This window comes from Magnolia sinica, chromosome 2 (assembly GCF_029962835.1).
Source record: "Magnolia sinica isolate HGM2019 chromosome 2, MsV1, whole genome shotgun sequence".
Taxonomy (NCBI): Eukaryota; Viridiplantae; Streptophyta; class Magnoliopsida; order Magnoliales; family Magnoliaceae; genus Magnolia; species Magnolia sinica.
This window is the reverse complement of record NC_080574.1, coordinates 6,160,775-6,224,702: the sequence shown is the minus strand read 5'-3', so window position 1 is coordinate 6,224,702 and position 63,928 is coordinate 6,160,775. Positions and strand designations below refer to the sequence as shown.

At 40.2% G+C, this 63,928-nt stretch overlaps 4 protein-coding genes across 8 annotated transcripts; 1 reads left to right on the top strand and 3 right to left on the bottom strand.

Moving 5' to 3' along the window:
• The first annotated feature begins 7,729 nt into the window (after positions 1–7,729).
• LOC131232964 (peroxidase N1-like) lies at positions 7,730–9,909 on the top strand. Its single transcript, XM_058229509.1, has 3 exons — positions 7,730–8,216; positions 8,654–8,816; positions 9,239–9,909. The coding sequence occupies exons 1-3, from the start codon at positions 7,818–7,820 to the stop codon at positions 9,661–9,663; spliced, it is 987 nt and encodes a 328-aa protein (XP_058085492.1). The 5' UTR covers positions 7,730–7,817; the 3' UTR covers positions 9,664–9,909.
• A 2,678-nt stretch (positions 9,910–12,587) lies between these two features.
• Positions 12,588–21,891, bottom strand: LOC131232953 (type I inositol polyphosphate 5-phosphatase 5-like). The gene is made up of 8 exons (XM_058229498.1): positions 21,554–21,891; positions 20,675–20,762; positions 20,502–20,606; positions 15,873–16,452; positions 14,804–14,997; positions 14,595–14,703; positions 13,335–13,483; positions 12,588–12,954 (listed from the first exon to the last, which is right to left on the bottom strand). The coding sequence occupies exons 1-8, from the start codon at positions 21,840–21,842 to the stop codon at positions 12,711–12,713; spliced, it is 1,758 nt and encodes a 585-aa protein (XP_058085481.1). The 5' UTR covers positions 21,843–21,891; the 3' UTR covers positions 12,588–12,710.
• A 5,855-nt stretch (positions 21,892–27,746) lies between these two features.
• Positions 27,747–50,114, bottom strand: LOC131232928 (2,3-bisphosphoglycerate-dependent phosphoglycerate mutase 1-like). Of its 5 annotated transcripts, XM_058229475.1 has the most exons (10): positions 49,784–49,976; positions 43,754–43,836; positions 43,429–43,676; positions 42,576–42,799; positions 42,173–42,291; positions 41,292–41,448; positions 39,266–39,367; positions 39,034–39,153; positions 28,111–28,215; positions 27,747–28,018 (listed from the first exon to the last, which is right to left on the bottom strand). In XM_058229475.1, exons 3-9 carry the CDS (start codon positions 43,673–43,675, stop codon positions 28,144–28,146), a joined length of 1,041 nt encoding a protein of 346 aa, XP_058085458.1. In that variant the 5' UTR covers position 43,676; positions 43,754–43,836; positions 49,784–49,976; the 3' UTR covers positions 27,747–28,018; positions 28,111–28,143. The 5 variants fall into 5 exon arrangements, with proteins under 5 accessions (XP_058085458.1, XP_058085440.1, XP_058085465.1 ...); XM_058229457.1 differs by lacking the exons at positions 43,754–43,836; positions 49,784–49,976 and adding an exon at positions 50,018–50,109; XM_058229482.1 differs by lacking the exons at positions 43,754–43,836; positions 49,784–49,976 and adding an exon at positions 50,018–50,106 and having other exon boundaries at positions 28,111–28,175.
• Positions 50,115–54,436: 4,322 nt separating this feature from the next.
• Positions 54,437–58,511, bottom strand: LOC131232920 (pollen-specific protein C13-like). Its single transcript, XM_058229446.1, has 2 exons — positions 58,336–58,511; positions 54,437–54,910 (listed from the first exon to the last, which is right to left on the bottom strand). Exons 1-2 carry the CDS (start codon positions 58,484–58,486, stop codon positions 54,585–54,587), a joined length of 477 nt encoding a protein of 158 aa, XP_058085429.1. The 5' UTR covers positions 58,487–58,511; the 3' UTR covers positions 54,437–54,584.
• Positions 58,512–63,928: the final 5,417 nt, after the last annotated feature.

Genomic DNA, 63,928 nt, shown 5'->3' with positions numbered 1-63,928 from the left:
GCAAATTAATATTCAGGGAGAGGATCCATGTTCGAAGGGATGGAGTTAAATAATCGAGGGATAGAAAAAAAATTATTCAATTTGAGAGTGGTCAACTTTGGAAGGTCCTTGTTCGGCGAGAACGGGTCGCGATTCGTTTTAGGAAACCACTCCATCCCTGGTGACCTGTCGTATATTTTGGCAACCCTATAAGACGGACGGTCGAGATCATGATCCAAGCCGTCTGTTTTTTTTAGATACATTGGCCCACGTGAGGGCTTTACCTGCCTGATTTTTGAGCCAGAAAAACTAATCATTTGGAATTCAGCACCAACAGAGAGAACTCATAACCCCAGCAAATATTATATATTGGTGGGAGCACCTGCACGTGGTTAGGCACACTGAGAGTATACATGCGTCAGGGTCAGCGAACTGGTTGCTGGTTGGGGAAACGGATTGGCTACTCCCCCTGCCACCAGCCAATGGCTGATAGTCGGTGCTCTGTGGGCCCCACCATGATGTATTTGTTTCATCCATGCCATCCATCTATTTTTATAGATCATTTTATGGTATGAAAGAAAAAAAGAGATATATCGAAATCTCAAGTGGACCACATTACAGGAAACAGTGTTGAATGAATGTTGACCATTAAAAACGTTTTGGGGGCAATAAAAGTTTTGGATCAAGCTGATATTTATTTTTTCCCTTCATCTACGTCTTTATGACCTAATCAACAGATTGGATGTCAAAAAAACAGTACAGTGGGCCTTAACAGTACAGTGGGCCTTAGGAAGATTTTAATGGTGGATATCCAATCATTATTTTTTTTCCTGCGGTGTGGTCCACCTAAGACTTATATCCGTATAATATTTTCTATCAAGCTCTAAAATGATCTGTAAAAATGGATGAACTGAATGGATGAAACATATACATCATGTTGGGGCCCACAGAGCACCGACCACCAGCCACGGGGCTGGTGTCGGGGGGAGTAGCCAATCCGTCTCCGCTGGTTGGGGGCATGCGAGTTGTCTCTGCCCTGGGCACAGGAAGTTCCTGTGGTCGGAATTGCTGTGTGGGGTCCAAAGAGATGCCTGTGATAAATCAACTCCGTCCATCAGTTTCTAAACATCACACAAATAAGTCAGAAATGAAGAAATAATGCAGATAAAAATACTCAAGTCGGCCACACCCCAAGAAACAGTGGTAAGCCTATGGTTGAAATTACCTTCCTGGAGCGACTATGATGTTTATATGCCATCCAAACCGTTCATATAGTTACTATCGCTCATGTAAACTGTATGAACAAGTATAATCCTACATATGTTTTATCCACGCTGCCATCCATTTTGCCAGCTTATTTTAGTCATGAGCCAAAAAATGAAGTAGATTGATCTCAAGTGGGCCACACCATAGGAAAACATTGTAATTGAAATCCGACAATTAATTAAAAATTTATTTCAAGCCACAAAAATTTTGGATCAAGTTGGTATTTGCGCTTTAATGGTGGTCGTCCAATCACTGTTTTCCTGTGATGTGGTCCACCTGAGATTTGAATAATCCCCACTTTTGAGCTCATGCCCTAGAATAATGATACAAAATGGATGGACGGCGTGAATAGAACACATCCTCAATGGTGGGTCCCACAGAGCTCTTTGCTACTGACAGCGTCAGAATGCAATCCGCGTTCATCTGTTCCTCCAGGGTCACAGTGATGTCGTTGCCAAATCCACTCTTTCGATTATTTTTGCCAGCTCACGGTATAAAGAGCCACACTACGTAATATAATAGAGACTGATCAACCACCATTGAAACTTTTTCAGACTCACGGTTGTTTTAGATCACTCTGATTGTGGTTTCCTTTTATCCTGAACAGGTTTTATGTTATACAAGAATCACGATTAGCCCTGAAAGATTTCACTGATAAGCATTTCAATCCCCACCATTGTGTTGTGGCCCACTTGGGTCTTGATCTGCCTCATTGTTGGGCTCTTATCCTAACATGAGCAGAGAGAATATTGGACGGAGTCGATCGATTTTACACCGAAATCGTGGTGGGCTCTGCATAGCATTGTATGGCGTCGGATACCAAGTGCTTTTCTATAAGACCACACGCGTGTACAGACAGCTCACTACACGGCATACGGGTGCCAAGCATGATACATAGGTCCGAGATCCAACCTGTACGTCCTTCAGGGGGCCACCGGTATCTTGATGCCCTAGCCAGAGAATCACGCTGATCCACTAGTCTGTTGGGCCACAGTTTTAAAATATGTACGGTTGTGAAGAGCTCGGTGGACATTTTCCACCTGTTTCCAACATATGGGCCCACCTGCTGAGTGCGGTGGATTTATTTTAGGGGAAAAAATATATATATACATCTAATGGGGTATGGATTGGATCTCGCACCTACGTGACATGCTGGCACGTGTGGCCTGTACATGAGCTGTCTGCACACATATGTGGTCTTAGCTAATCTCTGTTACGAAATAAGAGACGTATTGCAACAAATAATTCAGTGGTCCACAGCACTACCAAGCGGGGCCAAACGTTACGCGCTTTCACGTTTTATTCACCTTTATCTCGAGAGACAGTGGGAGCAAGTCAAATGGACAATCGCCATCTCTCTCATAACAGACGGGAGCGGATTAATTAGGTGGTTGTTACCCTTACCATGGGGGCCACCTTGATGATGTGTTGTATATCCACACTGTCCATCCGTTTTTGCGGCCCATTTCAGGGGTGGTCCGAAAAATTAAGCATATCCAAAATCTCAGTTGGATCACACCACACGAAACAGTAAATAGGGGGGATACAGCGGAAAACTTCCTAGGGCCCACCATGATGCTTATTTGCTATCCGACTTATTCTTTAAGGTCGCATAAACCTGAATGGAAAACATAAATACGATGGGTTGACATCACCACGTTTTGAGCGCCCGAACATGATGTATATGTTACATTCAAATGGATTGTCTATTTATCCCTATTGCTCTAGAGCTTGAGCACAAAAATAAGCCATATCCAAAACTCAAAGTGGACCACATTCATTCACAGTGGGCCTAACAAAGTTTACTCAGTGCGATAAGAGTGTACTGAGTAACTCAGTACGCAATCCGATTCCGGCAGGAACTCTCTGCCTCCAGCGTTTTCATTGGTCAACGTCATAAGTGCCATGTCATCAAAATTTTTAAATATATTTAAAAAGTACATTTAATAAGAAGTATAATGGAGGCGTTAAACGGAAGCGGTTTGCGTGCTGAGTAAAGCAGTATGGTAAGAGTACTGGTAAAGTCACCATCATTCGTGCATTGTATCAACTCCATCCATCTCTTTTATCATCTAATTTTAGGGTTTTACAATAAAAATTAATCATATCCAAAGATCAAGTAGACCACACCACCTGAAACAGTGTGAATTGAATTCTACCGTTGAAAAGTTGTTGGGGGCCCATGGAAGTTTTATATCAAGATGATATTTGTTTTTTCCATTCATCCATGTCTTTGTGATCTTATGAACAGTTTGGATGAAAAATAAACATCATTGGGGGTTTAGAAACATTTCAATGGTGAAAATCAATACTTCCACTGTTTCCTTTGATATGGTCTACTTGAGCTTTTGATATACTTCAGTTTTGAGCTCAACCCTTAAAATGATCTGAAAAAACGGATGGACGGCGTGGATAAACCACATGAATTCATAGTGGGCCCAACAGAGTTTACTCAGCATGATAAGACTTGGTACGCAATCTGATTTCATATGTCTAACGGGGACGCGGATTTGCTGCCAAAGCCTTTTACAGTAAGATCCTGCGCAAGGATTCTGAATGGGCCCACTATGACGTTTGTGATAAATCCAACCCGTTCATCCATTTTTAGATATCATGTTAGGACATAATACCAAAACTAAGGTGTATACAAAACTCAAATGGGCCACACGAGAGGAAATAGTGGGGATTTAGTGTCCACCGTTGAAATATTTATATGGCCACAAAAGTTTTGCATCGGTCTAATATTTTGGTGTTTTCACTTCATCCTAGTAAAAATAACCTTATAAACAGTTTGGATGGCATATAAACATCAAGACGCCTAGGAAGATTTCAACTGTAGGAATTTCTTTCTCCACTGTTTCATCTTATATGGTCGATTTGAGTTTTTTATCATCTTAATTTTTGGTTACATGTCTTAAAATGAGCTCTAAAAATGGATGAATGGATTGAAATTCTTATAAATATCATGGTGGACCCCACCATACATCCCAGCACTAGAACTTCATGCAAAAGACTTTCCCTGGTGAATTCGTGTCCACAGTTTCCATTGGAAACAGACTGGCTACTCCCCTGCCACTTGGTGCTATGTGAGCCCACCATGATGTATGTGTTTCATCCATGCCGTCCATTTATTTTTCTAAATCATTTTATGTTCTGAGACCAAAAATGAGGTATAACCCAATCTCAAGTGGACCACATTATATGAAACAGTGTTGAATGAACATTGACCATTAAAAACTTTTTGGGGGCCATAAAAGTTTTGGTTCAAGCTGATCTTTGTTTTTTCCCTTCATCTGGGTCTTTATGACGAAACCAACATATTGGATGTCAAATAAATAGTACAGTGGGCCTTAGGAGGACTTTAATGATGGATATCCAATCACCATTGTTTTCCTATGGTGTGGTCTATATGAGATTTATATCCCTGTCATTTTTGGGATCAACCCCTAAAATTATATGTAAAAATTGATTAATGGAATGGATGCGACACATACATCATGGTGGGGCCCACAGAGTACCGACCACCACCATCACTGGGCTGATGGTGGGGGGAGTAGCCAATCTATTTTCATTTCCATTTGGGATTCAGTGCCACATTGAGCAGTGAGACTCGCTACTGAAGTGATGTCACCTATTTATATGGGTCCCACTATGATGTATGTTTTGTATCCACACCGTCCATCCATTTGGAGAGATCATTTTAGGGCATGAGCTAAAGAATGAATCAGATCCAAAACTCGAGTGGACCCCACCACAGAAAATAGTGGAGAGAGTCACGCCCACCATTTATTATGACTGAATCCAATCCAAACCTCGTCACTTTGTCTACTAAAGCCCGTCACTTTGTACTGCAACCCCGTCACTTTATCTACTGAACCCTGTCACTTTGTACTGCAACCTCGTAACTTTGTCTAGTGAACCCCATCACTTTGTACTGCAACCGCGTCACTTTATCTACTGAACCCCGTCACTTTGTTTACTTTACCCCATCACATTGTACTACAACCTCGTCACTTTGTCTACTATGCCCCGTCACTTTATACTACAACTTCGTCACTTTGTCTACTAAACCCCCATCACTTTATACTGCAACCTTATCAAAGTTACTTTTAAATCTCATATGGTGATTGGATATCCATCATTAAAGTCCTCCTAAGGCCCACCGTACTGTTTATTTGACATCCAATCTGTTGGTTTCGTCATAAAGACCCAAATGAAGGGAAAAAACAAAGATCAGCGTGATCCAAAACTTTTATGCCCCCCAAAAAGTTTTTAATGGTCAACGTTCATTCAACACTGTTTCATGTAATGTGGTCCACTTGAGATTGGGTTATACCTCATTTTTTGTCTCACGCCATAAAATGATCTAGAAAATAAAATCGACGGCATGGATGAAACACATACATCATGGTGGGCTCACATAGCACCGAGTGGCAGGGGAGTAGCCAATCTGTTTCCAATGGAAGCCGTGGACGCGGATTCACCAGGGAAAGTCTTTTGCATGAAGTTCCAGTGCTGGGATGTATGGTGGGTCCACTATGATGTTTATAAGAATTCCAATCCATTCATCCATTTTTATAGCTCATTTTAAGACATGTAAGCAAAAATTAGGATGATAAAAAAACTCAACTCAGCCATACAAGATGAAACAGTGGAGAAAGAAATTCCTACAGTTGAAACCTTCATAGGCGTCTTGATGTTTATATGCCATCCAAACTGTTTATAAGGTCATTTTTACTAGGATGAAGTAAAAACACCAAAATATTAGACCGATGCAAAACTTTTGTGGCCATATAAATATTTCAACGGTAGACACTAAATCCCCACTGTTTCCTCTCGTGTGGCCCATTTGAGTTTTGTATACACCTTAGTTTTGGTGTTATGTCCTAAAATGATATTTAAAAATGGATGAACAGGTTGGATTTATCACAAACGTCGCAGTGGGCCCATCTAAAATCCTTACGAAGGATCTTACTGCAAAAGGCTTTGGCAGGAAATCCACGTGAAATCGGATTGCTTACCGAGTCTTATCGTACTGAGTAAACTCTATTGGGCCCACTGTGAATTCATGTGATTTATCTATACCGTCCATCCATTTTTTCAGATCATTTAAGGGGTTGAGCCCAAAATTGAAGTATATCAGAAGCTCAAGTAGACCATACCAAAGGAAACAGTGGAAGTATTGATTTTCACCATTGAAATGTTTCTAAGTCCCCAATGATGTTTATTTTTCATCCAAATTGTTCATAAGATCACAAAGACATGGATGATTGGAAAAAACAAATATCATCTTGATATAAAACTTCCGTGGGCCCCCAACAACTTTTCATTGGTAGAATTCAATTCACACTGTTTCAGGTGGTGTGGTCCACTTGATCTTTGGATATGATTAATTTTTGTTGTAAAACCCTGATATTAGATGATAAAAGAGATGGACCGAGTTGATACAATGCACGGTGGGCTCTACAGACTTTACCACTTACCATGCTGATTTACTCAGCACGCAAACCGCTTCCGTTTAACGGCACCGTTATACTTCTTATTAAATTACTTTTTTTAATATATTTAAAAAATCTGTTGACCGGGCACTTATAGTGACGTTTGACCAATGAAAACTAGAGGCTGGGAGTTCCTGCCTCCGGGAGGCAGAGGATCCGCACTCTTCTTTGGTAATTACCTTCATCATTACCATGTTGATTTGGCCTTTGCCTTTTTTAAAGGCAAAAATTGAGGAGGTTGCCAAATATTGGGGGGCCCACCATGATGTATTTGGATCATCCACACCGACTATCCATCATGCTAACTGAATTTAGGACAGAAGCTAAAAAATGAGGCAGATTCAAAGTTCACGTGGACCACACCACAATAAAAATATAATCAAACACTCACCGTTAAAAACTTTTTGGGGCTACTGTTTACTTTGGTGTGGCACACTTGAATGTTGGATTTTGTCATTTTTCAGATCATGCCTCAAAATGTTAAAGTAAAACGGATGGACAATGCAGATATGCCATACACCTGACGGTGGGGCTCACAAATTTATGCACTCATTTTGGACCGTTTTTTAAAGCAGGAATACCCTGTCATTTTCAAACAGGTGAAATTGTATTAATGGGTATTTACCCTGCATTTTGAAAATCAAACGTGCCCCAAAATGATTCGTAAAAATAGATAAGAGTGTGGATAAAACATATATGTTACGTTGGGGGATGTGCCCCTACAGATCCCCTTGGAGGACCGTCCGTTCCTGGCATGTTCCTTAGGGGGGTGGTACCCAATCCGCGTCCTAATCCGCTAACGGAGGGGCTTAGGTAGCCGCCAATGACGACTCCATCCATCCAGCGCATGTTAAAAAGTCCACTACCACCGACATGCCATTTCCTAAATTTAAAATGCGCCGCCCCTCTCCTTCTTTTGTCCATACACACCTATAAATACTACTACTTGTTTTAGCTCTCACCCATCTTCAGTCAAATTCCTCTCTCTCTCTCTCTCTCTCTCTCTCTCTCTCTCTCTCTCTCTGTGTGTGTTCGGCTCGATCAAACCCTTTAGTCATCTTTTCTTCTTCTTCAATGGAGGGTTTCTACACCCACCTTTGCATTTTTCTTTTCTTCCTACTTACATGGCCCACCATATCAGTTCAAGGCCAAGGTACACGTGTAGGGTTCTACTCTTCCACGTGCCGGAGTGTCGAGACCATCGTCCGTAACACGGTGCAAGCACATTTCCGCTCTGATGCCACAATTGCACCAGGGCTTCTCCGCATGCATTTCCATGATTGCTTTGTCAACGGTTGTGATGGGTCGATTCTCCTTAATGGGCCCAATGCCGAGAAGACCGCCCTACCCAATCGCCTCTTGAGGGGATACGATGTTATTGACGATGCTAAGGCTCAGCTGGAAAGAGAATGCCCTGGTGTCGTGTCGTGCGCCGATATTCTGGCACTTGCCGCTCGGGATTCTGTTGTTCTGGTTAGTGACTAACCATTAAAATAAAAAAGAAGTGACATTTGCATTCTTCTGTAGGTATATTGTTGCTCGTTGCGGTGCAATTTGTATGATTTGGACAGTTTGTCAGTTTGATAATCAATCTGGACTGTCCATTCTGTGTGGACCCGTTATGGATGGAGCACCACCAGAACATCACACTAACGTGATCAACTGTCAAAATTCAACGGGATAAGATCAGATAGTCCATACAATGCGGAAAATTTGCCATTTAAATGGTCTAGATTGGGATATATGCATTCCACATGTGTGATTGAGATGGGTTACCACCCTTTAAGCAAAAAGATTATACATAGCACCAAAACTCGCATTATAGTTATGCTACTAGTTCAAGTTATAGAAGTTCTTCCTTCCTTTCTTATATGTTGCTAAAGTATTATTATCTGTTGCATTTCTTGCAGACAAGAGGACTAACCTGGAATGTGCCCACCGGTCGTAGAGACGGGACGGTCTCATTAGCATCTGACACTGATAATCTGCCGTCCTTCACTGACTCAGTCGATGTGCAGAAGCAGAAGTTCACTGATAAGGGCCTCAACACTCAGGATCTCGTCACCCTCGTTGGTAAGCAAAACCACCATAAAATTACCCTAATTTTGAATTTGTCTGCAGTTTTCAAATGTAATAATCAATGTTATTAGGAAATTGGTACTCTCATGTATTAGTGTTTGAAATTAAACATTGAGAAAATTTACGTTTTTCCAATTTTTTTCCCTGAAATTTCAAGGGTTGGATAGAGCTAGACTATGTTCGTTTTCTAATTTTTTTCTTAAATGGTAGTGACTCATCAACCGTACACGTGTATATATAAATCACGGATCCAAAATAAATGGCTAAGAACAACTGATCATGTGATTTTCATTCTGTGCTCATCTGTATTGTTGATTAGTTACCACAATTTAAGAAATACTGCAAAACCAGTATAACCCATATTAGAAATTGTGGAAATAAAATTTCTAAAGTAAGATTTATTGTTCTTATGGTAGGTGGGCATACCATAGGAACCACAGCGTGCCAGCTTTTCAGATACAGACTGTATAACTTCACTACAACCGGCAACGGTGCCGATCCGACAATCAATCCTGCCTTCGTCACTCAACTACAGACTCTTTGCCCAGCCAACGGTGACGGTAGCAGGCGTGTGGCATTGGACACCAGCAGTGAAAACACGTTCGATGTCTCCTTCTTTACAAACTTACGGAATGGCCGTGGAGTACTTGAATCTGATCAGAAACTCTGGACGGATGCTTCCACCAGGACTTATGTGCAACGCTACTCTGGTGCTATTAGGGGTCTTCTCGGACTAAGATTCGATATCGAGTTTGGGCGATCGATGGTGAAGATGAGCAACATTGGAGTGAAGACGGGGACCGTTGGAGAGATTCGAAGAGTCTGCTCTTCTGTTAATTAGAGAATTAGATTTGGGTTATTGAAGTATCGATCTGTTTGTAATCTTATGATTTTAAGAAATGTTATTTTCTCCTCAAGTTTGGAGAATTTTCAAATTCTAGGGTGGATAATGTAATTCTCTTCTTTCAATGGATTGTTTGGGAGTATAAATGGTAGATGTGGTGATGCAATTGGATATGATGAGGTTTTTGAATTTTAGTATCCAATGCGTCAGCAGATGGACGGTTTGATGGCCCGCATGATTCTGTAAACATGAAGCCCATGATATGGTGATCTACACCGTCGATCTTTGGGTTATTTTCGTTGACTGCCAACTGTTTCTGTATTTATCTTAACCATCGATTTTTTATTTACTGACAATTGGAGGGTTAGGATCATACAATTTGGGAGATTTTTATGGTAAAAACCATTCTAGTCGGAATCCATTAGATGAACGGTGTGGATCATTGAATAACCAGCAGTAATCCTGGAGCTAAATGAACGGCAAGACCCAATAATTCCTCCTGACACATGCCTGTAGCCATCCGCATCCTACTCTGCACTCTCCACACGGGTTTGTAATATGGCATGTGCGTGAGATCTGGACCATTCTTCCAGTAGCATCCCATCACGTTTGTCCACGAAAGGGCAAATCTGGTAGGAGGTTTCCTCTATATCCCTTACGACCTGTCCTGTATTTTGGCATGCGCCTATAAAACGGAAGGCCAAGATCATCCACAGAAAAATACGCATAGTTCGCCCAGGGTTCCAAAGAATGGCTTTTATTAGAATATTCCAACCATCTTATCCGGCCGTGACTAAATCATATGTCCACTGTAATTTCCACATGGTAGTGTTTGCTGATTGGTTGATTGGACCGTGCAACTATCTCGTTGCACCTGGGAGTATTGTAACTATAGATGGAATGTTCATTTCCATATGACACCATTTTGTGAAGGTTTGCTCTAATCCATCCCAACCGTATTGCAACATGATGCTGCTGATCACTTCAGCCGTTCATGCTATGAGATTAACTTCAATTGGATTATTTTAACCCTTAAGAATTTTTCACACGTTTACTTTGACCATGAACGGTCACTATAATCTTTGTATAATTAAAGTTGTTGAGAAAAATTAGACAAGTCCAGAGACCCGGTTATGGAATGGACCAATTCTATTGACACAACCCGGGATTCCGAGGTAATAAATCTGATCGAGACAAAAGAACTAAATGCCTCAAGGAGAGACTTATCTCAAATTGCAGGGAATAGAAACCTCGACCGAGACTTATAAAGTCACGAGCCAAAGGCAAAGTATATAAGATGCATGAAGTTGACTCGGAAGACGAGGCAGCAACATCTAAAAGTCCGATTATGATATGAAGCTTAGAAGCCACCTGACCGACCATAAAACCGACCCAACAAGATCGGTTATAAGGTCGGCTATCAAAGTAAGAAAGGATGTCGATTACGGATCGGCTCCATCTCGCCCGATAGATGATGAGCAACTTGATTTATAAAGCTGGCTCGGACTAATTCATTATTAAAGTCGGTCAGGATCGGGTCGAGTAAGCAAAAGGCGGTGTAAATGAAAATGTTGTCCCGAGGATTTCGGAATTGGATAGAGACCAAAAACGGATTGAAATCAAATCTCCAAGATATCAGGGGAAGAATCCCTGCACAATGGAACCCTCGCATTCTTATAAAAATAAGAATTTCTAAGCTAAAAGGTACGCAGAAAACTCTTCCCAAGACCCTTCCAATACCGTCCCATCACTAACTTTAGCATCGGAGGATCCCCAACTCTAGCCAGGGTCTTCTTTGTTTCTTCCTTTTGCAGGTGGTGGGACGGTAGAAGGTGCGTCTGTTTTTTGCATCAACAAAAGTGTTGAAATATTAAATTCTGTACTACTGTGTTAACACATAAAAACAAAAAAAAACAAAAAAAAACAAAAAAATAACAAAAACAAAATACAAAATACAAAAAGAAAAAAAGAAGAAGAAGAAATGTTAAATTCGACGGTTTTTTTTGGGCATCCCCCGATTGAAGGAGGGTCCACCATGATGTATGTATTTTATCCACGTCGTCCATCTATGACCACGTTATTCATCATGTGGTGTGGTCCACTCGAGCTTTTGATATGCTTCAATTTTTGGCTCATGGTTGAAAATGAGATAGAAAAATGGATAAACTGTGTGGATAAAGCATATACGTCAAGGTGGGCGTGGGCCCTATTCAATATTGTCATCTCGCTGGAAGCTTACGCAGCCAGGCCCCACATGCTCAGATGTTCCTATGCTTGGAACCATCTTCTTGATACTATCATAGATAATCCATGATCCCATAAACATACTTCAATGATTATCCTGGCCATCAATTTATGAAGTTAAATGTGGGCGATTGATGATTTTTCTCTTTTTATGCCTCTGGTGGCTTGGTGTCATTGTCCTATAAATGGCAGACAGCAGATCGGAACCGTTCACTCATCACTGTTGGAAGATCCTAACGCTTTAATCTCGTTGGCTTACTATTAGACACTAAAGAAATAATTTTATATATATATATATATAAAAGAGCCAGGGCTTTCATTCAGTGACGTAAAAGGTCCATTGATTGACTGGTCCACTGTATGCTATATTTGAACTACGTTCCATGGAGCTAATTGGCCCACTTCTTCCATCAGGTGGGCCCGACTTGCACGATGAATGTAAATCAATGGCCATCTTTTAACTTCCCATTCTTTTTTTTTTTTTTTCATAAGCGTATGGCGCATCTCATGACCAAACCAGCCGAATCTTTTGGGCCACGTGCCTGGGCACACACCTCCTCTCATCTTGAAATTCAAGGATGTCGTTAGCTATGGATGCTTCCATTAGATTAAATAATTTACAAAAAAAAAAAAAAAAGCCAAGTCCAAAGAAATAAAGAAATCATATATATCAGTGATAAGACTACATTAGCGCTTTGTTTTTCTTGAATGCTAAGAAAGGCTACTTTATAACTTTCTCCTTTTGAAATGGCTTATACATGTAAGAATAAAAATACACACGTACAAATATTTCATATTCTTCAATATTCGTGAAAGGTATGCTTATGTGGTATGAATCCGTCCATTTCTATCCTTGCACCCGTGCTGTTCCTTCCCCTGTTGTTGTTGTGTTTGTTGTTGTTGTCGTTGCTGCTGTTGTTATTATGCATCTCTACTTCAATCACGAAAACAGCACACACGGGTCTATGATCCGAAAACCGGGACTCCCCACGTATGTATGTTTGTTGTTCGATGCCATCTCCATACCACAATATTCGATCGCACCTGGAAATTGAACGGGCGGGTTAATTAATTATACTCTTCTTTATGTCAACTGGGCAATCCAAGCTGTTCATCAGCAGGTCTGTCAGTGGATATGGAACACCTCAACAATTCTCCAATTGGATGATTGTAACCATTGGGCACTATTAAATGTGGACCATCAGTCATAAGTTTCCAGTTTTGTCAAATGAGCAGAATGATAGAGGAGACATTAGGACATGACCAAAAAATGATGGGTCCATCAAATCAACAACTTAGATTACTGTAAGGTATGCCCCACCTGTCCAGTTATTGATTATTATTATTATTATTATTATTATTATTATGGAGCATTGTGATAAATTAGAAAGTTTTAGATCATCATCAAGAACAATTTTACATACCAGGCAGGTGTTCTACGCTTCTTTTTTGACTTGGACGTCTCTCCAGCGTAGGCATCAGAGTTGCGTGAGTATTTATATGTGGGAGCAAAGAATATCTTCCCTTCCTGAAATCCTCTAAATACTCTACTCGCTTCCATCTCAATCCTCAACTATGATAAATCAATTGTTAGTACATAAAAGATATTAGCATCCAAACACCAAAGAGAAGGAAGTAGAAAAAAAATACATAAAAGTTGGATACAATATACTAAGAGGTGAGCTACAAACAAAGTGATCCTGAAGCTTGTGATAATGAGGAAGAGAAACAACACAAATCCCATACACCCCAATCCAAATCCACCTCGCGGAGGAGGGAAAGAAGAAGAAGAAGAAGAAGCAAGGTTGCACTATACGCTCATCTAATTATATAGTTAATAAAACTCAAATTATTTACAAATGCCTTGCATGCTTCTAACATTCCTTGAAAGCTTGGTGCCACTCCAATTAAGTCAAAGTTTAAGCAATTTAGCTTTGTTTTACTTAATAGTGTGATCAAACACGTGAATTCCATTTGAATTCCATGGGCAACATAGCTTGATTCATGCGAACGGAGCTAAACCATAAAAGGAAAAAAAAAAAAAAAGCCAAATAAATATCTTGCATTGTGAATGGCCACGTCGTTATTAACTACTGCATTAAATGCAGGCAGTGAAGATGTGGCCAAAACATAATGCATGCAAACAGAGTCCGATTGCGTCCTCCCCCTGCCGTCTCTAGCCACCAACGGGCAGTTATGTGGGCAGGCCCACTATGATGTATCGGTTTATCCACGCCGTCCAACCCTACTCTCGGGTCATTTTCCAACGCTCAAGTGGACCACAGCACAGATGACTCTTGCATTTAATGCAACTGGCATTTAATGCATCTAAGTGAAAATTTTTATTTTTTGTCTTGCAGCGAAAATGTGATTTAAAAAAGAAAAAAAAAAATTCAGCCAAAGGCTATTTTCTCATGGCAATCCCGTCCACAGCTAAAAATGTTTGCGTGGATGTAACCGATTTACCACATTCAATATCGGTCCATGGTAGCATGTCTCCTCACCAATTACCAAATTGGCCTTTAAGACTCAATCTTTGATGAAATGGTTTTCACATGTGAGGACCATTGTCTAGAGCCGTTCAAGCGTGGTGGTCCCTGAACACGAGCTCATCTCATCCAAACAGTCGGTCTAAGCGATTAAACAGGACCATTACTTGTACTGATATAGTAAAGCAACCAAACCTGGTCTCTCTCAAGGAGTGCATCCCAGTGATTATCTTCTAGCAGCTCCCTTGTTTCCGCGTAGTTTAAAGCGATCCGATAATTCAAATCTCCGAGCCATATGACTCGACTGTTACATTTAGATCAGATCGAATTAGTGTTCGGAAACTAAAAAAACAAAAAAGAAAAAAAGGATTTGAGTTCTATCAAAGAAACTCGTCCCAACATACTCATGATCAAGAATCCTTTCAGGAATCCGTTGCGTGGGGGCCTTGCAAATCTTTGGGAACTGAGTATTCTTAAGGATCTCGGCGACATCTGCATTCCTTCGGAGCTCATCACCTTCCTTCTCTCCCGACGCTAAATGGCAGCAGACAAAGCAAAAGCTTGTTTGGTGCAATGTTATGCTTACTGAAATACATCCCTGCAATAGAAATTTTCCTCTTTAATAGTGTGATCACCATAGATTAAAAGTATGATCTACCGTCCGTTGATCTCACAAACCGTTGCAAGTCGAAATCACAAGATTGGACGGTTGTCGGGATCTCCGCCCAAATCAAACCAGGTGCGAGGACCATCATCTTCAGATCAAGATTCTATAAACAATGGCCCATCATACTAATGAATTCTCTCTCATGAGAGTGGATTCTCAAACCCTTCCAGAGCGTTCATCACATGTGTGCAAGATCCAGACCATACAGTCAGTGGAGTCCACTGTGTCTGAGCCACGATAGGTGCCCTGGGTAGGCCGAACCTGGACCATCGGTCGGTTTCTTTTCAAATTTCAACCATCTATTTTCTCATTCGCATGTGGCCCACTTAAAAATACCGGACCAGCCCATTTTTGGGTCATTGCGCACGTGTAGTGAGGCCCACCCGATGAGCTACCAGAATGACATGGTCTGCGACCCAGAAGTGAAACTCGCCTACGACCCTAACCGCAGGAAGTTCCTGCCATCGGAACCTAAGTGGGGATGTTTGGGAGAAAGCTACCCTGCCCATCCTTTTTTCCGGCTCATGTTAGGACACTCGCCAAAAATGGAGAGAAATGCCTACAGTTGAAACCTTGCCGGGGTCCACCTAGGCATTTCCGTCTGTACTGTTTCCTGTTGTGTGGCCCACTTGAATTTTGAATCTGGCTCATGTCCTAAAATGAGGTGGGAAAATGGATGGACGGGATGGATTACTCACACCAAGCTTCCGACCGAAGGAAGGTCCCTAGGAATTATCCGTGTCTCATTGGTGGGGCCCACAAAAAAAGGCCACATAATCATCCCAAGAAGAAGGAACGCGTCTAACCTTATTCCCAAGGCAGCCCATGATCCCCCTACCAACGCTGGACACTCTGAGGTGGCCGATGTGGGGCACAAGCTCGTTCCGGACCCAAACTGATAGAAAGATCCCCACCATTTGCTTGCTGGCGATCAAGCAGTAGCTGAGGTGGTTCTGGGATGGGAACTCGGAGGCGGCCGAGAAGTAAGACGCCGTGTCATCCTCACTAAAGTCATCCCACACGGCGGCGGTGGCCGTTGTCTGCTCCCCGAGCTCCCTTGAGCCGCGCTGCTGCAAGGGAGACTCAGAGTTGCAGTTGCAGGTCTTGAGGCCGTCGACCCTGAAGTTGCGGCTGAGGACCTTGAGGGACGGCTTCTGAAAGAAGAGGAGACCGCTGCTGCTGCTGCTGCCCGGGGCCTTGGAATCCTTTGAGCTCCGGGCGCTGTTGGATTCGGAGTTAGCAGAGGAGTCGGAGAAGTCGTTGTCACGGTTGGGGTCTGTGGGTCTGTTGAGAGCTTGGCTGATGAGGGTGAGCCACTTCGCCGCAGGCTCGTTGTCTTCGATGACGAGAACGTTTCCTGCATTTAAAGGAACGATTTCCTGAAACCTGAAGAGAATACAAGGAAGAGAAGAAAACACAAACATTACTCTAATCTATGGTTTCCTGCTTGAAATGAAGTAGAGTGCATTTGTATTGAATTCCAAGAACCAAAGTAAAGCTTCTGCAAATATAGGTTTGTGTTTGGGGCCCACCATGGCGTGTATATTTCATCCAACCCGTTCATCAGTTGCCACTTCGAGTCAACATAACCTGAAACTACATGCGGGTCATACTGCATGTATTTACAGGTTTAAACCGTGATTTTATATTGTTTCCCTTCGTGTGGCCCACCGAATCTTGAATCGGACTAAATTTTGAGAATTTTGGCCAAAAATGAGCCAGTGCTCATGATGGACGCAGTGGATGCCACAAACAGAACACGGTAGGCTCCACGGACCTTGAGTTGTTGTACACGCAGGTTTTTTAACAGAGGATATACCTCTACCATGGGGTTGTGCATGTGTTATTTAGGGGAGCGTTCTGTTTCTTTTATCTAATACGTAAGGCCGTGTTTTTTAACACTGAATTTTTATACTTATCGCGGAATTGAAAAAAAAAATTCGTGTTTAGTGGTGTTTGCTAACTCGTTGTTAGCACGGAAGACGAAATGAGCTAAGTGGTTTTTCATTGAATTCTTCACGAGTCTCGCTTAATGGTAAACACGGAATGCATTCTGTGAGTTTTCATTAAATAAAAAAATTTTACTTTCAAAAGTATCCCTTTTCAAGTTAGTACGTCACTTTTTTCTTTTAAGTTGTTCACGCCCAGTACAAAATCAACATTTAACCCGTGAAACTTCTTTATGCCCCACCGTGATTTATGTGTTTGATCCACATCGTCTATCAACTTTTTTTTTCAGATAATTTAAGATGTGATCCAATAAAAAAAGTAGGTCCAATGATTAATTGAACCACAAGGTGGGGATTGAACGTCCACCGTTAAAAACTTCTTGAGAGCAAGAGAAGTTTCATATCAAGCGGATATTTGTGTTTTCACTTTATCCACGTCTACATGACCTAATGAATAGGTTGGATGGTAAAAAAACAAAACATCACAGTGGCCCTTAGAAAGGTTTCAACGATGGCTGTCATTATCACTGCAGCATCCTTTGGTGTGGCTCACCGAAGCTGTGGACATGCTTCATCTTTTAAATCATGTATTAAAATAATAGAAGAAAAATGATGAATGACTTAGATAAAACACTTACATCACGGTGGGCCCCACAGAGCCTTGACCGGACGGTAATCCATCCGGGCGGGGGGTAGGACGCAATCCGCGTTTGAAGCGGTTGGGCGGGGGACGGACGCGGATTTCTGCACTGGGAACCTAGGTGGGACCTACTGTGATGTTTGTGAGAAATCCTATCCGTCCATATGTTTTGTGAGTTTATTTTAGGACATGATGCCAAAAACTAACCGTTTCCAAATCTCAAGTGGGCCGAAAACGTGATAATTGAATGTCCACAGTTGAAATATTCGTGGGCCACAGAAGTTTTGAATCATGCTAATATTTGTGATTTCAGTTCATCCCAATAGGAATTAAGTTATTAACGGTATGGATAGCATGTAAACATCACCATCGAACCCAAACAGGTTTCAACGGTAGGAATTTCCCTAACCATATTTTCCTTTAGCACGACCCGTTTGAGCTTTGGATATAATTCATTTTTTGTATCATGCCCTGAAATGAACTCACAAAAATGATGGAAGGGAAGGATTTCTCACAAACATCACAATGGGCCCCATCTGAGTTCTCAGCGCAGGATCTTCTTGTGTAAGCCTTTGGCAGGAAATCAGCATCCGTTGGTGATGGGATTGGAAAGGACGCGGATTGGCTACTCCCCCTGCCACCAGCCAATGGCTCTGTGGGCCCCAACATGATTTTTGTGTTTCATCCATTCCGTCCATATATTTTTCCATATCATTTTATGGTATGAGACCAAAACCGAGGTATATATAAATGTCAATTGGACCACATTACAGGAAACAGTGTTGAATGAGCGCGTTGACCATTAAAAACCTTTTGGGGGCTATAACAGTTTTGGATCAAGCTGATATTTGTTTTTTCCCTTCACCTGTGCCTGTATGACCTAATTAACAGATTGGATGTCAAATAAACAGTAAACTGGGCCTGAAGAAGATTTTAATGGTGGATATCCAATCACTATTGTTTTCTTATGGTGTGGTACACCTGAGATTTATATCCCTCTTGATTTTAGTGTCAAGCCTAAAATGATTTAAAAATGGATGAATGGAATAGATGAAACAAATACATCATGTGGGGCACACTGAGCACCGACCACCGGCCACGGGGCTGGGGCTGGGGGAGTAGCCAATCCTTTTCAGATTGGGAAGCAGATTGGCTAGTGTATTGACGTCAGCAAGTTTTGTGGGTCCCATCATGATGTATTTGCTATATCCAAACTGTCCATCCATTTTGCGAGCTCGTTGTAAGGCATGAGCTGAAAAATAAGATAGATTTAAAGATAAACTGGACCACACTGCAAAAGGCAGTGGAGGATTGAACATCTATCATTGAAACCCTTTTGGGGTCACAGAAGTTTCGGATCAATATGAAATTTGTTTTTCCTCTTCATCCAGATATTTTTTGACCTTATGAATAGATTGGATGGAAAATAAATGTTATAGTGGGCCTATGAATTTTTTAACAGTGAAAATCATTATCCCGTTGCTATTTTTGGTGTGGTCCATTTGAGTTTTGGATATGATTCATTTTTTGGATAATGCTCTAAAATGATCTAAAAATTTTGATGAACAGTGTGGATATAATAAATACATTATTGTAGGGCCATGTAACTTTGATCTCCTTTGAACCGTTCGTACAACTCGGACATGGAGAAGCGTCGGCGCTTGTCTTTTGCACGACAGATATTTACACCAGCTATATAGCTGGTGTGGTGTACAGAAACGTTATAGTGGGCCTATATTTTTGTTTTCCCTTCATCCATGCCCTTATGATATGATGAAAGGTTGGATGACAAATAAACATCATTGTGTGGCCTAGAAAGGTTTCAATGATGGAAATCATTATCCCGACTGTTTTGTGTGGCAGTGGGAGTAGCCAATCCATTTTCCATGTGGTACACTAGCCCATGGATGTGGATTTCGTGGGAAAGCCTTTCGCAGGAAGTTCCTGCGCCAAAAACCTATATGGGCCCACACTGACTTTTGTGAATAATGATATTTTAAATTTTTTATTAAGTACTTTATAATTTATTTAAATTAAATAGAATAATTGTATTTTTATTTAATAAAAAATAATTTCTTTATAATGTAAAACATTTCAAAACAGGAGATAAGGGCAATTGTGTCAAATTAACATATTTTGGACATTTTAGATATTTGTTAACAAACAAATTATTTCAAATTCAGTACTTAATTTTCAGACTTCATTCATAATTACCAAACAAGTTTTTTGACTTTAGATTTCAGATTGAGGCTTCATATTTCAAATTCAGCTTCGGATTTCATATTTAGGCTTTAGACTTTAGATTTAACAAACGGGGCTAACTGTTGCTACAGGGGAGGCTGAGTCGAGTGCTAACTGGGCCAAACGGGCCGAGTCAACCCCCATTTTCAATTCCGACTGACAGTGTCGGGTCCAACCAAGGCCGAGTCGTCTCGGACTCCAATTACTCAGTTAGGGGCAGTCTGAGCTTGGACCCGGATCCGTAAATTCATGGACCGGGTACAATTTGACCCAGTTGCATCCCATTCGTGTCAGAGACGTTACTGACTCAAAGCGTTTTATACAACCGTTCCCTCATCAGGCGGGGCATGCCTCTGTGTGTCAGACCAAGAGAAAAGCAAAGGCCAGTCCTATCATCAGGAGGGAATCACGTGTCATGACATGAGGATTTGGAATAAATTTGGGGCCCACCTACGACCAGGTCACGTACTTTTTGGACCAGGGCATATACATGGCGAGGCCCACGTGATGAACGGCCAGGAAGAAGCAAGGAGAATAGTCATAGTAGGGTTTTTTCTTTTTCTTTTTTTTTTTTTTTTTAAAGGCTGGACTGGTAGAGAACATACCCGACGACGTAAATGTCGGAAGAGCCCTCGGCTTGCAAGAAATCTTCAAGGTTGAGGCCGTTGTTGGGAGACCTGCCACCCACATTCCATGTTGCTACAAATATCCTGCTCCACATAAATAAATATTTACAATAGAAAGAGATGAGTAGAAAAGAAGCATGCAATTTCATTACCTCAAGTCCTGAATTTGGGCAACATTGTCCATGGCGCGATCAAAATTACAGAGATTTAGACCTTGAATACTCGAACTCGTCTGCCTTTCTGTACGGAAAACAAAAGGAAGAAGAAGAAAGAAAGAAGAAAAAACCATAGTTGAAGTTATGTCACGTGGTTGGCGTTAATAAACAAAATCCATGAACCTAAAAACAAATGGTTTTTGAGCCCCACTTGCACCTCTACACGTAGCAACACATGCCAACTTAGACACGGACTCACCCTGTGGATCATCTGGATAATATATATATATATATAGTCAACTTTCAAGTAGTCTCACATGAACCTTCATTTAAGGGTCCAGATAGGCCACGTGAACTAAAAGGTAATCGTCTCACTTTTGTTCATGTCTGTCCTACTTGATAGTTGACCGGCCACATGAGTCTAAGTTGATACATGGAACGGATATATTACATGCATGTCAGGTTGGCACGTGTAGCTAGCAGACCTCTAAACCAACGGTGCCCATTTCCATTATGTATTTGCAAGCTTATCAGCACATTTCCGCCGCGTGTTTGTATTACTAGAGTGAGAAAAATAGAATAGAAAAAGTCCATAAAGGTAGGTAAGCTACCCCTTTGGATATCTCTATCACATGAGGTGATTTTCTGGTTCAAAGGGGATGCACTCATCACCCCACCGCTCTAATTAGAACCCTTCCATTCCTTGAAACACATTATGGTTATGGGTTCTATCCTCGCTAAGGGTACTTCATGAAATTTGGTGCAACCAAACACACCCTAATCCATTTATAATTTATTATTTAAAAAAAGAAAAAAGAAAAAAAGAAGAAGAAGAAATAACTGCAATAAGGCCTGATTTGAATTTTTGTGGCCCACCTGAAAAGCTTTTCCTGATCATGGGATCGGCATTAAAATGCCTCGCCCTGCTTGTTGCGCGCCTTCTTTCTATGTCTGTCTCGAAAAAAGATAAAAGCTTAAAAGATTTCAGTCCGCAAAAAGGAAAAAAGAAAAGAAAAGATAAAGTAAATACAAATACGTGGAAGAAAATAGGATAATTTGTCGTCCAAAGGAAGAAAAAGCGGCCATCCTTGCATTTGGTGCCATACATTGGGACCACCCACTTGGAATCTGCCACTCTGTTATCCTCTTGTGGGACGAATGACATGGCGTCTAGGACGCAGGTTGCCAGCAACCGGCTGTGCCGCCCACCGTGATTTTTGTGTTATATCTACTCTCTCCATCCGTTTTGCCAAATAAGAAACGGTGGGGAATGAATGCCCACCGTTGAAAGCTTCTCGGAGACCACAGAAGTTTTGGGTTGTGCTGATAATTGGGTTTTTCCCTTCATCCAGATGAGAATCACCTTATGGACCCAGAAAGATTTCAACAGTGGGCGTTTATAACCCCACTTTTTCTATGGTGTGGTGCACTTGAGCTTTAGATCTCCATCGTGTTTAGGCTCACACTCTAAAATGAACTGGCAAAACAGATGGACCGATTGGATATAACACAAACATCACGGTGGGCATAACAGTGCTTGGGTTTTTGAGTAATCCTTTTTATCTGCATCTATTTTGGTTGATCGTAAGACGCATCTCAGAAAAATAAAAATAAAAAAAGGAGAGAGAACAAAGAGAATACCACGAACATCTCTTCTTCCTCCGAAAATATCATCATCTGCGCTTCTCACATTTTTCCATTTTGATCCGAAAATCTTTGGAATGATAGACTTCAACACCCGATGGAATAAAAAGAAAATCCAAAATCATACCATCGAAAAAAACAAAAAAGAATAAAAGAAAAGGGGCATAATATTATGTAAATTTTAAGGAATTCACGTAAAAATAAAAATAAAAAAATTTACATTCTTTTTTCTATCGATATTGAGAGAACCATCGGAAGTAATGCTAGCCTTTGTCATTTCTTCGTTTTTGAATCGGTTTACCGACGACGACATTCATTCAACGAGAAATGGGGTTGTGTGTCAGATATCGGCGGCGTCTTTGTGTCATAATCGCCGGAATCCGACGTCGTATTTGCCTGTATCTTTTCTCGCCGGTCCGCTGACACAGAGAGAGAGAAACGGAAGGCAACAAGAGAAGGTCGTATTTGGAAGCAGTTTTGTTCCGTTCCGTTTTTGGAATATGAAAATAACTTCTCCCGCCATTCCCTTCGGCACCCATCAAAGATTTTGGAAGAAGGGTAGTTAATTAATACTCCAGCTGCATCTGACTCTTGATACGCAGTACCTAAGAATGTTACAGGTGGCCTATATTAACCTAAATTAAACCGATTAAATTGTGGAATCCATTCTAGTTAAATTAGAGGATAAAGGTCAGTTTTGTTGAATAAAACCTACCTCTGATTCATGGACATTTGCTTTTTTGCACTAAGACCATTGGATACTTTCCAATCTAACCGTCCAATAAATGTCCAAAATCTAATATTTAGGTCACCAAATATGAGTAGTTTTTGGTTGATGATACATGTAAGCAGCTACACGTAATTTGGACGGTCTAGTTGGAATTTTTTGTATGCTACATAAGCTATTCTGAGTAATTTCCAACTGCGTTAGCATCGTACATCATATTTCCGCCAGAGTATCAAAGTATTTCTCTAGCAAGAATTCGTCAACACGATCCCCAAACAGATAAGTGTCAAAGGCCCCTACTCGCGAGAATGGAATTGTGAAGGCTGCTGTCCCCACTTGACGGTGTGGCACATTTTAAAGATCCCAGCCGTTCATTGGGTGGGACCCAGATTGACCAGCTTGTGACCCTGCTATTGGGTGGTCTCTTCATCAGGTAGGTCCACCACTCTACAAAAAATGGACGGTGGAAACGGATTGGCCTTTGGTACATCGCCTACTTTCGCATGGGGTCCAGTTGAGTAGCGTACTGGCACGATATTTGGGCCATTAGATGCAAACGGTGGTTTGCAACTATAGAACAGCCCAGATCTTGTACACATGTGCACGTGTCTATGGTATGGGCGGAAGAAACGAATATGATATAGCCAACTCTCCACCCTACACGTGGCAGGGAGAGATACCGAGGGTCGCTCAGTCCATCCAGCGGGTCTGATTGTTTTGCTATACTAGTCAACGCCCACAGCTATCCGGCAACCATAATGGTAATGTTCTCCGGTGAATGTATGTCAACCATTTTGTTTTTCACCGTTAGTTTGAAGATCACCGAATGAGTGGTTTGGATCAACGAATGTATGGTTTTTTAACAATGTTCCATACACAGGGGACCTCTATGTGGACTAACGGTGCTGACTTATACATATAATTGACACGTGTACGGTGGAGAGATGACTTACCAAATTCCAGTTCTACCAGCTCCACAGTATCATTCCTGTACCCATATCTGTTGTGTGTACGTGTGCGCGTATGCAGGCACATGTTCCACAGCCTACTTGTTTGTTCATGATTGTCGCCCTTGCACGTGCAGCTGTACAACCGGTATGTTTAAGGGGGGTTGTGTGGGGTCCACAGATATGTCTGTGAGAAATCCATTCCGTCCATCTGTTTCTAAAGACTACAATAGCACATGATTCTAAAAATCAAGTAGTTCCAAAACTCAGGTGAGCCACATCAACAAAACAGCAGGAAAAACAACGTTCACCCACCGTTGAAACCTTCCTGGAGCTGACCATGATGTTTATATTCCATCCAAACTGTTCATAGAATTACTACCATTCAGATAAACTGTAGAAACAAATATCACCCTGATACAAAACTTCTGTCACCGCCAAGCATTCAATCCCCACAGTTTCGTGTGGTATGGCCCACATGAGTTTTGGATCTGCATTATTTTTAGAGTCCTGCCCAATTGTGGTCCTTAAAACGGATGTACGGAGTGGATTTATCACGGACATCTCCATGGGTCCCACATAGCTCCGGGCCAAGAGATCTCTGTGCCCGGGTCACAGGCAATCCGCTCCCGCGTTTCGGTAGGTTTATAGTACCAGAATACGAGCAAGTACACTTTCAAGGTGCATAGGAGACATCCTAACGGTCCAATCATATAATCGGATGACCGGTTTAAAAGAAAATAAGCTTTGCATATCTATATCCAGAGAGAACAAATGGGTTAGCAAAAAGAGAGAAGGATCAGTTTGATTGGATGATCTAGACTTGAGCTATCCACCATTTTTGTCTGTCCATTGCATGGTTAGGACCATGTTACTCATTAGAGCTAATGATTTGTGTTGGGTCCCTCCTCAAGTCGAGGTGTGGGACCTACATGTGTTGTCTTAAGTAAATTTTTTTATTTCTATGTGTGATTTAAGTAGGTTTTCTTTATCACATGTGTGTGAAAGGTATTTTGGCATTTTAGCAAGCAATTAAAATAAGAAAAATTAGGCTTTCTTTATTTAGAAAAAGTTAAAGACGTACTAAATATCTATTCATTCCTCCAGTAGCCAATAAAACAAGGACACCTGTACTTTTAGACCAGATGTATACTGTGCGGAAACTCAAATAATATTTTGTGGGTATATAGCTGAGATTTATTGAGTGATACTTTTGCATCGATAAAGTAATAGTGGCTGAGCAAGACGTGGTTGAGTCAGAAAAAAGCTTGAAACTATTATTTGCATAGGTAGCAAGCAAAAAAGTTCAAATTGAAACGATTATAGCAACCGTTAGAATATGAGAAACACAAAACATTTTTATTTAAGGTTATAATTAGGAATGAAATATAACAAAAATAAAATAAAATTGTCTCATACTAATCAAATCAAATTAAATCTATCTTTTAATTATCTGTAATTTATATTTTTTAGTGTAATCAGTAGCAACAATCAATTTAGTTATTAACTTTAGTTATAATTCGAGTTTATGCTCATATGTCGGATTCAGTCCAAATATTAAACAAAGTTCTCCATTTAGAGAGGTGATTTACAGTTGTTCTCCATGGTTGACTATAAGAAATTTCTTTTTTGTTTCATTTGTAAGAAAAGAAGTCCTTTCATACATGAGTCAAATGTGTAACCAATTTTCAGAAGATGAACCCCACTATCTGATAATTGTCTGATCATTTTAAACAACGTTATGCAAGTGGTTGAATAGGCAACCGATATCTTATTCGATCTCGATCATATATAGTTGATTTCCGATGTATCTGCTTATCTTAACGCTTGGGTGCCTATTTTGACGCTTGGAGTCATAGTTGTTCGATTTGAATTGAGATGCACATTCAATTCTAGCACGCCCTTACTAATCATGTGACTGAGATTGAAACAACAACAACAAGATCAACATTTCGAAAATTTTCGTTCTTAGAGAAGAAGAAAAGAAAATGAAAGTTTTAAAAAGGAAGAAAATCAAGAGCCTTTTACTATTGAAATTTTCATATCCAAATTCATGAGGGTTCATTTATAACGTCAATTTTTTTATTCAATCGTCATCTCCGCTCCAGGTGGTTATGTTGGGAATTTTCTACTCTAGTTGGTGAGAAATTTATTTCCTTCATATTGCTTGTAATCTACCTTTAGATGATGTAACTAGGATATTCAAGAGAAATCTCTTTATAATTGTACTTGCATTATTTTTATTATAGTGGAGTTGTAATGAACTAGGTCTGGTAATTTTTTTATTTCATAACGAAAGGTTTTTCATGTATAAAATTTTGGTGTCCATACATCTTTACATGTTTAATGATATTTACTTGTTTATGTTTTATGTTAGAAGTAATTTTCATCTTTTAAATCTTTTATATTGCTCATCATGTTGATTTACACAAAAGGAAAATATGCATGACTTCCCAACAATTAGGATGATCAAGATCAGCTTGCGTGCATGCCATATATGAATAAGTTGCTGCAACTAAAGGTGCAGATCGCCTGATTTTTACTGTAACCCTGGAACAGGACCTGATATTTGTTTCTGCGAGAAAACATCGTTTTGAATACTTACCACCTTGTTTAGGTGCAAATTCCGCAGTGGGATCTAAGTGGGCCCACCAAAGTCATGGTGAACCGTTGGATAAGAGTCACAAGTGCACACAACCATGTGGCACACGTGTGCAAGATCCAGGACATTCTTTAAGGGCCCTCACAGTGAAATGCGTCTCATTGCAAAAATCAGGCAGCTCGATGCATAAAGGTAGGCCCACACATGCATGTGGAATGCGGACAATTAACCATCCATTTTCTCATCACCATGTCGCCTGCCTGATGAATGTCTCGGCTTGCATCCCCACGTTGGCACGTGTGGAGGACTTGTCTTTGGCACGTGCAGATGCTTCTTTTCTGGCAGAGCAATGAACGGTACACCATAGACCCGACAAATAAAACCGGATACCATATCCGGAAAATCATACCATTGTGGACTACACCGTGCGTTGTGCACAACTCACGAAACTGTGGCAACCCATCCATGCACCACTCTCCATACTGTACAAAATTGTGGCCTGATCATGGATTGAGCATAGCCCTAAAAATCACCCTAATCTGGCAATCCTAACCATCCAATTAACAGACAACAAATGGATGATTAAAATAAAATGGTCAGGTTTCAAAATTTTAAAGGAATGAAATAGGAGGGTTAAGATCAATTGATCACCCATCCAAGGTGATGCAAATGGTTCTGAAAACTTGGATGAGTGTGTGTGCGCGTGTGTACTCTTTCCTTACTCTGTTTGGTTGCAACAGAAAAAGCTTGCCCGGATCTTAATGCATGGCTAGTTAATGAGGCATTGCGTTTCAACACAGAGGTCATGGGTTCCAAAACCCATGTGAGGTATGTGTGGATGGATGTGGGACAAAAAATAAAAATAAAAATCTTGCAAGGACCATCCAATTCTGCTTTGGTTGGTTACAATCAGCCAATCCGTGGAAGTGGTCTGGATCGGACGATCAGTTTTGATCAGCATCCACATGAGTATATTGGAGATTAAGTGGGCCATCCTGTGCTGGAAGATTTAATCCACAAAGACCAACAGTCATCTGGATAGGATGATCAGTTTTGATCAGAATCCACATACGTGTGTATGGTGTAGATTAGGTAGGGCATCGGGGGTGCCTAACGGATTCAATCCACAAAGATCATTCAAACAGAGTATTAACTCCATAATGCAAGATTCATGTACCCTAATTACAGGTCCCGTTACATTAACCATACATTACAAGTTTGAAATTCATCATAGGCTGATGGGGCCCAACTAATACAAACAAGACGAGGAATGGCTGGATTTTATCAATTAACTGATGTATGAATGAATAGGTGTAAAGAAAAGACTAGCTTTCTCAAGCATATTAAAACAAAAGAAAAGGCTATGCTACTATCAGAGTTACTCATTTTGATATAGGTATGAATTCTGATGAATCAAAGCCCTGCAAGAAAAGAATAGGATCCATATGAGCAGAGACGGAAGGTGGACTCATTGCAGAATATTAAAGAAGAAAAGAATTTTGAGGACTTTTACCTCTCCATAACATTAACATATCAGGGTAACATTTCATCCAACTTCTGCCTGTACAGAGCCAAACTCTGCATTTGAAAATATATGGCAATCAGCTTTTACCCACAACTGATGCAAAATAAAACGGCCACAGTTTCAAAAATAAAAATAAAAATCATTAAAGACAGGTATGAAAGAAAAAGAGAACAAAGTTTTAAGTCAGATATGTGGAGCTTTGGGTTCTCATTGGCAGTCTAAAGACTGGATTGATATAGTGAAATGGCTAAACGGGATTTGTTGTGCGGCTGACCCCAATTAGTTGGGATAAGGCTTGGATGATAATAAAATGAAATATGTGGATGTAGAATGCTTCCCAAGCAAATGCATTCTGGCTCACCATTAGCATACAGGGCTGAACAGAAGTCACCTTGGTATAAAACTGCATAAGTTTTTTGGAACTACATGCAATTAAGCCTTAGGACTCCCTGAGTTTGATCAGATCTGACATTAGTTGAAACTAAAGAGTCCAGGTTATGATGTTTGTTCAACAAAGAGACACTGAAAGTCGAACTTCATTGTTAAATGCCAATCATGATCCAGTCCAATAGAATCCCATGGCAGGCAGTAATAAACAGAAGTGGATTGCATCTGAATCCCAGTCGGACAAAAAGCCGTCCAACCAGAGCTCCTGTGGGGCCCGATGTATCTGTTTATCCACGCTGTCCACCCATTTTCTCATATCATTTTAAGGGATGAGCCCGAAAATGAAGCAAATCCAGCGCTCAAGTGGACCATGCCAGAGATGACTCTTGCATTTAATGCATCTTGCTAGAGCTGTATATGACCGAGTTAGCTCGGTTAACTTGCTTGACTTGACTCGGATTGAAACACAAATCGAGCTGATTTTTTGAGCTCAAAAAAATTTCAAGCCGAGTCCGAGCTAGACCAAGCTCGACTCAACTCGGCTCAAAACTTGACTCGGTTCAAATTGATTCGACTAGGATCAAGTTCACTTAATATAAATATTTATATATTTAAATAAATTATATATTATATATATTAAAAACCTTAAAACCTAAACTCGAACTCCACTCGTAGGCTCGAATTTGAACTCGGCTCGAAAGATTGACCTTGAACTTGGCTTGAGTTGGCCTGAATCGAACCGAGTTGGCCAGTCAGGCTCGAAGAACAAGCCAAGATGAGCCAAGCTTGACTCGGTTCGGCTCGTGTACAACTCTACATCTTGCATTTAATGCAACCCAAGATCACTATTTGGTGTGGTCCACTTGAGCGTTGGACTTGCTTCATTTTTTGGTTCATACCTTAAAATGATTTGAGAAAATGGATGGATGGTGTGGATAAACAGATACATCATGGTGGGCCCACAGGAGCTCCGGTCGGATGGCTTATCGTCCAACCAGGATTCAGATGCAATCCACTTCCGTAATAAACCATGTTCTATCATGGGTTTTCTTCATGTGACAAGTACCATTCTGGTCCAAAAGCTAAAGGTGCAGTCCCATATAGTTCAATGTGGAGAAGTGGGAATGAGATAGCCAGGAAGGACATTGAGGGAGATTTTCATGACACGTGCCTAGATGGGATGAATATGCATGATCTGGCCCATTCATCAAGTGGGGCCCCATTACAAGTTTACCATGGAAAATCAGGCTAGTATGCTCATCAGTGGGGCCACCTGTGTATGAATGAAATGGATGGTTTGAAAGAAAAGACCAATTGTTGGTATTATTTGTAGACAGGCTGCCACCTGATGATTTCACAGCCCTAAACTTTGGGTGAGGCACATTCGCAGTGGTCCCATTTGATGAACAGCATGAATCTCATACGCGTGTGCAATATGGGAAGAGAAGAAAAGTAAAATAGCAGAACGGGATGTTCTACAAGGCATCTTTGAGCAATTTAGAGATTGGCTAATGGCTATACATGAAGAATAATTTGAGGAATTCACTAAGACACAAACACACAAAACTATAAGATAACAAAGCAAATAATCTCATGAATTCAAGGTATGGCAATAACCTCGAATCTTCAAGGGAACTGAACTAGCATATGCTTTTTAACAAACATACTACATGATGGTATAGACACCCCACCTTATGTGAGATTAAAACCCGTATCAGCCGTTACAGGCATAACGGCCGTTACTGACCCATAACGGCTAGCCCATAATGGTCAAAAGACGGTAACTTTTTTTTTTCATTTTAAGCTCTGTTTCTGCTGTTTTTTTGAAACCTCTTGCTTCCAAACTATTTCTCACTCCTTCTACTACTAATTTCAACCAACCTTGGCTCGATATTTGAGGAAAAAGTACATTATATTGCGGATTTTGTTGAATCAAAGCTTGGTGGGCCATTTTTCATAAATTTGTCAAAAATAGGTATTTATACTTTTTTAATATATTTTGCTGTTTTAATCATCTCATATGATGTGTTAATCATAGTAGAACATGTTAATATGCATTTTACAGATTTTGGGTGCCATTTAATATTTTTTTCTATTTACGCATGAATTTTGACCCTTTTTTTTAAATTCGAAAAATCAATTTTTAATAGTTGTTTTGTTGTTTTAATCATGACATATGATGTGTTAATCATATTAGAACATGTTAATGTGCATTTTACAGATTTGAGGTGCCATTTTATATTTTTTAAATATTTTTTTCTATTTACGCATGAATTTTGCCCCTTTTTTTTAAAATTCAAAAAATCAATTTTTAATGATTGTTTTGCTGTTTTAATCATGTCATATGATGTGTTAATCATAGTAGAACATGTTAATGTGCATTTTACAGATTTGGGGTGCCATTTTATATTTTTTAAATATTTTTTTCTATTTACGCATGAATTTTGGCCATTTTTTTTTAAATTCGAAAAATCAATTTTTAATGGTTGTATTGTTGTTTTAATCATGTCATATGATGTGTTAATCATAGTAGAATATGTTAATGTGCATTTTACAGATTTTGGGTGCCATTTTATATATTTTTTTCTATTTACGCATGAATTTTGGCCATTTTTTTAAATTCGAAAAATCAATTTTTAATGGTTATTTTGTTGTTTTAATCATGCCATATGATGTGTTAATCATAGTAGAACATGTTAATGTGCATTTTACAGATTTGGGGTGCCATTTTATAATTTTTTAATAATTTTTTCTATTTACGCATTAATTATGGCCTTTTTTAAAAAAATTCGAAAAATAATTTTTTAACGATTGTTTTACTGTTTTAATCATGCCATGTGATGTGTTAATCATAGTAGAACATGTTAATGTGTATTTTACAGATTTGGGGTGTCATTTTATAATTTTTTCTATTTTCGAATTAGTGACTTTATGTTTTTATTTGCTTATATTGAACAGCTTTTGCCTTAGAGCTTCTTCGGGTTTAGTTAGAATATAAAATCATCTTTATTAACATAGGTCATACACTCATACGCATATCTAATTATCTAGTATCTACCTAAACCTAAAGAAATGTTTGGGTCTGGCCAACAACAAGTGATGATATTGGATGGCAACATTGTGAGAGGGTTGGTGGTACCAGGCACCAAATGAAGTGCAAGTATTGTGATAGACTAGTGACTGGTGAAATTACCCGTCTCAAACAACATTTGGCACATCGAAAGGGTCAAGTTGCGCCATGTAGTAGAGTACCGAAAGAGATAATACTTTTAATGCAAGCTAGTTTGGATGAGTCGAAGGGTAAACGTGCTGTTGTACAAAAGAAGAAAGATGATATTTTGGATGCAGCTCGACAGGAAGTGTTTGGTCCTAAATATATGAGCATTCGTGATGAAGATATTATTGATTCTGACAAAGATTCAGATCGAGAATTTACTATAGCTAGGAGAGAGAGCTTGCGTCTAGCTCGTGAAGAGGAAGAACGTCGCCACATGTTTGGCACGCATGGGTCAGTGCGTGATACAGGGAGGGCAGTGGGTGTGGGAGTGCAACTGGAAGTGCAATTGCTTTTGCAGGTGGGGGTGGGGGGGGGGGTAGGTTTGGTGGGTTACGACGTATGTTTGTGAGCTGACGACAGACATCTTCACGTGATGCCCCTATACATTTGGATGAAGAAGTAAATGAGCCTAGGAGACCCTCTATTGATCCAATCCTATTTAGGAAAGAATCAACTAAACAAAAGAAGATAAAACAAATGTGGAGTAGAACTTCCGTTGAGAAATTAGGTAGAGCAGCAGCAGCAAAGTTATTTATACATGCCAACATACCTCCTAACGTAGCCAATTCTCCATATTGGCAAGTGGTAATTGATGCAGCAACAGGTGAAGGAATAAAAGCTCCCATGGCTAAGGAGATTAGGGGAAATGGACAGATGCAGAGTATGCGGATGTGAAAGCATACGTGGCTACCTTTAAACCTGTATGGCAAGCCAGAGGATGCACAATCATGTGTGATGGTTGGACTGGCCCAACCAGATGCAGCATGATCAACTTCATGGTATACTGCCACTTAGGAACTATATACCACAAGTCAATTGATGCCTCAGAGGCAACAAAAAATTCTACTTATATTAATGGACTAATGGATAAAGTTGTGGACGAGATTGGAGAGGAGAATATAGTGCAGATTGTGACAGATAATGAAGCAACATATAAGCTTGCAGGACATATGTTGATGGATAAGAGAAAACATCTTTTTTGGTCACCATGTGCTGCCCATTGTATTGATCTTATATTGGAAGATATTGGGAAGAAGAAGAATGTTAAGGAAATGGTCGAAAGGGCAAGGGAAGTGACGACGTTTATTTACAACCATAATCAAGTAGTTGCAATAATGAGAAAGTTCACGAAAGGACGAGAGTTGTTGAGGCCTGCGGCGACTAGATTCATAACAAACTTTATAGCATTAGAGAGTTTATTCCAGCATAGGGAAGAGTTGAGTGAGATGTTCGCTTCCCGAGAATGGCTCAACACAAAACATGAGAAGAAGATATCAGGGACACCGGTCAACGTTGCCAACACCATACGAGACTAAATATTGGAAGAAGGTCAAGGCGATCCTAGAGGTGATGGAGCCACTAATGAGGGTACTCCGTCTTGTTGAATCCGATGAAGCACCTACCATGGGCTTCCTATATGATGTCATGGATAAGGCAAAGTTTGCAATTCAACGTGATTGTAGAAGTTGGGAGACTTATTGGAAGATGATCGACAAGAGATGGACAAAACAACTCCATCACGATCTTCATGCAGCAGGTTACTATCTAAATCCTAGGTATGTATATGCCCAATCATTTGTTGCGGATGATGAAGTTCGTGTCGGGCTAAAAAATGTGATAAAGGGATTAGAGCTTGACTTAGATCTGCAAATAAAGGCGTTGAATGAATTAGATACATTTAGAAATCGCCTTGGTAGCTTTAGAGATGCTCTTGCACAGCATGCAGTATCTAAGTTGCAACCGGTCGAATGGTGGATTAATTTCGAAGAGAGTACGAAGGCTCTCCAAAAAATTGCAGTAAAAGTTTTGAGCCAGACAACATTTTCCTCTAACTGCGAAAGGAATTGGAGTTGTTTTGTGCTCATTCATTTAAAGAATAGGAATAGATTGCAGACTAGAACATTAGATAGACTTGTCTTCATGCACTACAATATAAAACTAAGAATGCGACGACATCATATGAGCATTACAACTGCTGATGACGGAGACTACTGTCCAATAAACTTGGACAATATTTATGATGAGGATGACCCACTTCTACCTTGGTTGGAAACAAGGAAAAAGTAAATTGAAGAGGATAGTGAAGAATTGAAAATTGATGACCCAGAAATACGCAGAGCGCAATAAGAGAGTCGTGCAGATGTGTTGGACCCAGTAAGAGGGGCAGCGTTTATGCCACGTACGGATACGACTCAAGATCAACAAAAGAGTACGAGCAGTGGTAGCGTGACCGTGTCGGATGATGACGATGACCCCCTTGCCCCTGGTGCTAGCACTTCTGGTGTTGCTCAGCGCCCTATACAGCCATCTACAGATCACGATGTCGATGAACATTCGACGAGGTGGTACACAAGGTCGGACTTTTGAGTGTACCGAGTCACGATACAGCCCGCAGGAGGTGGGTACATCTAGTGGTGCACCGGTCCGGGAGGTCCGGAACATCAACAGGCTCATGGTCTTGGTTATTATGATGGATATTCTTATGGTCAATTGGATTATGATGGTTACACTGAGCCTGTTCCATCACATTCATGTTGGAGTAGCCCTCCCGATCAATATCCATATGATTATAGATATCCAGATCTAAATCCAAGTTACTCATCACAGCAGACGCACTCTCAATCTCAAGATTCTCAACAGCCTGAGTATGGGCACCAGTATGGCTATTCGACGGGCACTGGTGGATATCCTTACTCCGGGTCAGAGTCGTTGCCTAGTCAGGATCAGTCATCCTCTGGTTTCGTTGATCTAGTATTTCCTTCTGGCACTGGATATTATGGATATGCAGCACCTACACCTATTGGATAGCCTCAGCCTGATGGTGACGATGACGATGATGTGGAGGTCGAGCAACCACAAAAAAGCAGATTTTCATTTTGGTGGTGACTTGTGATTGTGAGTATATATTTGTGTTAAGGTAAGTATTTGCAGCAGACAGCTCACAACAGTATTATTGCAAGAAGCCATGCACACACTTGACACTGTCAAACTTGTATTTAAAATAGCTCCCCTGACAACCAATCAAGTAATCCTTAATCAAGTTGCAGGGGAGTATATCAGACACTACTAATTATTATTTTTAATATTCTTGACTTGAGGATGACAGGTCATAGACAAGAATTACACTATCACAGTCACGTGCACCACACTGCACAGGACCACAGGTATGTTCGAGAAATTCCTCAAAAATAATTGCAAACACCTAATGTAAGATATTTTCATTTTACATTCATTATAATATATCTATCATTGATAGTAGATAGAAAATTAAATATATGAATTTTGTAGTCAAATTCAGGTTACCTGGTTCAAAAATTACTCAGACAGTCCGATATGACTTCTCACCTAAGAGTGGACCGTTACACCACCATAAACATGTTCCAATTTTTAAATGAATGCATATTTGGAATGCTTAGAATATTCTGGATTTAATCCATATTTTCATATTTTTTGCATGAAGAATAATTTGAGGAATTCACTAAGACACAAACACACAAAACTATAAGATAACAAAGCAAACAATCTCATGAATTCAAGGTATGGCAATAACCTCGAATCTTCAAGGGAACTGAACTAGCATATGCTTTTTAACAAACATACTACATGATGGTGTAGACACCCCACCTTAAGTGAGATTAAAACCCACTTATCAACTTCAGTTGAACACCAAACAAAGTAACCATACGGCCAAGGGCATGTCCTAAGAGTAGCCATCGGGTTAGATCGGCCATCACTGAAGCGTACAAGTGACGAAACAGAGGAGGTGCGTGATCCCTAAAAATAACCATGGGACGCTAACCCTATTAAAAAGAGATCCAGCTAGAAACGGACCTGTGAAATCCGTTGCTGGTCAAAACGGTTTGCTAAGGACCGTTTTCAACTAAAAACGGCCCTTACACAGTCGTCTCTGGGTATAACCGAAATACATTGTTTTGCTAAAAATATGAAAAAATATGGATTAAATCCAGAATATTCTAAGCATTCCAAATATGCATTCATTTATAAATTGGAACATGTTTATGGTAGTGTAACGGTCCACTCTTTGGTAAGAAGTTGTATCGGCCTGTCTGATTAATTTTTTAACCAGGTAACTTGAATTTGACTAAAAAATTCATATATTTAATTTTTTAAATATGTAATTTATATACTTAACATCTTGATATCATTTCTCCCAATAGTTCTTTAAAAAAATGAAATTAAATTCAGGTAGATGGCGTTGCCAATTTGGGGCTGACTTGGAGGACCAATTTATTCTCCAAATCAGCCTCAAATTCATGCCATTTATTGTCATTATCCCACTTATAAATTGGTGGATGTTTATTGGATAGTGAATCATAAAAATAAAAAAAAATAAAAATCAAAAGGCCCTATTTTTAAAAATAAAAGTTCACAAATTAACAATTAAAACTATTCAAATAATTTAATTTTGGCATTGTGAGTTAGCAATTGCAGTCCATAATTTTATTGTCAAATTTCAAGTTAATATATGTCTCGTGTACAATTTTTTAAGGCTTGAATTAGGAGGGACTCAGATGTAAAGTGCAACACACGTGTCAAAGTTTTTTGGGCCTCACCCGTGATGAATGTGTTATATCTACACCATCCATCCATTTTGCTAAATAATTTTAGAGCATGAGCCCAAAAATGAGGCACATCCAAAGCTCGGGTGGATTGCACCGTAAGAAACAATAATAATTAAATGTTCACCGTTAAAAATTTATTGGGGGCTAAAAAAGTTTTAGATCAAGCTAACATGTGTGTTTTCCCTTCATCCACGTCAATGTAACTCAATTAACAGTTTAGATTGAAAATAAACATTACAGTGGACTTTAGGAAAATTTTAATGGTAAGTATTCTATAACCACTATTTCCTATGGTGTGGTCCACCTGAGATTTGGATATTACTAATTTTTTGAATCCTGACTTAAAATGACGTGGCAAAATGGATGGACGATATGGATAAAATATATACATTACGGTAAGGCCCACTCGGGTCTGGTCTGATTGGATGGAAAATAAACGTTACCGTGCCCTAAAAATCATTTAACCGTGAAAATCATTATGCCTACTGCTATTTTGGTGTGGTCCAGATGATCTCTGGATATAATTCATTTTTTCGCTGGTGCTCTAAAATGATCTCTGAAAATAGGTGAACGGTGTAGATGTAATAAATACATCACTGTCGAGCCCATATAACTTTGATCTCCTTTTGAACCGTTCGTACAACTCGGAGCTCGAGGAGTGTCAGCGCTCGTCTTTTGCGTGACACGTACCCACGGCAGTCAGCCGCTGTAAATTTAAAAAAAAAAAAAAGGAGAGAGGGAAACGAAAAGAAAAAAAAAGGGAAAGAAAGAAAAGAAAAAGAGGGAAAGAAGAGATTGAGAGAGAGAGAGAGAGAGAGAGAGCGAGAGAGAGAGAAAAGAAGAAGAAGAAAAAGAAAAAGAAGGCTGAAGGCCGCAGCCGCAGCTGCTCGAGAAGAAGAGGAAGAGGAAGAGGAAGAAGAAGAAGAAGAAGAAGAAGAAAAGAAAGGAAAAAAGGTAAATATTTTTTTTTTCAAGGCCCGTAACAGCCGTTACGGGTCCGTAACGGCCGTTATGGTCACAGAATTCCAGATGGGACGCTAACCCTATTAAAAAGAGATCCAGCTAGAAACGGACCTGTGAAATCCGTTGCTAGTCAAAATGGTTTGCTAAGGACCGTTTTCAACTAAAAACGGCCCTTACACAGTCGTCTCTGGGTATAACCGCCCTGTTTGCCAATGAAAAGGCCACCGCAGCCCTTGGATGCCTGGCTGATTGGTAGCCTGACAGGAATAATTTACCCAAATACGGCCCTTTGAGGGCAATATTAACACTCTTCCTTGCCTATTTAAGCAGCTCCCCAGCAACCGCAAAAGGGGTCAGAGAGAGAAACGAGGGGAGAGAAGACATAAAGGACCAAAGGGTTCATTCGAAGGAAGACTGTTCTGTCCAAGTCTGTTCAGATGGCGACAGACTCTCACTACTTCTAAAGCAGCACATGCTTGACCCTCTGCCCCCTCTGAAGTATTCTCCCTGCTGAGTCACTTTATCAGTTAAAGGTCCAAAGTTGACGTAGACACTAAAGTCAATTAGTAGAGTTAGAACTTAATACATCCGATCATTCACTTTTTAACAAAAATGGTGTCTGATTTCCCCTTTTCCTTCTCACATCTCAAATCAAGCCGTATTCCACTCCACGCATACTCTAAACATCAACAACATCTACACATACACACATCTTTTATCGCATTCATTTTCCAACATTTCCGCCTACCCTGGTCCTAAAACCCTGCATAGTATAGATTAATATTGTATAGTTTGTCTACTCCACTGCTTTTCTATTTTCTTTATCTCCTACCCAGGCCCCTGCGGCCTAGCATAGTATGGTATAACTCTGCAACGTTGGAAGTTTCCCTGAATCCCCCTAAAAGTTGTACAATCCTATAAAGTACAGACCATGCATCGCACAAGTGGAAAAGGGTGCCTAACCCCTTCCTTTTCTGTAACTGAGGCCTTAACCTAGAACCTACGATGTAGACCAGTGCAGGAGTCACTCGAGTTGAGAAGTCTTCGGACTTCTTGCTCTCTAGGCAATTCTACGGGTCTTAGCCAACTGTAGATTCCGAAGTCATGATCTGGCTGGTGGTGACTACAAAACACTCTAAATATCCAAATGTGTCATTCTAGCTGCCTTGGAAAGGTATTGCACAACCAAGGAAGCGAAACCGAACCAAACTAATCATTGACAACTGGCACTGTGCCCTAAAGAGTGCAGTCCACTAGAATTTCCATTCCTTCCTTTCCTCACGGTGAACCACGTCAAAGGGCAGAAGGGTCAGGGCATTACGCACTGCAGCATTCACAGATGGATTTGTTGGGTGAGCTCCTTGGGTTCATGTCACATAAAATTTCTATTAGTAGATTATCACTAGCTTCAAGTTCACACTGACTGCCTAAAATAATAGTTAAAGACAAAGAATAGTGAGAATATACGGAAGTCAAGTCTATGAGATCTGTTGCTTTAATCAAGAAACACCACACCTATTTCTCTCTCACATGACAGTAAACAGAGATCTCCTTGTAACAGTAGATGTGCTAAGGATTTCAACACAAGAAATCTAAAACTGCTCACAGTGTTTGAATATATGAGGGGCAGATTATCACCACAACATGTCAAGTTGCATAAGCTTGGATTGAAAATTATGGGTGCAAGGAGAAGTTGCATACTCTGGTATAAGCATAGACACCAGCCTCAGATGGTCCAACTGGACTCCCTCTCCGGATGAATTTTCCTTCTTTGAATATGTAAAGCATAGGAATGCCAGTTGACAGTTCCAGGCTTATAACCTGCAGTAAAAGCAGAATTTCACCATTTTGTTTGAACCAACTGAATGTGGGAATGAAAACTTTAAAATCTGATAGCTGACAATGATAACTATTCCAAGGCAATGAGCATCACCTCTTGAGAAGTCAACTTGTCGAGATACATAATAATAGACCTTAGTGAATTCCCATGGGCAGCAATCATCACATTCCTCCCTGTCAGTAGTTGAGGCTCAATCTGGCGGCAAGTAGTTTTCAGCATCAGATGACTGTGGACAATATATGGTGTTTGATTCTTGAACACTAAACAAATCTATGCAGGAAATGCAGCTGGGAAAATTCTGCCTGAAGCATGGTTCCACAAGTGGAATATCATTTGGGTGAGGAAAAGCAGGAGTACATCCGATGAGCTATTGGTGCTGCCAGTGCCTTCTTGGTTCAAGGGTAACCACCAAGGTATTATGTAACAGTAGCAATGGATGCTGAGTCAGCTCCTATGCAGCTATTATTGCCTGGTTGGTCCCCCACCACGGTGGAGATTCCATAATGCATCATGAACACTGGGCAAAAGATGGAGGCAGTTGAGCAACTCAAGTGAACCGCCCTACCATCACCACTTAATAGGGGCAAAAGGGATTGATAAAACTCCAAAAACTGTGAGGATTCAAAATATCTATCCTTTTTTTAATTTTTTCTATTTTGGACAATGTGTTGGACATTCTTTGTAAAAGTGTTGTTTTTCGGGTAGTGTCAGCTTGACCTGCTGCTACAACTCAACCCAATAGGCCTTAATTGAACACATATGAAGCATGATTTGGTGGATTAGGGCCCTTTTCATATAAATACAACAAAATAAAAAAGGATAAAAACAATGGAAAAAAAAAAAAATGATGGTTTACCCTTCTTTCGATATCTCCCAAAATGGTTCTCTCTTCTTCGGTTCATCGAATTCAACTCAAATTGTATGATTAGATCTTCAAATAAGCCTGGATCTAGTTTAAAATTAGTTTCTAAGTTTCCCTCATGATTGAAATGAATAAAAAGGTGGAGAGAAAAAAACAAGAGAGTTGAAAATAACAACTTTCATAATGGCCCATTTATGGCAGTTTTTTTTTTTTTTGAAAGAGAACGATAATTTTATTAAAGAAGGAAGCAAAACTACAAACAGAACCGCATCAAGCCGCTGAGATAGCGACTCAGCTACAACCCAAGAAAGAGGAGGTTACAATCCTTAAGCTTATCAGAAATGGGGGTCCACTCAAGGATCCGCAGCCTCACCCTTTGGGAGATAATTTCTGCCCTCCTGTTTTCATTGCGGAAACACCTACCATTCCTTCCTTCCCATACGGACCACCAGACCACGAGAATGGCCATTCTCCATAACAGAGTTCTCTGCTTGCCCAAATGCACTCCATGCCAAGCTTTTAAGAGCTCGCCCGCTGTTGAGGGGAAAGTCCAGGAGACAGAGAAATGAGACAAGATATCTGTCCAAATCAGATTGATGAACCAACAATGGACAAATAAATGATCCAACATTCCCATTTAGCTTGTAACAGCCATATCAGCTCCATAATGGAGGGTGTATCAGCCAATACTGCCAATTTTTTTCCTAATGAACTGATTCACCTCTGTATCGCATAATGGAGGTAACCATGTCGTTTACATAATGACCGATACAGCCATAATGTTTTCTGATACCACGGTGACCACAAATTTTGTCTGCCTGATACATGGTTTAGGTGTACTTCCAAACCCGCTCTTGGGGAAGCTTCTTTAAAATGCATTTGGCATCTTAGGTTTGATCACCAGAGGAAGGGAAAAACAAAAACAAAAACAAAAACAAAAACAAAAACAAACCAAAATAAAGCTGGATATCCAAACTTCAAGAGGCCCACTAAGACATCATCACTCATGTAGGATGGAAAACCAAAATAGAGGGAGCCTATGTAATTCATTCAACAATTCATGATGAATTTTACCAAGTAAACCAAAGATTCAGAAAGTGGAGCCTAGCTATGCTTACATGCTCCCACTAAGACATCATCACTCATGTAGGATGGAAAACCAAAATAGAAGGATGCCTATGTAATTCATTCAACAATTCATGATGAATTTTACCAAGTAAACCAAAGATTCAGAAAGTGGAGCCTAGCTATGCTTACATGCTCCTTGAAATAAGCAACAGCTCTTTGAGCACACATTTCCAAACTCTCACCATTCGGGGGAGGTATATCATAACTGCGACGCCATTCATGGACTTGCTCCTTCCCATATCTATCTGCTGTTTCCTGCTTGTTGAGACCCTGTAACTCTCCATACCTAGAGAAAAGGTAAATTTAGCATAACATATATCTTTGAGAAACTAAAGTCAGGTTTAGAATAAGGTAGAGTTAGAACACAAACACCGATATTTTGACTGCAACATGGAAAGAGCTTAATGCATGGGCATTTTCACAGAAGTCTCAAGTGGGGTGGCTTGTGGGATGCAGGAGCACACTCGGGTCGGGCAGCCCATGTGAGGCGGGCCTCACCCGTGTGAAGTGGGTGGCTCGTGTGAAGCAGAACCTAAGTGAAGTGGGGCCCACAAGGGGGTTCGACCGAGGTCCTAACCCATATGATGTGGGGCATGGGCTATGAGATAAAGGAATTGATTCGTCATACTCTATCAGTTCGATCTTTCAGAACAAGTGGTTAATTGTCATGCGTCAAATTGGTATCAGAGCGGGAGGTCTCGTGTTCGAGATTCCTCACTGGGAGTGATTAATGCAGGTGCATTTTCACATTGAGCTCAAGTGGGGTGGTATGTGGAATGCAGGGGCACACTCGAGGTGGGCGGCCCATGTGAGGGGTCCCCACCCGTGTGAAGCAGGTGGCTTGTGTGAAGTGGAGTCCATGTGAAGTGGGGCCCACGAGGGGTTTGACCGAGGTCCTAACCCATGGGATGTGGGGCCTGGGCTATGAGATGAAGGGATTGATTCGCCATGCTCTATTAGTTCGAGCTTTTAGAGCAAGTGGTTAATTGTCCTACATCAGAGCTCCTTACATTCTTTCGTTCAATTGCCAAGCCGTTATAACTGGAATTGATTGTTTTTTGGTTTCTTCACTGAAAATCTGACCCCATGCTTTGGCTTGTTCACTCTCATTATGCATAATAATAGGCACCTGTAAATCAGAAGAAATACAATTAAATTCTCCTTTCACAAAACATCTAAGCTTTTAGTGCCTCACACATAATTGAAGGAACAAGTTTGTTCGAAATTTTTATTTGTTTGGCAAGAGATAAAATAAATTCCATGTCTACCGAACATGCAAATTTTTTTTAAAATGCAAATGCATAGAAGTTATAAAAATAATAAATAAATAAATAAAACTCTTGCAACGGTGTCAAACTTGTAATTTTTTTAAAAAAATGCAACTGCATATAAATTTAGTTTTAAAAAAAATACCTTCTTGCGACGGTGCTGGGTCATAGCAAGCATTGCAGTCATCTGTGCACGGATTAACGATGACGTATAGATCATGTCGATAGGTATGCTGCTTATTCTTTTACCAGCTTCAATCGCCTCTTCCACACCCTTCTTAGTCAAGGGTACATCCACACAACCCGTAAATAGATTTTTCTCATTCCATAATGATTCACCATGGCGAATCAAAATTAACGCAGTTTCATCTGAAATCGATATCAAAACAATAATATAAAAAACTTCTGCATTGAAGCCAATTCAATTTTGAAAGCAAGCAATGATTGCAGGGGAAATGTGTGTGTGTGCGCGCGCGCGTCAATTGAGCTAAATTGATTCCTATGGTGTGGAAGATCATAGACATCAACCAGATGTAAATGGAAGTTTGTACGTACATATGAGAAATGATCAGATGCAACCAGTTGGATGATATGTTTCTGTCGGAACTACCAACCTATCATGTGCATGTGAGCATCCACCTTTTCAAATAGGTTGGCCCTACCATGAGGATCGCCTTATGCAAAAAGTTAAGTCTCATCCTCTCATCAAGTGGGCCCACCATAGACAAAACAACCAGACATGAGTGTGGTCTTCCTGATGAGCTGATTTTTGCAGAAGGTCATTCTCATATGTTGTGCCAACCCATTGGACAGGTTGGATGTAGCGGGCACTTTACATGTTGAAAGTCATCTGTCCCGTGAATGGTAACATGTCATCCAACCAGTGGAATCTGCTTGGATGTAAGCCTCTCTCTCTCTCTCACATCAATCACCAGAATAAAGTCATTTATTATCTAATATATACGATTTTAAAACAACTACACATGAAAAGAGCTTACTTGATTTCTTTCGGGAATCATTGTTGTTGTTGTTCGAGGGTAACAAAACCGGATCAACTACTGAAGTATGTGAAGTTGATGCATGAATTGCGCCTGATTTCAACCCACTAGAGCACCCAATTCTCCTTTCTGACAACCTTATACCAACGGTCCCACCCTTCGAAATCAGTCTTTGAGAATCAGAGCCATTGCAACATCGTTGGGCATGAATAGTCCCAATGGCATGGTGAAATGTAGTAGCAACCATTCTGGAAACCCACAAAAACCCATCAAACGCCAATCGAAATAAGGCCACAAAAGAATATGAGTCAAAAGGATTATTTACATTGCAAGAGGACAGCTACCACAAGATGCACTTCATTGAGTTCTGTGATCACCTCCACCACATGCATGGCACATGACACATGCCTATGTGATACAAACCATCAGTTTAATGGGCTGACATGTAGATGGGCCATAACCGGGAAATCAAACCAATTATACATTTAGTTCCAAGAGAAACGCGCAACAGTCCATATCCAGCAGAAGAAGCTCCCAAATCCCAACAATCAGAATTATCCAATCACTAATATTTTCAGGTTATGGCCCATCCACTTGATGGCCCCACAAATCAAAGCCCTACATGTTAGGCACTGTTGTGTGTATGTGTTTTCCATAGGTCTGGCCCCATGAGTAGTGGGCCCCAAAACTTGGTGGGGTGGAAATAAATAAAGAAAATGGCTTGTTTGCACTATGGGTCTTGCCAGAGATGTATTGAGAGGGAGGGGGAGAAAAGAAAGAAAAGAAAAGAAAAGAAAAGAAAAAGGGAGAAAGAAGAAGAGAAGAAAAGAGAAGGATAGGGTTTCTTGGTGTAAGGCTAGTGTTCAAGAGGAGATTCTTGAAGGGTTGGTTTTTTTTTTTTTTTTTTTTTTTTAATACTCTCTCCAAGAATTTGATCCTCAAAGTAGCCCGATGTATTTTTGAGGTTGTTTTTCTTCCTTTGGAAATGGTTTCTTGTGGTGAGAATGTTGGGTTTCTTGAAGCACCAAAGAGGTAATTTGTATTGGTTTTTTAATCTCTCAAATTTTTGGGCAAAAGACTTGAGAAGAACATTGTACTCTCTTATTGCACAGTGGATTTCTCTCAGATATGCCCTCCCTTCACCTTGAAGGGTTTTCCATGTGAATCTTGCATTGTAGTTTGATTGTGGTATTTTAGATTTGTGATGTCTATGTGTGGGCCTTTATATTTCCGTTTGATTCACACGGAGACAAGAAGTACGTTGATTCCCTATATTGATTCACACATTGGGTCTCTACTCATGGCCCAGTGGTAGACTCACATGAGTTTCAACACAGAGGTCATGGGTTTGAATACCCATTGTGGTGTGTGTGGATGTGAGTGAAGAAGAAGAAGAAAGAAAGAAAGAAAGTTGGAAGCTTGGTTGTTTATGGAGTTCGTTGTTTGTTGTGTGTGGATTGCAATGGAGGCAAGCATCACGAATAGAATGGTTAGCATTAATGGCTCTAATTAGATGATTTAAATAGCCAAAATGGAGGATATTTTATATTGCAAAGATTTATATGCACCGATTGAATCTTAAAAAAAAAAAATGCATCGGTTGAAGGTGATGAAGCCAAACCAAAGGATGAGTCGGATGAGGACTGGAAGAAATTGAACAGGAAGGCCATTGGATATACTTGGCAATGGTTGGATGATACTGTTGTTCACCATGTGTCAAATGTAACCTCCGTTGGTGCCTTACGGAAAAATAAATAAATAAAAAATAGAAGCATTGTAGCAAAGAAAAGAAAATAGGAAAGAAACAAAAGAAGAAAAAGAAAGAGGACAAAAAAAAAACAAAAGAAACAAAAGAACAAGAAAACCCAAAGCCTGAGAAGGGCAGAAACAGAGGAAACCCAAAAAGAACTAAGTCCCCAACAACAGAAGATCGCAATCTCTGAGATTGTCATCAATGGAGGCCCACTCAATTAGGCTGCATTTGGCCCTGGACGCAACCACCTGAGCCGAGTTGGAAGAATCTGTAAAGCATCTCCTGTTTCTTTCTTCCCAAACAGACCACCAAATTGCTAGAATAGCCATCCTCAAAGTCTAGTAAAATAGTTGCCGCATTCCACCCCGTTCCACGCAAGGAGAAGAAGATCGACTGAATCGGGAAAAACCCAAGACATGTTGAAATGCGAAAGGAGATCCGACCAAATTTCTGAGTGAAGGGGCAGTGAAGCAACAGGTGGTTGACAGATTCCTCATCCCGCATATAGCAAAGGCATATGTTTGTTAAAGCCATACCTCTTTTCCTGAGGTTATCAACAGTAAGAATCTTCTTTTTGCAGACAAGCTAAGCAAAGGCCGACAACTTAGGAGGCACGGGATATTTCCAACAAAAGTGAGGAGTATGCTTGACAGTGGCAGATTTGCTATTGAGAAGAAAATTGTATAGGGATCGAACTGAGAAGATGCTGGATTTTTCCAAATTCCAAATAATGGAGTCAATTTCAGAATGCACCGGGAAAGAGGCGTGGATGAATAGCATCATCTCCGAATACGCATCGATTTCCCAGTCGTTTAGATTGCGTCTGCATTTAATATTCCAAACAACTTTTCCTTCGGTGAAAGTGCAACAGTTAGCTACCAAAATGTCTCTAATGGGCGAGAGGCTGAAAATGAGAGGAAACTTGTCTTTCAGCGGCTGACTTCCTAACCAAGGATCCAACCAGAAATGGATTCTCTCCCCGTTGCCCAAAGTGAAAGCGATATTACTAATAACGACCTTTTTCATTTTCGATATACCTTTCCAAATGCTTGAAGCATTACCCGTGGCTCCGTCTATAGTCACCTCGGCAGGCTTTTTGTTTCCTTTTCTTTTGTTCCTTCCTTTCATTTTTAATGAAAGTGCATTATTTTCCAAAAAAAGAAAATAGTCGGGAACAAGGCTATCTTAATTATGAAGTTCATAAATTTAAAATTTAAAGAAGGGAGTTTTGTTGCGGAGCATTTGAATGAGATGTGTAGTATTATGAACTAGTTGGTTACTATGAAGATGGTGTTGGATGACAAGCTACAAGCATTGTTAATGCTTAACTCTTTACCTAATAATTGGAAAACTTTGGTGGTGTCCTTTAGCAATTTGACCCTGAATGGGGTGGTTACCATGAGTTAAGTTACAAGTGGCTTACTAGATGAAGAAACAAGAAGAAAATTAGTTGATTCCACTCATTCACAAGTGTTGATTACTAAAACAAGGCGAAGAAGCAAGAGTAGAAAGTTGTATGATCATGGAAAATCAAAAGGAAGATAAAAGTCTAGAAATCAAATCGAATGCTTCCATAGTGAAAATAAATGACACATGAAGAAGAACTACCAGATCCTAAAAAGAGAAAAAGAAGATAAAGGATCAAAGAATGAAGAAACCAACGATACTACTGCTATGGCATTTGATGGCGAAGTTGTAATATTCACATCTAGTGAAGTTGCATGTCTCTATGGTGGGTGTCAAGATGCTAAATAAGTAGTTGATATAGGCATTTCATTCCATGTCACTTCCAAAAGAGACTTCTTTGAATTATACAAATTAAGTGATCTCGGTGTTGTAAAGATGGGCAATAATATTGATTTAAAATAGTGGGAGTAGGTGATGTGTGTATCGAAACAAATGTGGGGTTGCACATAGACTTTGAAAAATGTCAGACATGTTCTTAACCTTCGGCTCATTTAATTTCTATACTCAAGTTGGATTAATATGGATATGAAAGCTATTTTGGCATAAGTAATTGGAAGCTTGTCAAAGGGTTCCTTGTTATAGCAAGACAAAAGGCATGTTATACACTCTAAAAGACAAAAGCAAAGGTGTCCAAGAATGGTGTAAATATTGTTGAAGATACCTCTTCACCAAGTTTATGGCATAAGCGGCTTCTAGCAAAGAAACAGCTTCCTCTCGGCATTAAAGGTACATCTTTTAACCCTTGGGATCATTGTTTAGTAGGCAGGCAACATAGAGTTTTCTTTCAGAAATCGTCAAAAAACAAAATTCATGCATTTTAGGTTTGGTTTATTCTAATCTATGTGGTCCCATGAAATATAATTCTCTTGGTGGTGCCTCATATTTTGTCATATTTATTGGTGATCCTTCTAAGTAGGTTTTGGCCTATGCCATGGGAAAAAAAGAAAAAAGAAAAAAGAAAAACAAGTTTATGAAAATTTTCATCTTTTTCATACTAAGGTCAAAAGAGAAACAGGTAAGAAGCTGAGATACATCTAGGCAGATAATGATGGGGAATATACCTCAATTATTTGAGTAATGCAAAAGGAATGGTGTCAATCATCAGAAGATAGTTCCCATGATTTCTCATCAGAATAAAGTAATTGAAAGGATGAATAGAACCATTGTTGAAAGGTTTAGGAGCATGCTTTCTTTAGCCAAATTGCCCAAACCTTTTGGGGTGAAGCTATGCTATGGCTTACTACCTACTTAATAGGTCCCCTTCTATTCCATTAGAAGAAAATGTTCAAGAAAGTGTGTGGATCGGAAAAGAGGTTTCATACTCTCATCTAAAGGTGTTTGGGTGCAAAGATTATGTCCATGTGCCTAAAGAACACATATCAAAATTTGATGATAAAGCAATTCCATGCATATTCGTAGGCCATGGGGAAGAAGAATTCCGTTACAGGCTAAGTGATCTAAAAATGAAGAAAACTCAAAGCAAGGATGTGGTCTTTTATGATGATCAAACTATTGAAGACTTTGGAAAAAAAAAAAAATTTGAGAGAGAGAAGACAAGGATAGGGTTTCTTGGTATCAAGGCTAGTGTTCAAGAGGAAATTCTTAAAGGTTTTTCTTACTCTCTCCACAAATTTGATCCTTATAGCAGCCCGATGTCTCTTTGAGGTTGTTTTTCTTCCTTTGGAAAGGATTTCTGTGGGCAAAAGACGTGAGAAAAAAAATTGTACTTTCTTATTTCATAGTAGATTTATCTTGGATTTGCCCTACGGTTTTTCCCTTCATCTTGAAGGGTTTTTCAAGTAAATCGTGCATTGTGTTTTGAGTGTTGGTTTGGACCTTTATACTTTTGTGAGTTTATTTTGGATTTGTTATGCTTCTGCAGGCTTTATATTTCCATTTGATTCACACATAAATGGGAAGTGTGTCAATTCAAAAGAGGTACATGTATGGTGGGAACTGTGACAAATGGTGAAATCCCAAGAACTGAGCTTCATGATTGCATTTCTCTTCATTGCAATGTTTTGTTTAAAAAATTTGCATTTCCCATTAAAGCCAATCCATTAATCCAATATTGCAGACCTCTTCTTTAGCACTATTAATTAGAAAAAGGAAGATATCGCATAATGAGGACATAAAACTTTCTTAATGTATGGGTTTTCCATTGTAAAAAAATTAAAATAAAATAAAAATAAATAAAAAAATAAAAAGAAGAAGAAGAAGAAGAAGAAGAAGAAGAAGAAGCAAACAAACATTTTAATAAATTTAATTCAAATGGTAAATTGACAAACATGTATTGTAAATGGGTTGAAATTAGTCATAAAAATTTTTTTAAAAAAAACATCTCTGACCCAACATAACTAAAGCCTAGAAGGAATATCTAACATATTTGAATTCACACCAAACAAGCTTCATAGAACATATGTTGCAGATGGGGTTTTCACCAAAACAACAAAGACTTTTTCATCCAACAGAACTCCTGACTACAGAAACTAGAAAGAAAGTGCATGGATGCAAATGATAAACTAAGAGGAAAATCATCAACCTGATAACACGGGCCCTGCCATGAATGGAGGCAGCATCGGAAATTTCCCAGATTGAAAAATCCTAAAACTTCAACATTTGGCCTTTCTCGATTGAACGTGGACTCTTGCGACATTTTTCTCTTAACAGTCTATTTCCACGCCACCAATTGAAAAGTTTTGAACTTTCAATCTGGGAGATTTAATAAGCATCCTCCATCGACGTTGGGTCCCATCATATCAACGGTTTGTATCACCAAACAAGGGCACATATGAATGGATTTCTACAGCAAACTACCCCAAAAATCTTTTTCTAGTATTGATATGGGGTTTTTCCCGTGACAATCTAAAACCCATCTCAGATCCAATTACCCAAGAAAATCCAACAGAACCCATCACAGCAAAAGAAGCAACAAATCAGATCAAGCAAACCCAGATACAAACATCAATAAGAAGGGAAAAGGGCGAATAAAAACCGTACATGAATAAGGAAAAACAAAAGAAGGAAACCCAAATTGGAGAGGAAAAAGAAAAGATATTCGAAGAATGAGCTGCTTTTGATGTATTGAAAAACCTCACGTTTTCATTAAAAAAAAATAATAATTTAAAAACTCACCTTTTTAAGTGGCGAGAGACACGTTGGAGAGAAGGCTCCGAAGAAAACGAGGCGAGAAAAGGAAATTTCAAAGAGACTTCAGAAAAATGGAAGCAGAAGAAGACGAGAGTGGCAGAGAATCATGTCAATTTCAAGGAGATCGTCTCTATACGTGAAAAACAACTAAAACTTCTCTTTCTTGGCCTTTCAGAGAGAGGGAGATGGTTCGTTTTTAAGGTTTGCTCGAATACATACCTGTGTATTACGTTAAGATACATCGGAGCTCTAGTCGTTGAATTTTGGCTCTTTTCAAGATATCAAACCGTTTCTTCGATAGGTATTTTCTTGGATGGAGGATTATCATTAAAAAAAATCTCATAATGAATATTTCAACCCGTTGATAACACAAAGCGTATTCTGACCGTTAATAGTCAAAGAAAAATAACCAAATTATCTATTTTAGAAAATAATATAATTGAAAATTAATTTACAATACCTTACGTGATAGTTATCATTTAAACGGTTTGGATCACTGGAATATGACCCAGATCCAAAGGATGAATCCCCGACATATCTTATTACGATTCGTCGGGATGTATTCGAGCAAACCTTTTCGTTATTTACAAGATTTTGGTGGCTGCACCGAACCCGTTTTACTCTGATGGTGGAGATTGCTATGATAGTTCATCACCATTTAAACAATGCTAGTCACTCTCTAACTGTAATCATGGCATAGTTTTACTCAATCCAGGCCATCCAAATATCTGACCCAGTTATGGATTGTTCTTGAAAAAATAAATATTGCACTGAGATATTACAGTAACCTTCTGATTTTACTCTTAGAATTTGAACCAGCCACTATTCTGTTTTTAACCACTCATAACATCGATTGGATGGCTAGGATTTTTTATCAGTCCGATTCGATGGATACGTGCAGCTGTTGTGGGTAACCATACGTGTGTGCCAGTCAGGACAATAAGTCACCACCATTTTCAAAATGTTGGTGAACTAACACAGGAGTCTGTTACCTTTAGTTAAGTAAGTTAAGTTACTCGAGTAGAATTCTGGGATAGTTCACCGCTATTCTGAAAATGGTGATGACTCATCTTCATCATATATGGTTTTGATGTAAGGCTATCCAAACCATCTGAACTGCCTAAACGATCCTAACCGTTGATTCTTGGGTAGGCAAAGATGTGGATCACGTGATACCATTGTTATGTACTCTTATCTGATGTTGTTTTCTCAGTGATAATTTAAATGTAAAAGATTGAAGGCGGTTAGTGGGCGATCTTTCGTGTGATAATGACAAGGTCTAAGAGCAGCCATTCATTGCGCGCTTGGGCCAACAACCCATTAAAAGCGCCCCTTCCAACTACCCAAAACGCAACCTAACCGTTGGAGTTCTGGGCAATGGCCCACCTACTACGTCTGCCTCTCGTATCCATCCCTGTTGATTAATGAGGGCCGTTGTGACGGTTCATGATGGTTAAATGTTGGGGGTGACGGATTACATACATACTTACGAGTAGATGGGAAGAGTTCCTGAATGATAGAACTTTGGGCCCACCATGATGTTTTTTGTGGAATCCAAACCGTGCATCATCAGCTCACTGCCTTGTTCATCACCTAAAATTTAGGTGACCCACACTACAGGAAACAACGTAAAAGCATTTCTAAAACCTCTAAATTCATCTGGTGTGGCCCTATATTTTAAGTGACGATTTTATCGTTGTGGGGACGCATCTGATGACTGGATTGGAGGGCGTATGGACAACATGTTGGTCTACACAAACAATCTGGAAGTTTTCTATGGTAGGCATCCTGCCTGTTGATCCCTGTCTTGTAGCTCACTTGAGTTTCTGATTAGGCTGATTTTTGGAGCTTTGGGCCTAACGTTGGGGATGCATCTGATGGACGGATTGGATGGCGCTCCCACATAGCACAACCGTGTGGTAACTCGCATATGTTTGGGCCACGATTGTAAATTTAATGGGAGCTGGTTTAATCAGAAGGTCTTCGTGATGAAAGAGAGCCCCCTCTACTGTACATATGGAGAGGTGTACGCTGGATCGGGACCATTCACTCAGCATTTCCCTACCGTGGATGGCCTATGGTTAAAAAAGCACACAAACTGGGCAATCCTACGGTCCGATTCATTTCCTTCGAATGGATGGTCAGGAAACAAAGTTGGCTGGAGTCGAATGAAAGTAATGGCTAAAAGTTTCCAGATTGGTGTGACTGTTGAAGCAGGGCCATCCATGCACAGAGCCCATGAGGGGGACGTTACTGCCCCCTGCATCCTGCAACGTGTAGGGTCGTATTATATTAGAAAGGTCCATAACAGGATTTATGCAATTGTGAGAGAGTTTACTGGGGTCATGTTCCACTAATGCCGTGTCGGGCGTAGTTGTTGTAACGGTCTAATTTCGGTGTGCCTGCGTATCAATCGTCATACACTGGCAGAGTATCCAATAACTCCTCTTGTATAGAATATTCCAAGCATGTTCGGCTGATACACTGGTCTCTTGCAGAAGCGGAAATAGTTGCGGCAGAATTAGAAAGTGATTCTCGCCAGCCTCTTATCTCATTATATGGTTGAGATTAACAGAACTGCACATTTGACTGGGCCCCACCGTGGACCAATCGACATCTCCATTCTTTTGAAGGCCCCCAGTTCGATCATCCAATCCAAAGGATTTGTGCACAGTGGCCTTTACATGGTGGATCTAACCAGTTGCATCGTTCAGATCTTATTTTCCATGCACACGGGTGGTGTTTTGGCTTGGACAGACTAGAAAGTCGACTGCATGTGTGGCCCAGGCCCACCTAATGTATAGATTAGACTAATTATGGTGCACAATGATCTTCGACGCAGATTCAGCCTTTTTGACGAGTCAGATGTTGTAAACACATAACTCATTGACCATATCTGCAAGGTGGACGGACACCGTCCATCTAGGTGTGCGTTGTAATTCCCCTGGCTGTAATTACATACACACACCGACATTTAGCATATAATTACATTAATGCACTGAAAACGCCGGTGTAATGAATAAGAATATCTGATTTACCTCAAATCTAAACCGCTGAAATAGTGGAACCTCATTGATGGATTATAACCTTAAAAGTAAACTTAAGTATTGTCCAAGTTGCCATCCAACGGTCTCTAAGACTCAAAAGTAGCCATTATCCAAATTAAAAATAAATAATAATAAAAATCCATTTTTATTAAGTGACCAACCTACAGTCAACTCACTCGGATTTAAGTTATAACTACCTATAAGGTACGGAAGCCTCATCCATATCCTAGATAGGCCCAGCAACCCATCCCATTTAATTAGTGGGCCAAGAAATCTGGCGTTAACCCGAACCCATACCCATTATTCAGTGACCCGACCCACTCAATATTTCTGGATCCCCAACCTGACCCAACCTATATTAATTTCAGTTGGGTTGAGCTCAATTGACCCGTCCAACCTGAGCCATATGCTACCTGTAATCTTTTATGCTAGGTTTCTTGACTCTTTTGGAGCTTTGATATGTATGGAGCACACTATTACACAAGCATAGTTCATTCACATAGATCCAACAAACTAATGGTTTGGAATCTAAAACCATAGGCCCACTTGAATTCTTGCACCGTTGTTTGTTTTATTAGCCAACAAAAAATTGCTAAAAAGTCTAAGAAATCTTGGGAATTGAAAATATAGCACGAATGTTTTGTTTTATTTTATTTTATTTTTATTATATTGTTAAGAGTTGGGCAAGGTCATTTGGCTTGCCTCACAAAGTCAATATATAGGAAGTCTGCTTGGACTCAACCTCAGCTCAACCCATTAATCTAAATGAGCTACCTTTTTATCCCCGCTTGACTTGGCCAGAACCTGTAGCTTAGAAAGGGGTTGGGTGAATTGACCATAGCAATGGCAGAGTATTTATGTACATGTTAAGTATACTCGTGGAACATGTGCCAAGTCAATCATCTCTTTCTCCACCGGCGTGATTTTTGCAGATGGCCTAGCATCCCTTCTTCACAGATTCGGGCAGTCATTTGGATACAGAAGAGCTCGTGCACTCTGCACAGCCCCCTTATCCCTTGCAAACCACAGCTACTTGCTTCTGAAACTATCATACTCTGGCCGAGTCTGATGGATGATACGCAGCCACTTTGAAATTATTCAGAAATTTCACAATTCGCATAGTCAAATTAAACACTCCAAATTCTGGTTCCCAGTGTAAGATGTATCATGAACCAAAACTCACGCTAATTTGATCAACTGACTATTGGATTAGTGGACATTTATTGGACAAACAAGTGTCCAATAAACTATCACTCCTATTTCCACAAAAAATGGAAATTTTCCAATCAGTCCTATTTCCCAACATAAATAAAGCATATCATATTTTTACAGTGAAACTGTAATTAGATGATATACAACTGTAATTATACTATAGAAATAGATGTTTGACTGTAATTTTCCCAAAATAAAATAACAAAAAATTATTATAGATTCGGCCATGGGAACTTGATGTGCGGATGTGGGGCCCATGGTTCTTCCATCCAAGCCATGTGTGGATGTTCGAACTTGTATTTGTTACAATGCTTCTAAGAAACAAACATGAAAATTAGCTGCCATACATTAATAAATCGCAACAAGTGACCACTAAGCATCAAATAAAAATCATATATCCATTCAATCAAAACATTAGAATAATTTATAAAAAGAAAAAAGAAAAAAATGAAAAAGATAACACTGTCACCAGCAGAAAATGAAACGAACACAGGATCATTAATCAAACTAATGAAAACCAACATTTCTTAGTCATCATATTCTTGGTATTGCTTGAGCAATTTTGAGCATCCAACGATTGGGGCATCCTTCTGGAAGCCCAAGTTATTGGCATATCTGGTGTACGATGCAATGCCGTTGTTTTGGGTAAGGAAAACACGGGCACGCTCGCGGCCTGGCATGGGTGTGGCGCACTCACTCTGTGGGCTGCTGACGAGCGCTACCTCACAGATATCATTGCCGCGGTCATCTGAAACTGGGATCTCATACATCCCACTCTGGGCTGTCTTCCCCTCAATGGCATATGTTAGCTGCCCGCTCTCCCTCTCCCGGCATTCCAGCCTCACTTTAGCACCTGCGAATCACAACCAAACATTGCAAATTAATCTATCAACTCACTGTTGATGGATATAGAGAAACCATCTCAACCATTGATCTGGATGTTTGGCCCATGGGCTGTGGTCTGGAAGCAACACCAATTGGATGGTTTTAACCATCTGATTAACAGCATTCTTTTTTACTGTCAGTAAAAGTAAGGGGGAAAAAAATCATCTAGTAATCAATTAGATGGTCAAGATCAACGGCCACGTGCCCAAGCATCAGCTCTAAAAATTGGAAATTGTGTACAAAAACATCTCTTGGTCAGATGGCTGAGATAATTTCATTGCAATGGCCTTCAGGTAATGGCCCATCCTAGAGGTGACCGACGGATTGGGCTAAATGCATTTTATACCCAATACAGATATGTGAATCGTCTGTTCATATTTCATCCACAGATCGTTTGTCAGTGGTCCTATCATAGTTCTAAACTCCACGAGTCAGAACATGTCCAAGTCAAGTCAACTCAACAAGATTTCAAGCCAAGTCACAATAAAACTCACTGGCAAGCTCGACTTGGTCATCACTCAGCAAGTTAGGCGCTAGGTGATTGTTTTTCAAAATAAAAGTAGGTGTAGATTCAAACCCATGACCTTATTTGGAGAGCAAACTCAAAAAATTAGAAAATTGTGTACAAAAACATCTCTTGGTCAGATGGCAGGGATCATTTCATTGTCATGACTTTTGGGTTATGATCCATCCAAGAGGTGACCAATGGATTAGGCTAAATGCATTTTATACCTAGTACAGATATGGTCCTGGTCATAGTTCCAAACTTCATTACTCGTCTTGAAGCTTGTTTGAGTCAACTCAACAAGATTTTGAGTCAAGTCACAACGAAACTCAGTGGCAAGCTTGACTCAGTCAAGACTCATCAAGCCAGTGCTGGGTGATTGCTTTTGAAAATAAGAAGTGGAGTGTGGCATGTGAGATTGAAACCCATGACCTTATTTGGAGAGCCAACTGCATCGATCAACAAGACGTGTGCTTAAATTGTGACTATGCATGTCATTTTTAAATCCATAAACTTTTAAATAGCTATTATTACTTAAATACTAATTTAATAACTAAATATCAAGTTGAGTTGAGTGGAGCATTTTGAGTCGAGCAGAGTGTTCGAGTCGACACAAGTTTTCGGGTTTTCAAACTGTGGACCTGGTACAACACCTTGTGATGCCGCCAGACCATGTTTTGCTCTGATCTGAGGTCAGCTAGTGATAACCATTGCACAAAGCTTAACAGACAGACTACTATGGCTGAAGATATTTGATCTGTGCAAAACCAGATTCGGTAGTGGACAGTTCCATGCCATTGAGTTGTTGCCTAACTATTACATGATGCTTAACAGCCAGATTCCCATGGCTGCAAAAACAGATCAGTTGGTTGCAAACAGTTCCTCGCTGTTATGCGACACATTCTCTTTCGCGTAGTAAAATTATTATCCACGAAAGGCATGCCAACCCCATGTACATCTGAATGATCCACCTCAGCAAGGGTGCATCCATGATTGAGTGATGCAAGGTGACGCAGGGAAGGATATGATGAGGTCGATCACTGTCTTCCTCGATTGATAATCGCCTTGAATCCAAAAGGCCCTCTTGAATCCACAATAGAGATTTCTCAAATCCATGAGAGAAATAAACTAATTTCAGAGAATTTTTTATTGATAAGCTATTTAAAGAACAAGTTTAGCATCCTTAAATAACCCTAAACAAATCCTAAAACGCAATTAAAAGAGTCATAATCAAAATAGGAAATGAATCAGAGAAAACACACTAAACTGCATCATCTGTCGACCGGACTCGACCTGTCAAAATGGCTCAAAAATGTCCAGAGATTAAAACTGGAAATTCTGTAAATTTTGACATGTCGACCTGATCTGTCGAACATGGTCTTCGACCTGTCAAAACTGGCAGAAATTGTCCAGCAACAATTCTGGAATTTCTGGCAGAATTTTGACCTGTTGACCCAATTGGTATACTAGTCGAACTATGCTGAATGTTGTTGATCCTTGTCGGCTTCTTTTCTTCGGTCCATCATAGCCATCAACAAATCCGCGACCCTTTCTATGTCATTGAGTAAATTAGCCACAAATCTTGCTTTGCTTAAGTGGACCAACCAATGACCATGGGCTGCTTCTTCATATGCGGATGAATGGGCCTAAGCGCTGTTTGGATGAACCCCCAAATTGAGAATTGAATGGAGTGAGGCCTTAACCATGTGCATTATTTGGAGTTTTGGGTGGTTAGGTCCATCCGCCAGAACTAAATGTTCCAGTCCGTCTAAAATGAGAACTTAACTCATGCTATTCACAAAGATTCTCAAGATGAAAAGCAATGTACAAGATAGAATGTTCACGTCATAGTTAGGCAGGAGCAGATCAGAGAAAATGGCACGATGTTTTGATGATACACAGCTGAAGTAGCAAGTCAATTATTAGTAAATACCAACTAACAATCATCAAAGTTTGTTTTTTACTCCCAACTTACTAATATGAGGTTGGACAACTTATCCAGGGTTTGTCTAGTGTCTTCACATAGGCTTTGAGTGCCCTTCATGTGCCAAGTAGTACATGCGCTGCATGTGCCAAAATGTGCCACCTAATCACAACTTGAGGCACCCAACATGTGCCATTGTACATTTTCAAACAATGCAGGTGTCACATGTGCTAAGTTATCAATGTGGAATGAGAAATATGTACTGGGAAATCCTTATTCCAATGTGGTTGAGAAAGAACACCAGAATAACCAGTGCTAAATAAATATAATCAAGACAGCAAGTTTTAGGTAGGTACGATCCGGACACCTTGGACCAAAAGAACTTTGCTTGCAATCAATTGGTGACCTTAGTCGTCCAATCCTTTAATAAACATAAGGCCATGCGCCCATTACTTTCTCTGTTCCATATGTAATAAAAACATATGAGCTTTTGTGATTTTAACAGCTCAGATTAACTATGATGAAGGGCTATAATTCCCTTCCTTGGCTTGGCCTTAATCTTAATTTCTTGATTGTCTGATCCAATAGACCAGATCTGCCAGGAATCCATTTTAATCTGTGATCCAACGCTTGGAACTCCGCCGAACAAAATCAAATGGTTGGATCAAATCCCTAGCGGATGCATGGGCCTTAGGTACACCCGAACTGGCCTATAGCATGGATCAACCTAGTTTTCATCACAGGTGATCTTTAGGATGTGGCACATATTGTAAGGTTCAGATTTCCTGCATATTGGCAAGAAAATGGATTGGATCACCTAACAAGACCCGAGATCTAACAGATATTGTTGCGATGTATCCAATTGCAATACGAAGGGATGCATTCCAGCAAACCTCTGTATGAATAAACAGATTTTGGGCACAAAAAAAAAAAAAGGTTGAGCATTTTGAGAAGGTAGTATTACCAGAGATGTAAGTGGTGGCGCTTGTTTCGAAGCCTGCAAGGCAAGTGTCGCAGTAGACCCGACCTTGCACCATGAAGTTGCTTCTCATCGGCCTGCCGCTAACGAGCGCCGGGAGGATACAGAGAGCAATCAAAATCAATATCTTGGCCATATTTCCTTTGGGGTGTGTGAGAGAGACCGAGCTTCGTGTGGATTGCAGAGAGATTGCAAAGAAGAAAGGCTTGTTATAGAAGTGATGATCCAGTCAAGTCGGTGTAAGAGAAAACTTTGATACTCTGGCAGAGCGTTACGATTGATACGCACGCGTTAAGAAATGGGACGCTTGGGATATAATTAACTAAACTAAACTGTCCAACCAAAAAGTAGACTTGTTCTCTTTTCTAACTTTGCCAAGTGATGGTCACTTAATGGAGGGTTGAAATGAAAACATTCCACGGCCTACTTTCAACTAACAATGTCCGTGAAATCAGAGGTTAGAATCACTCAATATATATGAATTTTAAATTATGAGCTATCTACATTTTTTTTCAACAATTTAGACGGTTCAAATGATTTAATGGTTGCTGAATTTAGCACTTCTGAGTGCATGCGTACTGACCATCATGATCTGCCAGAGTATCAAGTATTACACGCTATTATGAATTATGATGCGTCTGTGAAAAAGCACGGATCTTACAATCCTAGCCATCCTTTTTAACTAACTTTTGCACAATGACGATCGACTGCTCGTCACTTTTTGTTTTCTATCATTGCATCGAAGGCCTCTGATCAGATATCCAGAGCCATCCGATCTTCCGGTATTTTGAAGTGAGGCGGATCCAAATATCAATTGGACCACACATCACAGGAAGTAACAGTCGTAATGACACTCACCGTTGGAACCTTCCTAAGGCCTATGGTTATTTTCCATCTAACCTGTTTATAAGGTCAGATTGACCAGGATGAAGGCAAAATTCAAATATCAGATTGATCTAAATCTTCCGTGGCTTTCAAGAAGTTTTTAACGGTGGGTGTTTAATTCTCACAGGTCTACTTGGGCGATGGATTGGTATATATTTTTGGAATTATGTCATAGAATGATAAGTAAAAAATAAAAAATTAGAATGGATGAACTGTGTTGATAAATCCATACACCAGGGTGGCCCACAAGGCCAGCCTGGTCTGAGTGGTGGACAGGCGGGCTAGAAGCTAATCCGTGTACGAAAACCGCGTAACAGCAGTGATTTGACAATGATATCAACCGTAATCGCCGGCGTGAGATGGTCTCGAGGGACTTATCTAGATATTTGAGGAAAAAACTAACGTATTCGTGATCCGAGACGTCTGTCTGATAGAGCGTAATGTGGTCATCATCTGGCTCAAAAAACGGTTTTACTGATCAATAAGTTCAGATTTATATGGGGAAAATGGACAATTAGTATATTATAACCCCATATTAAAAGTATATATGTCACCCTTAAATGACTGGTCCTTTATGTTGGAGCAGAAATGCTATGCTTGATAAAGAATGGCTCAGATATCTTACACTTGAAATAAATTTAAGATGTGGCACGAAGCCCTACTTAAATCTCACGCGAGAGAATATTTTAAGTGTTCTGTTGATTCGCTTTCCCTTCCCTACGGTGTTTCCGTTCTTTTACGCGGAAACTTGAACATGCGAAACATGGAATCAATAATTTCGAACACATCCCCTTTACTTAATCAAAATTGTAAAGGTCTCCGGTGGGTGATTACAACCACCTCCACTATCTCATAGTCACTAGAGAATCCTAGGAATATGGTACGTGGGATACATGTGGACGAGGAAGAGATAAGATAGGAAAGTCGTGAGCTACAGGTGGACAGAGAGAGCCGGGGGGTTCAGCTGGTGGATGTTTCCATTTCATCTTTTTGGTGGTATTCCTCGGCTTCTAACTGGCGTTAGGCAACTGATGAATAGAATGAATTTCATAAAGGGTCTAACTTCTTAGCTCAATAGTAGATAAATTCTATTTAAATATTGAGATCATGAGACCAAGTGCTCATGTGATGTGCATTTGTGTAAAGAAAAAAAAAATCATAGAAATATTATGAAACATGATGCACCCTATGTATTAGTATTATTATTATTTATTATTTATTTTAAGGAGTTACTTTGTGCTAACTACATGAAAAGAGGCAGAAAATGGTGCCGGCTACTCTCGTGAAAACATAGAAACAGCACCAACTCTCAATTAAAGGGTCAAAGGCATTAAGTACTCTCTTGTTCTAAAGCATCTCGTCGTCAACTAATAGACGGGACAGATATGCTCACCAACTGCCGGCTACTCTACTAAAACTAACTGCATCGGCTAAAACCTCTTTAGCTCATTGCATCATGTACCATAGCAATATATAGTAGTGATATGTACTAAATGACAAAAATACCCTCACTTGATGGGTTCATTTTGCATGTGTGGAGCCCACCATTATATATAAATGGTGTCCAACCAGCCGATCAAGGTTCCTCCATAAACATGGACACGTATGGGCCTGTTTGGCCAGTTGCATTGGAAAGGATTTGGTGGGATGGGATTCAAAAAACATAATTATTATCCATGGCAGGGATTGTTCCCCTTTACCATGGGATAAGCTTAATTTCATGCTTTGTTTGTATTACAGTGGTACATTAAATAGATATACCCACCATCATTTGAAACTATAGTTTTCAACTGTAAGTATTCAATCCCTATTGCTTTTTATAGTGGGGTTCACTTGAGCTTTAGATCTACCTGATTTTTTGGCCCATGCTCTAAAATGATCTCAAAAAATGGTGGACGATGTGGATATAGCCCACACATCATGGTGGGACCTACGCAACATGCTAACATTGAGTGAAATTGGCGGGGGACCAATGCGATTCCATCTAACCTACTTCCAAGCTTTTCCATTCTTCCCAAACATGGAGTGGAATTGGCACGGGACCACATGCAATTCCATCCCACCTAATCCTTTCCAATGCAACTGGCCAAACAGGCCCTAAAAGATTAAGTTAATCTAATAATCAGTGGGACCAAGTTATGGAAAGTAATGGAGAACCGCCCAAAAAAAATTCTAATTCACAGGGTTGGCCACCTAACAGTTAGATGGGACTGATATTAGGTGTCCCATTTTCATGGTCCGGTGACCATGCTGAATGGGACATTCATACCGAACCCATGTGCAACTGGTCAAAGATAACCATAATATAGTAGGTCCATCTCAATACAGCACACGTGGCAGGTTGCTGCGTGAATCGAATCCGCTCATCTAGTAGGTCCATCTCAATACAGCATTATGAAGGATAGGATCCTTACTCTTGCTCCGGTGGTAGACTCTCGGGAGTTTCAACACTCGGTCAAGGGTTTGAGTATCCATAGGTCGTGAAATCCCACTACGGTATGAGTTTGTGGGGGTGTGTAATGTGTGTGCGTGTGTTATAAAAAAAAAAAAAAAAAAACTCTACGGGCCAAAATAAGCAGGCTAGATATCGGCCCATGATGATTATTCGTGTCCCAAGGCCGAGCCCGGCCACTTTTCTGCACAATTTGCCCCTTAGACACAGCCTGAACCCAGCTCAATTAACAAACGGGCTTAAATTTAGGCACAGGCCCCGCCAACAGACCTTAAGTAGGCCAGGACTAAAAGCCCGTGGGCCAGCCCAGCCCATTGACATGGTGGAAATGTACCGGCTCTCTGTCCGGATGATCTGCAAGGGTGTGCGGTCCACTTGGCGACGGATTCAAAGAGCTAGATTGATCAGCACATACAGCCGTGATGCATCGACACAAGCTGGAACGTACTGTGCCGAGCTGGGCCTACATTGGTAGCTGGATCAGCTTGGCGAAAGTGACGGTGATCGCAACCATTCTAGAGGTATGCATTGCAATGGATGGGCAAGAAGCCGAAAAGCCCCCAATAAAACTATCTTAATAATTCGATGTATTGCTGTCGATGAGCAGGCCTAGCCCATTGGAAGTTCAAGCCTGGCCCGATTCATCAAGGGCCGAAATACTGGGCCAAGCTCATTTATTAATAAGGCTGGGCTTGAGACGTGTCTAAGTCTCAAAGAGCTAAACACCCCGGCCCGTTCTCTTTAGGGTTTGAAGGGAATTTTTTGTCATAGATCTTGCGTGATGACGCACACCCAATGAACGGCCCAGATCTTGGAGAAAATGGATATCTTGAGACTGTGTGTTTGGAACATCATTAGCCCATGGTAAATCCAGATCCGATCAATCTACTTTTGTGAGCTGAATGGAATCATTAACCACTTCTATGTCAGGCATGCATATGGAGACAGGTGCCCACAACAGAAAGAATCATTGTCTTTTACATCTTTTAGGCTCGTTGTCAATAACGGTGTGGCCCACCTTGGAATGGTTTCGGTCACCGTAATTGATGCACGCAATAACGGGTTATCATGATTAAAGGGGACCACGAGACCACAAACGTGCAAGTTGGATCCGAATCCTCTGCGACACCTCTTTTACACAGCGCGGGCAACAATAAATCTCCATGGGCCTACCACGTTGGTTTGTCGTACATCCATCCCGTCCATCAGCTGCATCTCTCGATGCTAGACTTTTGAGACAGAATTCAGTTGGATCCACACTTCAGGTGGGCCACACCACAGGGAACGATGTTATGAGATGCTAATCATATGTTTTCGTATGGTTCAACGTGGTGTTTTTATTTAACCAACCCGTTCATCAGATATTACTCACCAGGATTCAAAATTCAGGCGGGCCACATCGAGTGAGCTTAGAGTTTTTAGAAGCAGTTTCACATTGTTCCCTATGGTATGGCCTATATGATCTTTTCACCATGCTGATAATTTGAATGTAAGGTCAATATAAGGATTCTCATCCGATGGACGGAATGGATGTAACTTATACAACACGATGGGCCCATAGAGCATGAGAGTGCCGCATAAAACAGGTGAAGTTTACGATTTTACCGCCTGTGATAGTTCGAAGATGTAACGATTATGCTTGATAAAAAAGAGGCGCGGATTACGCGAGTCCGAGTAACAGATTGGTGGGTGAGTCCCTGACCATGGAGCCCACCTTTATGTATTTGTTGAATATCCACTCCGCCCATGAGATTTTTACAGATCATTTTAGGACATGGTCCCAAAAATGAAGCAGGTCTAAATCTGAAGTGGACATCGAAACAGGAAAAAGTAGTGATTGATTGTTAAAAACTTCATGTGGGCCACAAAAGTTTTGGATGGAGCTGATATTTGTGTTTTCCCTTCATTTATATATGTGTGAGCTTATCAGCAGATTGGATGGCAAATACAATTAGGGTGGGCCTTAGGATTTTTTTAATAGTGTTCGTTCAATAACTGCTATTTCTTATGGTGTGATCCACTTGAGGTTAGGATCTGGTTTAAATTTTTTGTATATTTGTATAAAATCAGCAGGAAAGACTGATGGAAGGAGTGGATATACAACACATACATCAAAGTGGGCCCCACAGTCAGGGACTCACACACTAAGCCCTTCCCCCGGACTCACCTAATCCGCCCCGTGAAAAAAGAGAACCTGTTTTCGAGAAAAGGAAAACGAAAGTAACCTAATCAAGGAGTCGG

What these genes read in the sequence shown, in the direction of transcription:
- LOC131232964 (XM_058229509.1), top strand. Translation starts at nt 7,818, where the DNA reads ATGGAGGGTTTCTACACCCACCTTTGCATTTTTCTTTTCTTCCTACTT. An exon ending in CTCGGGATTCTGTTGTTCTG is followed by an intron (nt 8,217 to 8,653) that starts GTTAGTGACTAA and finishes CATTTCTTGCAG; the next exon opens with ACAAGAGGACTAACCTGGAA. An exon ending in GGATCTCGTCACCCTCGTTG is followed by an intron (nt 8,817 to 9,238) that starts GTAAGCAAAACC and finishes TTCTTATGGTAG; the next exon opens with GTGGGCATACCATAGGAACC.
- LOC131232953 (XM_058229498.1), bottom strand. Translation starts at nt 21,842, where the DNA reads ATGTCATTCGTCCCACAAGAGGATAACAGAGTGGCAGATTCCAAGTGG. An exon ending in GCCCAAATTCAGGACTTGAG is followed by an intron (nt 20,607 to 20,674) that starts GTAATGAAATTG and finishes TATGTGGAGCAG; the next exon opens with GATATTTGTAGCAACATGGA. An exon ending in TGGGCTGCCTTGGGAATAAG is followed by an intron (nt 14,998 to 15,872) that starts GTTAGACGCGTT and finishes TTTCTATTGCAG; the next exon opens with GGATGTATTTCAGTAAGCAT.
- LOC131232928 (XM_058229457.1), bottom strand. Translation starts at nt 50,040, where the DNA reads ATGTATCTTAACGTAATACACAG. An exon ending in TGATTCCCGAAAGAAATCAA is followed by an intron (nt 42,800 to 43,428) that starts GTAAGCTCTTTT and finishes TATCGATTTCAG; the next exon opens with ATGAAACTGCGTTAATTTTG. An exon ending in CCCAGCACCGTCGCAAGAAG is followed by an intron (nt 42,292 to 42,575) that starts GTATTTTTTTTA and finishes TCTGATTTACAG; the next exon opens with GTGCCTATTATTATGCATAA.
- LOC131232920 (XM_058229446.1), bottom strand. Translation starts at nt 58,486, where the DNA reads ATGGCCAAGATATTGATTTTGATTGCTCTCTGTATCCTCCCGGCGCTC. An exon ending in CGCCACCACTTACATCTCTG is followed by an intron (nt 54,911 to 58,335) that starts GTAATACTACCT and finishes TGTGATTCGCAG; the next exon opens with GTGCTAAAGTGAGGCTGGAA.